General features: G+C 45.2%; 1 protein-coding gene across 2 annotated transcripts; it reads right to left on the bottom strand.

Annotated features, from left to right (window-relative positions):
• Positions 1–16635: 16635 nt before the first annotated feature.
• Positions 16636–69892, bottom strand: LOC142725440 (zinc finger protein 513-like). Of its 2 annotated transcripts, XM_075848982.1 has the most exons (3): positions 69593–69699; positions 30965–31087; positions 16641–17502 (listed from the first exon to the last, which is right to left on the bottom strand). In XM_075848982.1, the coding sequence occupies exons 1-3, from the start codon at positions 69630–69632 to the stop codon at positions 16802–16804; spliced, it is 864 nt and encodes a 287-aa protein (XP_075705097.1). In that variant the 5' UTR covers positions 69633–69699; the 3' UTR covers positions 16641–16801. The 2 variants fall into 2 exon arrangements, with proteins under 2 accessions (XP_075705096.1, XP_075705097.1); XM_075848981.1 differs by lacking the exon at positions 30965–31087 and having other exon boundaries at positions 16636–17502; positions 69593–69892.
• Positions 69893–72089: the final 2197 nt, after the last annotated feature.

The following is a 72089-nucleotide window of genomic DNA, read 5'->3' as shown; positions in this document are numbered from 1 at the left end:
TCATCTGATTATACTGGTATTATAAGCTCCTATCACCATGTTACAGGTCATCTCTCACCACCACCTCCATCCTTCTTCTATTCTGAGGACTGCTCATCTGATTATACTGGTATTATAACCTCCTATCACCATGTTACAGGTCATCTCTCACCACCACCTCCATCCTTCTTCTACTCTGAGGACTCCTCATCTGATTATACTGGTATTATAAGTTACAGGTTACCTCTCACCACCACCTCCATCCTTCTTCTGCTCTGAGGACTCCTCATCTGATTATACTGGTATTATAACCTCCTATCACCATGTTACAGGTCATCTCTCACCACCACCTCCATCCTTCTTCTGTTCTGAGGACTCCTCATCTGATTATACTGGTATTATAACCTCCTATCACCATGTTACAGGTCACCTCTCACCACCACCTCCATCCTTCTTCTACTCTGAGGACTCCTCATCTGATTATACTGGTATTATAACCTCCTATCACCATGTTACAGGTCACCTCTCACCACCACCTCCATCCTTCTTCTGCTCTGAGGACTCCTCATCTGATTACACTGGTATTATAAGCTCCTATCACCATGTTACAGGTCACCTCTCACCACCACCTCCATCTGCTCTGAGGACTCCTCATCTGATTATACTGGTATTATAACCTCCTATCACCATGTTACAGGTCACCTCTCACCACCACCTCCATCTGCTCTGAGGACTCCTCATCTGATTATACTGGTATTATAACCTCCTATCACCATGTTACAGGTCACCTCTCACCACCACCTCCATCCTTCTTCTGCTCTGAGGACTTCTCATCTGATTATACTGGTATTATAACCTCCTATCACCATGTTACAGGTCACCTCTCACCACCACCTCCATCCTTCTTCTGCTCTGAGGACTTCTCATCTGATTATACTGGTATTATAACCTCCTATCACCATGTTACAGGTCACCTCTCACCACCACCTCCATCCTTCTTCTGCTCTGAGGACTCCTCATCTGATTACACTGGTATTATAAGCTCCTATCACCATGTTACAGGTCACCTCTCACCACCACCTCCATCCTTCTTCTACTCTGAGGACTCCTCATCTGATTATACTGGTATTATAACCTCCTATCACCATGTTACAGGTCACCTCTCACCACCACCTCCATCCTTCTTCTACTCTGAGGACTCCTCATCTGATTATACTGGTATTATAAGCTCCTATCACCATGTTACAGGTCATCTCTCACCACCACCTCCATCCTTCTTCTGTTCTGAGGACTCCTCATCTGATTACACTGGTATTATAACCTCCTATCACCATGTTACAGGTCACCTCTCACCACCACCTCCATCCTTCTTCTGTTCTGAGGACTCCTCATCTGATTATACTGGTATTATAACCTCCTATCACCATGTTACAGGTCACCTCTCACCACCACCTCCATCCTTCTTCTGCTCTGAGGACTCCACATCTGATTATACTGGTATTATAACCTCCTATCACCATGTTACAGGTCATCTCTCACCACCACCTCCATCCTTCTTCTGCTCTGAGGACTCCTCATCTGATTATACTGGTATTATAAGCTCCTATCACCATGTTACAGGTCATCTCTCACCACCACCTCCATCCTTCTTCTGCTCTGAGGACTCCTCATCTGATTATACTGTATTATAAGTTCCTATCACCATGTTATAGGTCACATCTCACCTCTCACCACCTCCATCCTTCTTCTGCTCTTTGGACTCCTCATCTGATTATACTGGTATTATAACCTCCTATCACCATGTTACAGGTCATCTCTCACCACCACCTCCATCCTTCTTCTGTTCTGAGGACTCCTCATCTGATTATACTGGTATTATAACCTCCTATCACCATGTTACAGGTCACCTCTCACCACCACCTCCATCCTTCTTCTGCTCTGAGGACTCCTCATCTGATTATACTGGTATTATAAGCTCCTATCACCATGTTACAGGTCACCTCTCACCACCACCTCCATCCTTCTTCTGCTCTGAGGACTCCTCATCTGATTATACTGGTATTATAAGCTCCTATCACCATGTTACAGGTCACCTCTCACCACCACCTCCATCCTTCTTCTGTTCTGAGGACTCCTCATCTGATTACACTGGTATTATAAGCTCCTATCACCATGTTACAGGTCACCTCTCACCACCACCTCCATCCTTCTTCTGCTCTGAGGACTGCTCATCTGATTATACTGGTATTATAAGCTCCTATCACCATGTTACAGGTCATCTCTCACCACCACCTCCATCCTTCTTCTGCTCTGAGGACTCCTCATCTGATTATACTGGTATTATAACCTCCTATCACCATGTTACAGGTCACCTCTCACCACCACCTCCATCCTTCTTCTGCTCTGAGGACTCCTCATCTGATTATACTGGTATTATAACCTCCTATCACCATGTTACAGGTCATCTCTCACCACCACCTCCATCCTTCTTCTGCTCTGAGGACTCCTCATCTGATTATACTGGTATTATAACCTCCTATCACCATGTTACAGGTCATCTCTCACCACCACCTCCATCCTTCTTCTATTCTGAGGACTGCTCATCTGATTATACTGGTATTATAACCTCCTATCACCATGTTACAGGTCACCTCTCACCACCACCTCCATCTGCTCTGAGGACTCCTCATCTGATTATACTGGTATTATAACCTCCTATCACCATGTTACAGGTCACCTCTCACCACCACCTCCATCCTTCTTCTGCTCTGAGGACTTCTCATCTGATTATACTGGTATTATAACCTCCTATCACCATGTTACAGGTCACCTCTCACCACCACCTCCATCCTTCTTCTGCTCTGAGGACTCCTCATCTGATTATACTGGTATTATAAGCTCCTATCACCATGTTACAGGTCACCTCTCACCACCACCTCCATCTGCTCTGAGGACTCCTCATCTGATTATACTGGTATTATAACCTCCTATCACCATGTTACAGGTCACCTCTCACCACCACCTCCATCCTTCTTCTGCTCTGAGGACTTCTCATCTGATTATACTGGTATTATAACCTCCTATCACCATGTTACAGGTCATCTCTCACCACCACCTCCATCCTTCTTCTGCTCTGAGGACTCCTCATCTGATTATACAGGTATTATAACCTCCTATCACCATGTTATAGGTCACCTCTCACCACCACCTCCATCCTTCTTCTGCTCTGAGGACTCCTCATCTGATTATACTGGTATTATAACCTCCTATCACCATGTTACAGGTCACCTCTCACCACCACCTCCATCCTTCTTCTGCTCTGAGGACTTCTCATCTGATTATACTGGTATTATAACCTCCTATCACCATGTTACAGGTCACCTCTCACCACCACCTCCATCCTTCTTCTGCTCTGAGGACTCCTCATCTGATTATACTGGTATTATAAGCTCCTATCACCATGTTACAGGTCATCTCTCACCACCACCTTCATCCTTCTTCTGCTCTGAGGACTCCTCATCTGATTATACTGGTATTATAACCTCCTATCACCATGTTACAGGTCACCTCTCACCACCACCTCCATCCTTCTTCTGCTCTGAGGACTCCTCATCTGATTATACTGGTATTATAAGCTCCTATCACCATGTTACAGGTCATCTCTCACCACCACCTCCATCCTTCTTCTGCTCTGAGGACTCCTCATCTGATTACACTGGTATTATAAGCTCCTATCACCATGTTACAGGTCACCTCTCACCACCACCTCCATCTGCTCTGAGGACTCCTCATCTGATTATACTGGTATTATAACCTCCTATCACCATGTTACAGGTCACCTCTCACCACCACCTCCATCTGCTCTGAGGACTCCTCATCTGATTATACTGGTATTATAACCTCCTATCACCATGTTACAGGTCACCTCTCACCACCACCTCCATCCTTCTTCTGCTCTGAGGACTTCTCATCTGATTATACTGGTATTATAACCTCCTATCACCATGTTACAGGTCACCTCTCACCACCACCTCCATCCTTCTTCTACTCTGAGGACTCCTCATCTGATTATACTGGTATTATAACCTCCTATCACCATGTTACAGGTCACCTCTCACCACCACCTCCATCCTTCTTCTACTCTGAGGACTCCTCATCTGATTATACTGGTATTATAAGCTCCTATCACCATGTTACAGGTCATCTCTCACCACCACCTCCATCCTTCTTCTGTTCTGAGGACTCCTCATCTGATTACACTGGTATTATAACCTCCTATCACCATGTTACAGGTCACCTCTCACCACCACCTCCATCCTTCTTCTGTTCTGAGGACTCCTCATCTGATTATACTGGTATTATAACCTCCTATCACCATGTTACAGGTCACCTCTCACCACCACCTCCATCCTTCTTCTGCTCTGAGGACTTCTCATCTGATTATACTGGTATTATAACCTCCTATCACCATGTTACAGGTCACCTCTCACCACCACCTCCATCCTTCTTCTGCTCTGAGGACTCCTCATCTGATTATACTGGTATTATAAGCTCCTATCACCATGTTACAGGTTACCTCTCACCACCACCTCCATCTGCTCTGAGGACTCCTCATCTGATTATACTGGTATTATAACCTCCTATCACCATGTTACAGGTCACCTCTCACCACCACCTCCATCCTTCTTCTGCTCTGAGGACTCCTCATCTGATTATACAGGTATTATAACCTCCTATCACCATGTTATAGGTCACCTCTCACCACCACCTCCATCCTTCTTCTGCTCTGAGGACTCCTCATCTGATTATACTGGTATTATAACCTCCTATCACCATGTTACAGGTCACCTCTCACCACCACCTCCATCCTTCTTCTGCTCTGAGGACTTCTCATCTGATTATACTGGTATTATAACCTCCTATCACCATGTTACAGGTCACCTCTCACCACCACCTCCATCCTTCTTCTGCTCTGAGGACTCCTCATCTGATTATACTGGTATTATAAGCTCCTATCACCATGTTACAGGTCATCTCTCACCACCACCTTCATCCTTCTTCTGCTCTGAGGACTCCTCATCTGATTATACTGGTATTATAACCTCCTATCACCATGTTACAGGTCACCTCTCACCACCACCTCCATCCTTCTTCTGCTCTGAGGACTCCTCATCTGATTATACTGGTATTATAAGCTCCTATCACCATGTTACAGGTCATCTCTCACCACCACCTCCATCCTTCTTCTGCTCTGAGGACTCCTCATCTGATTACACTGGTATTATAAGCTCCTATCACCATGTTACAGGTCACCTCTCACCACCACCTCCATCTGCTCTGAGGACTCCTCATCTGATTATACTGGTATTATAACCTCCTATCACCATGTTACAGGTCACCTCTCACCACCACCTCCATCTGCTCTGAGGACTCCTCATCTGATTATACTGGTATTATAACCTCCTATCACCATGTTACAGGTCACCTCTCACCACCACCTCCATCCTTCTTCTGCTCTGAGGACTTCTCATCTGATTATACTGGTATTATAACCTCCTATCACCATGTTACAGGTCACCTCTCACCACCACCTCCATCTGCTCTGAGGACTCCTCATCTGATTATACTGGTATTATAACCTCCTATCACCATGTTACAGGTCACCTCTCACCACCACCTCCATCCTTCTTCTGCTCTGAGGACTTCTCATCTGATTATACTGGTATTATAACCTCCTATCACCATGTTACAGGTCACCTCTCACCACCACCTCCATCCTTCTTCTGCTCTGAGGACTTCTCATCTGATTATACTGGTATTATAACCTCCTATCACCATGTTACAGGTCACCTCTCACCACCACCTCCATCCTTCTTCTGCTCTGAGGACTCCTCATCTGATTACACTGGTATTATAAGCTCCTATCACCATGTTACAGGTCACCTCTCACCACCACCTCCATCCTTCTTCTACTCTGAGGACTCCTCATCTGATTATACTGGTATTATAACCTCCTATCACCATGTTACAGGTCACCTCTCACCACCACCTCCATCCTTCTTCTACTCTGAGGACTCCTCATCTGATTATACTGGTATTATAAGCTCCTATCACCATGTTACAGGTCATCTCTCACCACCACCTCCATCCTTCTTCTGTTCTGAGGACTCCTCATCTGATTACACTGGTATTATAACCTCCTATCACCATGTTACAGGTCACCTCTCACCACCACCTCCATCCTTCTTCTGTTCTGAGGACTCCTCATCTGATTATACTGGTATTATAACCTCCTATCACCATGTTACAGGTCACCTCTCACCACCACCTCCATCCTTCTTCTGTTCTGAGGACTCCTCATCTGATTACACTGGTATTATAAGCTCCTATCACCATGTTACAGGTCACCTCTCACCACCACCTCCATCCTTCTTCTGCTCTGAGGACTCCTCATCTGATTATACTGGTATTATAACCTCCTATCACCATGTTACAGGTCACCTCTCACCACCACCTCCATCCTTCTTCTGTTCTGAGGACTCCTCATCTGATTACACTGGTATTATAAGCTCCTATCACCATGTTACAGGTCACCTCTCACCACCACCTCCATCCTTCTTCTGCTCTGAGGACTCCTCATCTGATTATACTGGTATTATAAGCTCCTATCACCATGTTATAGGTCACATCTCACCTCTCACCACCTCCATCCTTCTTCTGCTCTGAGGACTCATCTGATTACACTGGTATTATAAGCTCCTATCACCATGTTACAGGTCACCTCTCACCACCACCTCCATCCTTCTTCTGCTCTGAGGACTCCTCATCTGATTATACTGGTATTATAACCTCCTATCACCATGTTACAGGTCATCTCTCACCACTACCTCCATCCTTCTTCTGCTCTGAGGACTCCTCATCTGATTATACTGGTATTATAACCTCCTATCACCATGTTACAGGTCACCTCTCACCACCACCTCCATCCTTCTTCTGCTCTGAGGACTCCACATCTGATTATACTGGTATTATAACCTCCTATCACCATGTTACAGGTCATCTCTCACCACCACCTCCATCCTTCTTCTGCTCTGAGGACTCCTCATCTGATTATACTGGTATTATAAGCTCCTATCACCATGTTACAGGTCATCTCTCACCACCACCTCCATCCTTCTTCTGCTCTGAGGACTCCTCATCTGATTATACTGGTATTATAAGTTCCTATCACCATGTTATAGGTCACATCTCACCTCTCACCACCTCCATCCTTCTTCTGCTCTTTGGACTCCTCATCTGATTATACTGGTATTATAACCTCCTATCACCATGTTACAGGTCATCTCTCACCACCACCTCCATCCTTCTTCTGTTCTGAGGACTCCTCATCTGATTATACTGGTATTATAACCTCCTATCACCATGTTACAGGTCACCTCTCACCACCACCTCCATCCTTCTTCTGCTCTGAGGACTCCTCATCTGATTATACTGGTATTATAAGCTCCTATCACCATGTTACAGGTCACCTCTCACCACCACCTCCATCCTTCTTCTGTTCTGAGGACTCCTCATCTGATTACACTGGTATTATAAGCTCCTATCACCATGTTACAGGTCACCTCTCACCACCACCTCCATCCTTCTTCTGCTCTGAGGACTGCTCATCTGATTATACTGGTATTATAAGCTCCTATCACCATGTTACAGGTCATCTCTCACCACCACCTCCATCCTTCTTCTGCTCTGAGGACTCCTCATCTGATTATACTGGTATTATAACCTCCTATCACCATGTTACAGGTCACCTCTCACCACCACCTCCATCCTTCTTCTGCTCTGAGGACTCCTCATCTGATTATACTGGTATTATAACCTCCTATCACCATGTTACAGGTCATCTCTCACCACCACCTCCATCCTTCTTCTACTCTGAGGACTCCTCATCTGATTATACTGGTATTATAACCTCCTATCACCATGTTACAGGTCATCTCTCACCACCACCTCCATCCTTCTTCTGCTCTGAGGACTCCTCATCTGATTATACTGGTATTATAACCTCCTATCACCATGTTACAGGTCATCTCTCACCACCACCTCCATCCTTCTTCTATTCTGAGGACTGCTCATCTGATTATACTGGTATTATAACCTCCTATCACCATGTTACAGGTCACCTCTCACCACCACCTCCATCTGCTCTGAGGACTCCTCATCTGATTATACTGGTATTATAACCTCCTATCACCATGTTACAGGTCACCTCTCACCACCACCTCCATCCTTCTTCTGCTCTGAGGACTTCTCATCTGATTATACTGGTATTATAACCTCCTATCACCATGTTACAGGTCACCTCTCACCACCACCTCCATCCTTCTTCTGCTCTGAGGACTCCTCATCTGATTATACTGGTATTATAAGCTCCTATCACCATGTTACAGGTTACCTCTCACCACCACCTCCATCTGCTCTGAGGACTCCTCATCTGATTATACTGGTATTATAACCTCCTATCACCATGTTACAGGTCACCTCTCACCACCACCTCCATCCTTCTTCTGCTCTGAGGACTTCTCATCTGATTATACTGGTATTATAACCTCCTATCACCATGTTACAGGTCATCTCTCACCACCACCTCCATCCTTCTTCTGCTCTGAGGACTCCTCATCTGATTATACAGGTATTATAACCTCCTATCACCATGTTATAGGTCACCTCTCACCACCACCTCCATCCTTCTTCTGCTCTGAGGACTCCTCATCTGATTATACTGGTATTATAACCTCCTATCACCATGTTACAGGTCACCTCTCACCACCACCTCCATCCTTCTTCTGCTCTGAGGACTTCTCATCTGATTATACTGGTATTATAACCTCCTATCACCATGTTACAGGTCACCTCTCACCACCACCTCCATCCTTCTTCTGCTCTGAGGACTCCTCATCTGATTATACTGGTATTATAAGCTCCTATCACCATGTTACAGGTCATCTCTCACCACCACCTTCATCCTTCTTCTGCTCTGAGGACTCCTCATCTGATTATACTGGTATTATAACCTCCTATCACCATGTTACAGGTTACCTCTCACCACCACCTCCATCCTTCTTCTGCTCTGAGGACTCCTCATCTGATTATACTGGTATTATAACCTCCTATCACCATGTTACAGGTCACCTCTCACCACCACCTCCATCCTTCTTCTGCTCTGAGGACTCCTCATCTGATTACACTGGTATTATAAGCTCCTATCACCATGTTACAGGTCACCTCTCACCACCACCTCCATCTGCTCTGAGGACTCCTCATCTGATTATACTGGTATTATAACCTCCTATCACCATGTTACAGGTCACCTCTCACCACCACCTCCATCTGCTCTGAGGACTCCTCATCTGATTATACTGGTATTATAACCTCCTATCACCATGTTACAGGTCACCTCTCACCACCACCTCCATCCTTCTTCTGCTCTGAGGACTTCTCATCTGATTATACTGGTATTATAACCTCCTATCACCATGTTACAGGTCACCTCTCACCACCACCTCCATCTGCTCTGAGGACTCCTCATCTGATTATACTGGTATTATAACCTCCTATCACCATGTTACAGGTCACCTCTCACCACCACCTCCATCCTTCTTCTGCTCTGAGGACTTCTCATCTGATTATACTGGTATTATAACCTCCTATCACCATGTTACAGGTCACCTCTCACCACCACCTCCATCCTTCTTCTGCTCTGAGGACTCCTCATCTGATTACACTGGTATTATAAGCTCCTATCACCATGTTACAGGTCACCTCTCACCACCACCTCCATCCTTCTTCTACTCTGAGGACTCCTCATCTGATTATACTGGTATTATAACCTCCTATCACCATGTTACAGGTCACCTCTCACCACCACCTCCATCCTTCTTCTACTCTGAGGACTCCTCATCTGATTATACTGGTATTATAACCTCCTATCACCATGTTACAGGTCACCTCTCACCACCACCTCCATCCTTCTTCTGTTCTGAGGACTCCTCATCTGATTACACTGGTATTATAAGCTCCTATCACCATGTTACAGGTCACCTCTCACCACCACCTCCATCCTTCTTCTGCTCTGAGGACTCCTCATCTGATTATACTGGTATTATAAGCTCCTATCACCATGTTATAGGTCACATCTCACCTCTCACCACCTCCATCCTTCTTCTGCTCTGAGGACTCCTCATCTGATTACACTGGTATTATAAGCTCCTATCACCATGTTACAGGTCACCTCTCACCACCACCTCCATCCTTCTTCTGCTCTGAGGACTCCTCATCTGATTATACTGGTATTATAAGCTCCTATCACCATGTTACAGGTCATCTCTCACCACCACCTCCATCCTTCTTCTGCTCTGAGGACTCCTCATCTGATTATACTGGTATTATAAGTTCCTATCACCATGTTATAGGTCACATCTCACCTCTCACCACCTCCATCCTTCTTCTGCTCTTTGGACTCCTCATCTGATTATACTGGTATTATAACCTCCTATCACCATGTTACAGGTCACCTCTCACCACCACCTCCATCCTTCTTCTGTTCTGAGGACTGCTCATCTGATTATACTGGTATTATAAGCTCCTATCACCATGTTACAGGTCATCTCTCACCACCACCTCCATCCTTCTTCTACTCTGAGGACTCCTCATCTGATTATACTGGTATTATAACCTCCTATCACCATGTTACAGGTCACCTCTCACCACCACCTCCATCCTTCTTCTGCTCTGAGGACTCCTCATCTGATTATACTGGTATTATAAGCTCCTCTCACCATGTTACAGGTCACCTCTCACCACCACCTCCATCTTCCTTCTGTTCTGAGGACTCCTCATCTGATTATACTGGTATTATAACCTCCTATCACCATGTTACAGGTCACCTCTCACCACCACCTCCATCCTTCTTCTGCTCTGAGGACTCCTCATCTGATTATACTGGTATTATAACCTCCTATCACCATGTTACAGGTCATCTCTCACCACCACCTCCATCCTTCTTCTGTTCTGAGGACTCCTCATCTGATTATACTGGTATTATAACCTCCTATCACCATGTTACAGGTCACCTCTCACCACCACCTCCATCCTTCTTCTGTTCTGAGGACTCCTCATCTGATTATACTGGTATTATAAGCTCCTCTCACCATGTTACAGGTCACCTCTCACCACCACCTCCATCCTTCTTCTGTTCTGAGGACTGCTCATCTGATTATACTGGTATTATAAGCTCCTATCACCATGTTACAGGTCATCTCTCACCACCACCTCCATCCTTCTTCTGTTCTGAGGACTCCTCATCTGATTATACTGGTATTATAAGCTCCTATCACCATGTTACAGGTCACCTCTCACCACCACCTCCATCCTTCTTCTGTTCTGAGGACTCCCCATCTGATTATACTGGTATTATAACCTCCTCTCACCATGTTACAGGTCACCTCTCACCACCACCTCCATCTTCCTTCTGTTCTGAGGACTCCTCATCTGATTATACTGGTATTATAACCTCCTTTCACCATGTTACAGGTCACCTCTCACCACCACCTCCATCCTTCTTCTGTTCTGAGGACTCCTCATCTGATTATACTGGTATTATAAGCTCCTCTCACCATGTTACAGGTCACCTCTCACCACCACCTCCATCTTCCTTCTGTTCTGAGGACTCCTCATCTGATTATACTGGTATTATAACCTCCTATCACCATGTTACAGGTCACCTCTCACCACCACCTCCATCCTTCTTCTGCTCTGAGGACTCCTCATCTGATTATACTGGTATTATAACCTCCTATCACCATGTTACAGGTCATCTCTCACCACCACCTCCATCCTTCTTCTGCTCTGAGGACTCCTCATCTGATTATACTGGTATTATAACCTCCTATCACCATGTTACAGGTCATCTCTCACCACCACCTCCATCCTTCTTCTGTTCTGAGGACTCCTCATCTGATTATACTGGTATTATAACCTCCTATCACCATGTTACAGGTCACCTCTCACCACCACCTCCATCCTTCTTCTGCTCTGAGGACTCCTCATCTGATTATACTGGTATTATAACCTCCTATCACCATGTTACAGGTCATCTCTCACCACCACCTCCATCCTTCTTCTGTTCTGAGGACTCCTCATCTGATTATACTGGTATTATAAGCTCCTATCACCATGTTACAGGTCACCTCTCACCACCACCTCCATCCTTCTTCTGCTATGAGGACTCCTCATCTGATTATACTGGTATTATAACCTCCTATCACCATGTTACAGGTCATCTCTCACCACCACCTCCATCCTTCTTCTGCTCTGAGGACTCCTCATCTGATTATACTGGTATTATAACCTCCTATCACCATGTTACAGGTCACCTCTCACCACCACCTCCATCCTTCTTCTGCTCTGAGGACTCCTCATCTGATTACACTGGTATTATAAGCTCCTATCACCATGTTACAGGTCACCTCTCACCACCACCTCCATCCTTCTTCTGCTCTGAGGACTCCTCATCTGATTATACTGGTATTATAACCTCCTATCACCATGTTACAGGTCACCTCTCACCACCACCTCCATCCTTCTTCTGTTCTGAGGACTCCTCATCTGATTATACTGGTATTATAACCTCCTATCACCATGTTACAGGTCACCTCTCACCACCACCTCCATCCTTCTTCTGCTCTGCGGACTCCTCATCTGATTATACTGGTATTATAAGCACCTATCACCATGTTACAGGTCACCTCTCACCACCACCTCCATCCTTCTTCTGCTATGAGGACTCCTCATCTGATTATACTGGTATTATAACCTCCTATCACCATGTTATAGGTCACCTCTCACCACCACCTCCATCCTTCTTCTGCTCTGAGGACTCCTCATCTGATTATACTGGTATTATAACCTCCTATCACCATGTTACAGGTCATCTCTCACCACCTCCATCCTTGCTCTGTTCTGAGGACTCCTCATCTGATTATACTGGTATTATAACCTCCTATCACCATGTTACAGGTCATCTCTCACCACCTCCATCCTTCTTCTGCTCTGAGGACTCCTCATCTGATTATACTGGTATTATAAGCTCCTATCACCATGTTACAGGTCATCTCTCACCACCACCTCCATCCTTCTTCTGCTATGAGGACTCCTCATCTGATTATACTGGTATTATAACCTCCTATCACCATGTTACAGGTCATCTCTCACCACCTCCATCCTTCTTCTGCTCTGAGGACTCCTCATCTGATTATACTGGTATTATAAGCTCCTATCACCATGTTACAGGTCACCTCTCACCACCACCTCCATCCTTCTTCTACTCTGAGGACTCCTCATCTGATTATACTGGTATTATAACCTCCTATCACCATGTTACAGGTCACCTCTCACCACCACCTCCATCCTTCTTCTGCTCTGAGGACTTCTCATCTGATTATACTGGTATTATAACCTCCTATCACCATGTTACAGGTCACCTCTCACCACTACCTCCATCCTTCTTCTGCTCTGAGGACTCCTCATCTGATTATACTGGTATTATAACCTCCTATCACCATGTTATAGGTCACCTCTCACCACCACCTCCATCCTTCTTCTGCTCTGAGGACTCCTCATCTGATTACACTGGTATTATAAGCTCCTATCACCATGTTACAGGTCACCTCTCACCACCACCTCCATCCTTCTTCTGCTCTGAGGACTCCTCATCTGATTATACTGGTATTATAAGCTCCTATCACCATGTTACAGGTCACCTCTCACCACCACCTCCATCCTTCTTCTGCTCTGAGGACTCCTCATCTGATTATACTGGTATTATAAGCTCCTATCACCATGTTACAGGTCATCTCTCACCACTACCTCCATCCTTCTTCTGCTCTGAGGACTTCTCATCTGATTATACTGGTATTATAACCTCCTATCACCATGTTACAGGTCACCTCTCACCACCACCTCCATCCTTCTTCTGCTCTGAGGACTCCTCATCTGATTATACTGGTATTATAAGCTCCTATCACCATGTTACAGGTCATCTCTCACCACTACCTCCATCCTTCTTCTGCTCTGAGGACTTCTCATCTGATTATACTGGTATTATAACCTCCTATCACCATGTTACAGGTCATCTCTCACCACCACCTCCATCCTTCTTCTATTCTGAGGACTGCTCATCTGATTATACTGGTATTATAACCTCCTATCACCATGTTACAGGTCACCTCTCACCACCACCTCCATCCTTCTTCTGCTCTGAGGACTCCTCATCTGATTACACTGGTATTATAAGCTCCTATCACCATGTTACAGGTCACCTCTCACCACCACCTCCATCCTTCTTCTGCTCTGAGGACTCCTCATCTGATTATACTGGTATTATAACCTCCTATCACCATGTTACAGGTCACCTCTCACCACCACCTCCATCCTTCTGTTCTGAGGACTCCTCATCTGATTATACTGGTATTATAACCTCCTATCACCATGTTACAGGTCACCTCTCACCACCACCTCCATCCTTCTTCTGCTCTGCGGACTCCTCATCTGATTATACTGGTATTATAAGCACCTATCACCATGTTACAGGTCACCTCTCACCACCACCTCCATCCTTCTTCTGCTATGAGGACTCCTCATCTGATTATACTGGTATTATAACCTCCTATCACCATGTTACAGGTCATCTCTCACCACCACCTCCATCTGCTCTGAGGACTCCTCATCTGATTATACTGGTATTATAACCTCCTATCACCATGTTATAGGTCACCTCTCACCACCACCTCCATCCTTCTTCTGCTCTGAGGACTCCTCATCTGATTATACTGGTATTATAACCTCCTATCACCATGTTACAGGTCATCTCTCACCACCTCCATCCTTCCTCTGTTCTGAGGACTCCTCATCTGATTATACTGGTATTATAACCTCCTATCACCATGTTACAGGTCATCTCTCACCACCTCCATCCTTCTTCTGCTCTGAGGACTCCTCATCTGATTATACTGGTATTATAAGCTCCTATCACCATGTTACAGGTCATCTCTCACCACCACCTCCATCCTTCTTCTGCTATGAGGACTCCTCATCTGATTATACTGGTATTATAACCTCCTATCACCATGTTACAGGTCATCTCTCACCACCTCCATCCTTCTTCTGCTCTGAGGACTCCTCATCTGATTATACTGGTATTATAAGCTCCTATCACCATGTTACAGGTCACCTCTCACCACCACCTCCATCCTTCTTCTACTCTGAGGACTCCTCATCTGATTATACTGGTATTATAACCTCCTATCACCATGTTACAGGTCACCTCTCACCACCACCTCCATCCTTCTTCTGCTCTGAGGACTCCTCATCTGATTATACTGGTATTATAACCTCCTATCACCATGTTATAGGTCACCTCTCACCACCACCTCCATCCTTCTTCTGCTCTGAGGACTCCTCATCTGATTACACTGGTATTATAAGCTCCTATCACCATGTTACAGGTCACCTCTCACCACCACCTCCATCCTTCTTCTGCTCTGAGGACTCCTCATCTGATTATACTGGTATTATAAGCTCCTATCACCATGTTACAGGTCACCTCTCACCACCACCTCCATCCTTCTTCTGCTCTGAGGACTCCTCATCTGATTATACTGGTATTATAAGCTCCTATCACCATGTTACAGGTCATCTCTCACCACTACCTCCATCCTTCTTCTGCTCTGAGGACTTCTCATCTGATTATACTGGTATTATAACCTCCTATCACCATGTTACAGGTCACCTCTCACCACCACCTCCATCCTTCTTCTGCTCTGAGGACTCCTCATCTGATTATACTGGTATTATAACCTCCTATCACCATGTTACAGGTCATCTCTCACCACTACCTCCATCCTTCTTCTGCTCTGAGGACTTCTCATCTGATTATACTGGTATTATAACCTCCTATCACCATGTTACAGGTCACCTCTCACCACCACCTCCATCCTTCTTCTGCTCTGAGGACTCCTCATCTGATTATACTGGTATTATAACCTCCTATCACCATGTTACAGGTCATCTCTCACCACCACCTCCATCCTTCTTCTGCTCTGAGGACTTCTCATCTGATTATACTGGTATTATAAGCTCCTATCACCATGTTACAGGTCACCTCTCACCACCACCTCCATCCTTCTTCTGCTCTGAGGACTCCTCATCTGATTATACTGGTATTATAACCTCCTATCACCATGTTACAGGTCACCTCTCACCACCACCTCCATCTTTTGCACTCATCTGATCATACTGTCAGCCTAGATTAGAAAGAGATGAGCCCAAGTTTGTCCTTCTGCAGGACGTGAATTGTATGTCACATAGGTCCTATACCTAGTTGGCAGGAATAATATGCCGTCTCTTAGCTCCGTCCAGTCTGTCTGGAGTGAGGGGGGCATACTACATCTGGGCAACATGCCAGTATCATTGTAAGGCCGAGTTCACACTTTACAGTTTTTGCGTGGGTTTCTTTTGTGTTTTTCTTTTTAGCGTAATTAAATGAGAAGAACTTAAATTTATACTTAACTTTTCTGGGGTCAATGCCCAGTTTTGGCTAACAAAAAAACCTGCACCAAAATGCAAAACATGAACGCAGCCTAATGTTCACACCTCCCAAAAAATTATTCAGCATGGGGTAATTAGTTACCATCATCACAATATTGAGCCTGGAAGGGGACGGCTTTTACCCAGAAGACGTTACAGGAGTGACGGATGAGCCTGGGAACTAACCATTGGGGGCGCTGCTTTTCTCTTCTCCATCCTCATCTCCATCCTCTTCATCTTCTTCCTCCTTTACACCCTGGTGCTGCCGCTCTAGTCCTCTCCTGCGATGCGCTAGCAGGTGGCGTTTCAGGTTGCGGCTCTGGTTGCAGCGGTAAGCACACAGATTGCAGATGTATGGCTTCTCCTGGGTATGGACCCGCTGATGCCTCTTAAGATTCCCTGGACTGCTGCAGGAGAAGCTGCAGTGATCACAGCGGAAGGGCTTCTCTCCTGTGTGGGTACGTAAATGGCGCTTTAGGTTAACTAACTGTGCTGATGCGTAAAGGCAATGAGGGCACCGGAAGGGCTTCTCTCCATTGTGAGTCTTCATATGACGCTTCAGGTGGCTGGAGTAATGAGTGGAGAAGGAGCATAGACGGCAGGAAAAAAGCAGCCTATCCTTCTGTGCCTCTGCGTTCAGGGATGGATGACTGATCTGGAGTGGTGCTGGACCTTCCATCACAGAAGATGGTGACAAGCAGGGTAAACATTGGTGTGCAAGGAACACACAGCGGCTACTGGGGTCACAGTCTTCACAGGGAGATGGTGTGGACACCATCGTCGTCTCCTCTGGATCACTGTCCGTACTGAGAGGCCGATACGTTGAATATTCATCCTCGCTCAGGGAGTAACAGGGGATCTCCATCTTGCCAACCACAGAATCTGCGGGGACAACACAGGACGGTGTTACTAGACATTCATGGGACGCAGAACACGGAGACCACCACACGGGAAGAACATAAGACCATTGCCTCATTACACAGAGCAGCACCTCGGCTCGTCTAGTTCCTGCTGCTGTATAAACCCTCCGTCTACTACAAGTCTTATAGTATTTACCCTCCCCCTCTCCTCATCCTCCTTACTATATGTTGCTCCTCAGCCTGGGAAACATATTCCTGGAGTTTGTATGTCCTCCCTGTCTTCTCCAGGGTTTCCTCCCACATTCCTACTGATTCACTGGCGTCTTATAAAAGTGTCCCAGTGTTTATGTGGATCTGGGATAAGGAAAGCACGAGCTCCGGTGTGTACAACGCTGAGGAATATGATCATCATAACATCACCGTACCACTCTTTATACAAAAAGTATGAAAAGCAGCACGACAGCCTGACAGGACCTGGTGGCCATCATGACCTCGGCAGCCAGGGTAACCTCACCTATGTGCAGCAACTTACACAGTCCACTGCCCCTAACTTTACTACACGTCTTGCTTCACCAGGCACGTTACATGAACACACACCGGGTAGAATCTCGTCTCACTGTTTATTGTACTGCAATCTACAGTGGGCAATGGTGGAGAGCAGATCCTAACACAATAGAATGAATGTTGAGGCGCACGTACGCTGTGTGACTGCAAACAATACAAAAAAAACATGCAGCAGAGCTGTGCGAGCGCTAAGAAATACAAACATTCAACATATACAGCAGTGTTCAAAAACTGGCCGTCCACCAAGTGATATTTCTACATAGCAGATAAGTGACTTGTAAGTAGTAGAAAAACCAGAGCCAACGCTTAGCACCTGCGAGCCGTGAAGTCTGAGGAACTGAATCATTAATTGTACAAAATAATCACAGTGAGGAGGAAAATTGGTGAATCCTTCATTCTGTGGAATAACAGGGGTCAGTCTTGGCCCTTATATAAGGTCGGAGGGCGGTAAATGGCACAAATGTTGGTTATAGGGCGTTTCCTTCTGAAATACTGGGGAACTTCTAGAGAAGTGCAGCAAATTATCGGCTGCTCAGCTAAAATCATCTCAAATGCCTTGAAGTGGCGACAAAAATCTGGAAGACGGGGAAGGAAGCACCAAAACCTGAAAGACGGGGATGGAAGCGCTAAAGCCTGAGAGACGGGGAAGTAAGCGCCAAAAGCTGAATGACGCGGAAGGAAGCGCCAAAACCTGAAAGATGCAGGAGGAAGCGCCAAAACCAGAAAGACACAGAAGGAAGCGCCAAAACCTAAAAGACACTCGTAAGAAAACCCGCTCGCCAGGAACCCCACTCATAACAAGTTCCGCATGTAAGGGGTCCCGCTCGTAAGGAGTCCATACTGATATCATCTATCATAGTATAGACATCCCTAAAAAGCTTATGGAGTCAGGAATCCCGCTGGTAAGGAGACCCGCTCGTAAGGGGTCCCGCTCGTAAGAGGTCCCGCTCTTAACTAGGTCCGCTCGTAAAGGGACCCGTTCATAAGGAGTCCGTATTGATATCATCTATCATAGTATAGAAATCCCTAAGAGGCATATTGAGTGAGGAATCCCGCTCGTAAGGAGTCCCGCTCGTAAGGAGCCCCGCTCGTAAGGAGCCCCGCTCGTAAGGAGACCCGCTCGTAAGGAGACCCGCTCGTAAGGAGACCCGCTCGTAAGGAGACCAGCTCGTAAGGAGACCAGCCCGTAAGGAGACCAGCTCGTAAGGAGACCAGCTCGTAAGGGGTCCCGCTCATAAGCAGTACATACTGATATAATCTATCATAGTATAGAAATCCCTAAGAGTCTTATTGAGTCAGGAATCCCGCTCGTAAGGAGTCCCGCTCGTAAGTAGCCCCGCTCGTAAGGAGATCCACTCGTAAGGAGATCCACTCGTAAGGAGCCCTGCTCGTAAGGAGTCCATACTGATATCATCTATCATAGTTTAGAAATCCCTAAGAGGCTTATTGAGTCAGGAATTCTGCTCTAAGGAGTCCCGCTCGTAAGGAGCCCTGCTCGTCAGGAGCACTTGTAAGAAGACCCACTCGTAAGGAGTTCCACTCTTAAAGGAGTCCCGCTCGTAAGGAGCCCTGCTCGTAAGGAGTCCATACTGATATCATCTATCATAGTATAGAAATGCCTAAGAGGCTTATTGAGTCAGGAATCCCGCTCGTAAGGAGCCCCACTCGTAAAGAGCACCGCTCGTAAGGAGCCCCGCTCGTATGGAGTCCATACTGATATCATCTATCATAGTTTAGAAATCCCTAAGAGGCTTACTGAGTCAGGAATCCTGCTCGTAAGGAGTTCCGCTCGTAAGGACTTCCGCTCGTAAGAACTTCCGCTCGTAAGGACTTCCGCTCGTAAGGACTTCCGCTCGTAAGGACTTCCGCTCGTAAGGACTTCCGCTCGTAAGGACTTCCGCTTGTAAGGACTTCCGCTCGTAAGGAGCCCTGCTCGTCAGGAGCACTTGTAAAAAGACCCACTCGTAAGGAGTTCCACTCGTAAGGAGTCCCGCTCGTAAGGAGTCCATACTGATATCATCTATCATAGTAAAGAAATCCCTAAGAGGCTTATTGAGTCAGGAATCCCGCTCGTAAGGAGATTCGCTCGTAAGGAGCCTCGCTCGTAAGGAGCCCCGCTCATAAGGAGACCAGCTCGTAAGGGGTCCCGCTCATAAGCAGTACATACTGATATAATCTATCATAGTATAGAAATCCCTAAGAGGCTTATTGAGTCCGGAATCCCGCTCGTAAGGAGTCCCGCTCGCAAGGAGCCTCGCTCGTAAGGAGCCCCGCTCGTAAGGAGACCAACTCGTAAGGAGCCCTGCTCATCTATCATAGTATCAGATCTAGTAAATGTTAGTAAACCCATCGGGTCCAGGGGGGTAGAAAATCTAGTAGATGTTAGTAAACCCATCGGGTCCAGGGGGGTAGAAGATCCAGTAGATGTTAGTAAACCCATCGGGTCCAGGGGGGTAGAGGATCTAGTAGATGTTAGTAAACCCATCGGGTCCAGGGGGCTAGAGGATCTAGTAGATGTTAGTAAACCCATCGGGTCCAGGGGGGTAGAGGATCTAGTAGATGTTAGTAAACCCATTGGGTCCAGGGGGGAAGAAGATCTAGTAGATGTTAGTAAACCCATCGGGTCCAGGGGGGTAGAGGATCTAGTAGCTGTCCCATTAGGTCCAGGGGGGTAGAGGATCTAGCTCTCAGAGTTTCTATAACTGTAATCGGGGATGATCGCTTTCAATGGCACGCTGGTAATGCCAACTGAGGACAGGACAGAATCTCTCTGAAGTTTAGATGGTTGGTAAGTTGTGGAATCAGAAGATCGACTACATAACGAGCTGTTTGTAGGACCGGAAATAATACAGGGAAAAAACTGATGCAAAACGGGTCAAAATTGGCCGTTAAAAACGGAAACACGGCCCGGAACGAAACGGATGCAAAATGGGTAAGAAACAGACCAAAACGGATGCAAAATGGCCGTTTTTATTGGCCGACACTCGGACCCTGTCACGTGAATAGAGCCTTAGAGAGGAAATCGCCACGTCTATTGCAAGTGGTAGAGTCTAGATCTCCCTCCGGATCAGCGTTCGTCCCCTGCGACTAGTTGACGACCTTGCAAGATCTCACAAATTTGTGTTAAAAGGTTAAAGAAAACCCGTCCAAAATTACGAGTAAAAATTCCCGATAAATGTGATGCTGTTAACCCCTTAACGACATGCCACATACATTTACATGGCAGCCCTTAAAGGGGTAGTATGGAGGGGGCTCACAGGCCGAGCTCACTCCGTACTTAGCGGGTGACGGCTGTGTAATACACCCGACACCTCACTGCAACCGGCGGGGTGAAAGATGACTTTTATTCCGCCCATTTAACCCCTTAGATGACAGTCAATTGTGACAGCAGCATTTAAAGTGTTAGAATCAGGGCTGCAGCCCCCTCCGACATGCCATAGGCCCCTCCAAAACACGACTGCGGGGAACCGATGGTTATCATGGCAGCCTGGGGGCCTAACGAAGCCCCCAGGCTGCCATCTTTGTACTCCTGTGGAGCCCTGTGAAGTATTGAAAGTTCAAAAAAAATGAACACAAATCTGGAATCGCCGTGTCCATAAAGTCCAAACTATCACAATATTATTTAACCCGCACGGTAAACATCGTAAAAAAATAAAAAAATGTAAAAAAAAGACGTGAAACACCCAATCGCTGTTTTTTTCGCTCCTTATCTCTCCAGTAAAAACGACAGCTGACCCCGCAAAGAAAAAAAAAAAAAAAAAAAGCCCTCACACCGCTAAATCTACGAAATATTTAATATTGGCTCTCGGAATATGACGACACATAACTTTTTTTTTTTTAGAAAATACTTCTTTATTTGTAAAAGTGGTAAAAAAAGTTTAATAAAAATTTTCAGTTTCGCCGTAATCGTACTAACCCGTAGTTTTTACCGCCTGATGGGCGCCGTAAATACAAAACCCCCCAAAAATGGTGTAATTGCTGTTTTTTGCCCATCTCACCCAACGAATAATTTCTTTCCAGTTTCCCAGTACATTACGCAGTACAATAAATGGTGTCACGACAAACTACAACGCGTCCTCCTGCGGCTATATAGACGGAAAATAAAAAAAAAGTTATGGCTTTTGGAAGGCGGGGACGAAAAAAGTGAATATTGTCCGTGTCCCCGAGGGGTTAATGTTATATATAAAAATTTTAAAAGAAGTCCCATGGGTCAGAAAGTAGCAGTTTGAGTGTAAGGGTAGGAACGCACGCGGCGTGGCGTGTTCAGGGCGCATACGCTGCATCCAGCTGCACAGTGTATTCGCCCTGAACCCCGCAGGGAACGCCGTCCAGAAAAACCGCACCACGTTGTGTTTCGTTCTGCTGCAGAAGCAGCGACAAAAAATAAAACGCTCATATTTCCGCCCTCCCGCTCTTCTGTCCGTAGCCATGTGAATCATCATCCCAGGAGGCCGGACTGGACAGAAAGCAGGGAACTCTGGGTAAGAATAACATATTTTTTCTTACTTGCGATTTTTGCGGTGGAATCGCTGCGATTCCGCCACAAATGTCGCAATGCACACAACTTTGTTGCGGATTTAAGCATCTCATTGAATTCAGTGGGGGAAACCCGCAACACAAGAGCAGCGATTTCGCAGCATAAACGGACATGTTGCGGCTGAAGAAACCGCAGGTCAAGTTATGAGCGTTTTTTGCGGCGTCTTTTTTCCGCTGTGCGGGGACGAGATTTGTTGGAGTCTCACCCACTCTGCTGCTGCTGAATTATGAGGCGCATTTTCCGCAGTAAAATCGGCAGTGTTTACGCCTCGTGTGTTCCCAGCCTAGAGGCCACGGAGCATTTAAGTGCTTATGTTACCCCTGCCCGTTAGGTAGTAGCAGAAGACGTAAAGACGCCAGGCACGGCACCGGGGGATGATTTGTGACCAATAACACATCACATTTTAGTTTTGGAGCTTCACTCGACAAAAGGCTGCGCTGAAACAGACTATTAAGTCCAGAAATAATTACCAGCGAGGTGTCTCAGGTGGAGCGTGTAAGAACACCGCCTATAAAGTAACTCTGATAAAATGCGACATTCTCAAAAAATCCCGTAGTGATACATGAAAAACAAAGAATAGCAGCAACCATGGCGGGATGACGCGGGTAACAGACCGATCACATCCTTAGTCACAGAAAGGAGACCGGAGCCTTCAGAGACGATCATGTAGGATTCCAGCCGTGGACCTGTCGATGATGGGGTCTGCTGTCAGGAGAGTGAAGAGCTGGGCTGAAGGATGTTCCACCCTGTGAAGACCACAGTCATGGCACTAGTCCTGGGGAAACCCCACTTAGACTTTATGCGAGAGCCACGTAGGACTTGGTTTTCTCCGGTCACTCATCTCCCGCTTGTAGAGTAGTGGTTGGGAGAGCAGGATAGGAGGCCACTCTCGTCTACAGATCCGGGAAAGAGCCTCGAACATCAATAGATCTTTTATATGATGACAGAGTACCCTCAGCAGGATGTCCGCGGCGCACGGTCTGGTACTGACTTAGACACGGGGTACGAGAGTGCCGGGAGCAGAGATTTGATCAGAGGCTTTAGAAAGTCAGTAACTTCTGATGTAGACGTCTCCTCTTAAAGTGTACCTGCAGTTTCACGGAGTATAGAATCCCGAGCGTTCTGTATACGGGAGGCACGGAGACGAGTAGGACGCAGTTATTTGCCGCCTGGAGCACGGACTATACACAAAAGCAGAAACGGTAATACAAGTTATTTGCAAGAACAATTATTGTGAACCCTCCTGCTCTATTGTCGTTGGCCAATGGACCCAGATATACGCTTTATATGGGGTTACGCCTGGACCGGACTTCGGCAGCTTTGGACTTTCACCCCTGGACGTCGTATTCCAGAGCAGCGAGCGCATCCACTAGTTCATTATGAGCAGTAGAAAATCCTTCCATCTTTCGCTCGGAGTGGTCGGTCCTAGAGTCCAGAGCATGAGTGCGTGTAACTTGTGTAGAGACTCCAGTGGGATATTATTCTTCAGCAGCAGCGACAGGTTAGTGAGAGCATCTTCTGTAATGGGAACAGAGGAAAAGGGAAGTTCTCAAAATGAGATGCCCCTGCTTCATGGGGAGCACGCTCCCCGCATCACTTTGACAAGGAGCACTTTGTTCAGGTTAGTGGGCCCTTACTTGAGGGCGGGGCCGTAGGAGTCAGTGTTCGTGGGCGTTTGCCACCTCTATGGTTTTATGAGACTTAAGAGCGGCAGATGGAGAAGCAAGACGACATATATTAGTTCCTATGGAAGGGGCAGAGTCGGGGGATGGGGTGTATGCCACAGATAAAGCCACCCCATCAACTACAACACCATCCTGGGCAGGACTGCTGCAGGGAAGTAGACCGTCAGTTTCCCCAGCCTTGTGATTTTGTTTTATCTTCCATGCCCTAGTTATGAATAAATCCTTTGTAGAGCTCTTAATCGTATCCGAGGAGGTCTGGAGCTGAACTGGAGCAACTCAGACCGTCCCGATGAAGAGTTATTTGTGGCACGTATAACGGTTCTCACCGGTTTGTTTGTGGATCCTCTGTGTCATCCGGGAGATGGTGCTTGTAACCCAGGGCAACGCTTGGCACAGCAGGTTTAGAGGCAGTCGGATGTACAGGCCAGAAGTCAGGACAGGCAGCAGACATCGTAACGGGTATCGATAGCAATAGGTCAAGGCAGGCGGTAGGCAAGGATAGTCAAGTTCAGGCAGAGGTCACAACGGGAAATCCAGACAAAGGCAGAAGGCAAGGTAACAGGGAACCAGGGTACAGGGAAGCTCACGGGGAACTTGGTGGAACAAGCAAGGATTCAGAGGGAGGAGGATCCTTAAATGGGAAGGCTTGGAATTTTGGCACGCGCTGGCCCTTTAAGAAGGGAAGAGTCAGCGTGCGAGTCCTCTAGTGGCTGCAGCCGCACATCGTGGATGACAACTGCGGAGGGAGGTAAGAGATGCACTTACCTGATGCCAACCAGAGCCTGCAGAGCGTCCGGATCGGGTAAGTGGGGCTCGGAACGAGCATGAGGGAATGGAGGGAACAGGAACCGGAGCAGAGACCGTGGAAGAGGTGGGGAACGGCGCGGCAGCCGTTACAGTACCCCCCCCTTTACGCCCCCTCTTTTTTGGCTTGCTAGGGAACCTGTGTTCAAAGTCCTTGATGAGAGCTGGGGCGTTGACATTCTCCACGGGCTCCCATGATCTCTCCTCAGGACCATAATCTTTCCAGTCCACCAGGTACCACAATCTCCCCCGTGTTCTTTTGACATCCAGGATCTCTTTAATCTCAAATTCGTCATCAGTCGCAGGATGGACAGGAATGTTTTGGGAAAATCAGTTAAATATAGTAGGTTTTAGCAGAGAAATGTGGAAGGAATTAGAGATTTTCAGAGACTGGGGAAGGCGAAGTCTGAAAGTTACTGGATTAAACTGTTCTGTTATCTCATAAGGACCCAGAAACCGAGGAGCTAGCTCGTAACAAGGTCTTCAGACGTATGTACCAGAGAGACAGACAGAATTTATCCCCAGGAAGGAGCTGCGGCGGTATCCTGCATCTTTTATGCGCGTTTCTCTTGAACCTGGCTACGGCTTTGTGGATGGAATCCTTGGCCTCCTGCCATATATGTACAAAGTCACGGTGGACCATGTTAGCAGCTGGAACCTCAGAAGGCACAGAGACTGGTATAGGAATTCCTGGGTGCTGGCCATACACCAAGAAGAAAGGAGAAGAGCGGGTGGATTTCCCCGTATGGTTGTTGTAGGCAAATTCGGACCATGGAAGTAGATTTGCCCAGTCGTCTTGTCGTGGAGACACAACATTTCTGAGGAAGCTTTCAAGTATTTGATTAATTCGCTCTACATGACCACTGGATTGAGGATGGTAAGCGGAATAGAAGTCAAGTTTGACCTCCAGCAGTTTGCACAAGGCTCTCCAGAACTTTGATGTGAACTGTTCCTATGTCAGATACAATATGTTTAGGAAGACCATGAAGGCGAAAGATGTGCTTGATAAACAGCGTTGCCAGTCGGGAAGATGACAGAAGGCCTGGAAGGGGTAGAAAATGCGCCATTTTGGAAAAGCGATCCACGATTACCCAGATCACGGTACACCCAGCAGAACTTGGCAGATCGGTGATGAAGTCCATGGCAATGTGCGACCAGGGAGAGTCAGGCATGGGCATGGGTAGAGGATGCAAAAGACCGGCAGGTCTTAAATGGGAGACTTTATTCTGAGAGCAGGTGGAGCAGGCAGAAACAAAGTCTTTAGTATCTTGGAACATGGAAGGCCACCAGTACTGACGGATAATCAAATTGAGAGTCTTTTTGATGCCAGAGTACCCAGAAACCCTGGAGGAATGACCCCAGCGAAGAACACAATCCCTTTGTTTAGGGGGTACGTAGGTCTTTCCTCGGGGAATGTGTACCACTTCAGCCGGGGCAGCGATCATAATGCGTTCTGGATCTATAATGAACTGGGGACTGGGCTCTTGATCTGTGGGGTAAGAAGAGCGAGATAAGGTGTCAGCTTTGTTATTCTTTTCAGCGGGTCTGTAGTGAAGATGGAAATCTAATCTGGTGAAGAATAATGCACAATGATTTTGGCGAGAATTTAGGCATTGAGCAGATTGCAGGTAAAGGAGGTTTTTATGATCTGTGTAAATGATGATGGGATGCCGTGCACCCTCTAGCAAATGTGTCCACTCCTCCAGGGCCAATTAAATAGCCAAGTGTTATTTTATCTCCAATACCGTAATTTTTCTCTGCAGGTGTAAATTATTTGGAGAATAAGCCACAGGCCACATGTTTCACTCTACAACTCTTTTGTGAAAGAATAGCTCCGACTCCCACAGATGAAGCATCGACCTCCAGAACAAAGGGTTGGGTGGAATCCGGTCTATGTAGGACTGAAGCAGAAGAGAAGGCAATTTTAAGAGCTTGGAATGCGGCTTCGGCCTCCGTGGTCCAGTCTTTGACATTAACCCCCTTTTTGCTCAGTGCAGAAATAGGAGCTGTCAAAGAGGAGAAGTGAGGAATAAACTGGCAGTAGTAATTTGCGAATCCCAGCAGGCGTTGGACAACTTTGAGTCCTTGCGGACGAGGCCAGTTGAGAATTGAGGACAGCTGGGCTGGATCCATTTGAAGACCCTGGTCGGAAATGACGTACCCCAGGAAAAGTAGGCTGGGTTTCTCAGAGGCATTTCTCCAGTTTAGCAAACGGAGTTCTCTCGCAGACGCTGTAACACTTGGCGCACATGCACACGATGAGTTTGAATTGGGAGAAAAGATTAAAATGTCATCTAGGTATACCACCACACAGCTGTATAACAGATCCCGAAAAATGTCATTAACAAAGGCCTGGAAAACCGCAGGAGCATTACAAAGTCCAAAGGGCATGACGAGGTATTCAAAATGCCCATCACGAGTGTTGAATGTGGTTTTCCAGTCGTCTCCTTCGCGGATACGTATCAGGTTATAAGCTCCACGAAGGTCGAGATTGGTGAAAATTCTCGTCCCTGTAGGCGGTCAAAGAGTTCAGAGATCAATGGTAACGGGTACTTCTTCTTTAACGTGATATTATTCAACCCACGGTAATCAATTTGCGCCAGCAGAAGAAGACTTACGGATGAATACGCTCTCCAGATTCTCTTGGATATACCGAGACATGGCCTCCGTCTCGGGCAAAGACAGAGGGTAGACTCTACCTCAGAGAGGCGTGGCGTTGGAGACCAGGTCTATGGCACAGTCGTACGGCCGTGAGGTGGCAGCGATTCAGCTTGTTGTTTACAGAAGACATCAGAGAAGCTTTTGTATGGAGTAGCAAGTCCTGCTGAGTTAGGTTCTGTAGGCTGAGGCATGGATGGGCGAATAGTTTGTAGACAATGTTGGAGACAGAAGTCACTTTAGCAGTAATTTGACCTCCAGTCCAGTCAATAACAGGAGAGTGCTTCTGCAACAACGGTAGACCCAGTAGCAAAGGGTTCAGAGAGTTCTTTAAAACATAGGAGATACGTTGTTGGTGCAGCGCCCCTGTTAACATGAAAATGGGCTCGGTGACAAGATAGTCTCCTGTAGAAGCCTCCCATCCACAGAAGCAATGGACAAAGGTTTGGTTAGTTTTTTAACTGGGATTTGGTAGCAATATACCAGGGACTGGCACAGGAAATACCCAGTGGATGCGGAATCTAAAAAGGCTTGGACGCAGAAAGTGGTTCCTGCAAAGGACAGTTTTGCCGGTATGGTCATCTGTTGAGAGGGCGATACTCCACCTAGGGTAGCCTCTCCTACTTGCCCTAGGCGTTGGAGTTTTCCGGCCTCACTGGACAGTCCTTGAGGAAGTGCGTTTTTCCACCACAGTATAAACATAAGTTCAACTTGCGTCTATTCTGGCGCTCCTCAGGCGCGAGTCTTGTTCTCTTCACCTGCATAGGTTCATCCGACCGAGAGGAAGATGTGGCTAGAAGAGGCCTTTGGAAGGTTGGTGCCAACCGTGATGTCCGATTGCCCCGAGCAGATTCTTATTGTTTCTCACGGAAACGTATGTCAATCCGATTGGCAAGAGTGATCACGTCATCCAAGGATGGTGGAAGGTCTCCGCCAGCAAGTTCATCCTTGATTCGGCTTGCCAGACCCTCCCAGAAGGTAGATACCAGAGCCTCGTTATTCCACTGGAGTTCTGTAGCCAGGATGCGAAATTGAATGGCGTATTGGCCTACAGTGGAGGTTCCTTGCCGGAGCTTGAGAAGAAAAGAAGCTGCAGAAGAGGCTCGACCCGGTTCTTCAAACACCTTTTTAAATGTGGAGAGAAAGTTCTGAATATTATACATTATGGGGTTGTTTCTCTCCCACAAGGACGATGCCCACGCCAGCACTTCACCAGAAAGCAGGGACAGGATGTAGGCCACCTTAGCCAGGTCGAGGAAAAATGATGCGCCATGACCTCAAAATGGATGGTGCATTGATTAACAAATCCCCTGCAGGTTTTGGGGTTACCGTCATAGCGGGCAGGCGTAGGTAAATGTAGTCCTGAAATGTAGACAGGAGCTTGCGGTGGCGGAGGCGCCAGAGGCGCTAGTTCGTTCAAACGAGTGGACACATTTTGCAAAAGCTGCAAAAGCTGAAAAAGCTGGTCTTGGCGGACTCATTGTCTTGAAAGTAACTGAGCCATATCAGCCGCGTCAGGCAGGGCTGTGTCAAGGGGATCCATGGCTTGTTCAAACTATAACGGTCGGTTTGTTTGTGGATCCTCTGTGTCATCCGGGAGATGGTGCTTGTAACCCAGGGCAACGCTTGGCACAGCAGGTTTAGAGGCAGTCTGATGTACAGGCCAGAAGTCAGGACAGGCAGCAGACGTCGTAACGGGTATCGATAGCAATAGGTCAAGGCAGGCGACAGGCAAGGATAGTCAAGTTCAGGCAGAGGTCACAACGGGAAATCCAGACAAAGGCAGAAGGCAAGGTAACAGGGAACCAGGGTACAGGAAAGCTCACGGGGAACTTGGTTGAACAAGCAAGGATTCAGAGGGAGGAGGATCCTTAAATAGGAAGTCTTGGAATTTTGGCACGTGCTGGCCCTTTAAGAAGGGAAGAGTCAGCGCGCGCACGTCCTCTAGTGGCTGCAGCCGCACATCATGGATGACAACCTCGGAGGGAGGTAAGAGATGCACTTACCTGATGCCGCCCAGAGCCTCCGGATCGGGTAAGTGGAGCTCAGGACGAGCATGAGGGAACAAGAACCGGAGCAGAGACCGTGGAAGAGGCGCGGAACGGCATGGCTGCTACAGCCTGTTCCCTGATAACATGAATCACTGGCAAAGTACTCACTCTTGAAAACTCACACGGGTAAATTCAATTTGCCGCTGACTCAATTGCCCACTTTGCGGCTTATTCCGTGATTGTCCAATTTGTATCAGCTATAAGACATGGGTAATTGGCAGCGAGCCGTCTCACTCGGGTGGCACAGATTGTAAGTGATGAGGTGTTACGTCCCTTTGCACAGATCCAGGTGTCACATGCAATTCCTTCACTTGCGCCATGCATACCAAGCGGACTACGCTGACGGCACTGGTTGTGTTGTTACTAACAAAATGATACGCCTTATAGAGACCACGTCAAACTCGTCGGGAGTTATGTCCGGGCTCTGGATCCGGTGAGCAGTAAGGAGAGGTGGGAGGCGGAATTGGGACCATTGGAGGATATTCAGTGGAAGGAAATTCCGGAAAAGGTGTCGCAACGGTCGCTGAGCGAGGCTCTCAGATTATCTCATCTATACTCACTACCTAAGGTTTATAAGGTTTTCATATGACATCGGTGTTAGATCGGATTGGACATGCCCACCTTGTAAACACGGATTTGTGGGCATGCTGCACATGTTCTGGTCCTGCTCTGGAAGGTTCTGATGTAGTGACGGTCATAACTGAGGTGCTTCAGGTCGGTATCGAGCCTGCTTGTTTGTGTGCTGGGGTATGTGGAGGATCAGACGACCACGGGGCCGGGGAAACGGTCAGAAGCCAAGATGTTATATATGGCATGCAAATTAAACAGCTCAACACGGGTAAGAGGAGATAAGTCCTACAAGACAAGAACTTGTCAGCAGACTCAACTGGCTCGTAAAATTGGCAACTCCTGTAGAGTGTAAGCACTTGTTATAGCGGGGTCCTCTCTCCTGTAGAGTGTAGGCTCTTGTTATAGCGGGGTCCTCTCTCCTGTAGATTGTAGGCTCTTATTATAGCGGGGTCCTCTCTCCTGTACAGCGTAGGCTCTCTATGAATAGTGGTGTCAGCACACAGCCTTGGGCCGGCACAGTCATCTCTCACCCCGGGGGGGGGGGCAGTGGTGTGGGCCAGTTATGTGTGTGAAGATTACCTCTAAACACTGAGCTCTGGACCAGACATCACTCACCTTCAGAGTCCTTGGAGAAGGAGAGGAGCCGCTCACTGCTGTCCGAGAGCTCCAGCTCATCGACAAGTAAAAGATCTGACTCAAGGACCAGTCTGCTGGAATCCAGAGGCTCCTCACTTCCCCCTGACACAGAGAGAGACCATTAAACCCTTTGTATGTACAGTGGGGTCTTCACTAGGATCATACAATCATGAGGATGTCTCATATGTGGGGGACAAAATTTGTGTAAAATATTATAATATATATATACACACACACATATATATATTATATATATATATATATATATACAATGGATATAAAAAGTCTACACGCCGCTGTTAAAATCCCAGGTTTTTGCCATGTTACAAAGTCAGTCCAAGATGAATCATTTCATAACTTTTTCCACCTTTAATGTCTCCCATAATCTGTACAATTCCATTGAAAAACAAACTGAAATAATTTATAGGAGAAAAATAAAAAAAACTACAATAATGTGGTTGCATAAGTGTGAACGCCCTCTTATAATGAGGGATGTGGTTGAGTTCAGAATTAGCCAATCACATTTAAACTCATGTTAAATAGTAGTCAGTACTCAGCTGCCATTATTTATAGTGATTCTGACTGACCCCATATAAAGTTCAGCTCTTCTATTAGGATTTTCCTGACATTTTCTTTGTTAAAAGGGATCTGATTGTTGAAAGGCATCAGTCAGGAGAAGGGCACCAAAGAATTTCCAAGGCATTAGATATATCATGGAACACAGTGAAGACGTCACCAAGAAGTGGATTACATTTGGCACAACAGTGACCTTACCAAGAACTGGACGTCCCTCAAAACTTGATGAAAAGACAAGATGAAAATTGGTCCGGGAAGCTACAAAGAGGCCTACAGCAACGTTAAAGGAGCTGCAGGACTTCCTGGCAGGTGCTGGTTGTGTAGTGCATGTGACAACAATCTCCCGTATTCTTCATATGTCTGGGCTGTGCGGGAGGGTGGCAAGACAGAAGCCTTTTCTGACAAAGAAAAACATCCAAGTCCGGCATGTTCTGCAAAGACCTACATCAAGTCTGCTGAAAGCATGTGGGAAAACGTGTTATGTCCGATGAGACCGAGGTGGAACTATTTGTCCATAATTCCAAAACGTTTGTTTGTCGCAAAGCCAACACTGCACATCACCAAAAGAAAACGGTCCCCACAGTGACGCATGGTGGAGGCAGCATTATGGAGCACGGCGGGGGCGGCGTTGTGGAGCATGGCGGGGCGGTGTTGTGGAGCATGGCGGGGGCGGCGTTGTGGGGCACGGCGTTGTGGAGCACGGCGGGGGCGGCGTTATGGAGCACGGCGGGGGCAGCGTTAAGGAGCACGGCGGGGGCAGCGTTATGGAGCACGGCGGGGGCAGCGTTATGGAGCACGGCGGGGGCAGCGTTATGGAGCACGGCGGGGGCAGCGTTATGGAGCACGGCGGGGGCAGCGTTATGGAGCACGGCGGGGGCAGCGTTATGGAGCACGGCGGGGGCAGCGTTATGGAGCACGGCGGGGGCAGCGTTATGGAGCACGGCGGGGGCAGCGTTATGGAGCACGGCGGGGGCAGCGTTATGGAGCACGGCGGGGGCAGCGTTATGGAGCACGGCGGGGGCAGCGTTCTGGAGCACGGCGGGGGCAGCGTTCTGGAGCACGGCGGGGGCAGCGTTCTGGAGCACGGCGGGGGCAGCGTTCTGGAGCACGGCGGGGGCAGCGTTATGGAGCACGGCGGGGGCAGCGTTCTGGAGCACGGCGGGGGCAGCGTTCTGGAGCACGGCGGGGGCAGCGTTATGGAGCACGGCGGGGGCAGCGTTATGGAGCACGGCGGGGGCAGCGTTATGGAGCACGGCGGGGGCAGCGTTATGGAGCACGGCGGGGGCAGCGTTATGGAGCACGGCGGGGGCAGCGTTATGGAGCACGGCGGGGGCAGCGTTATGGAGCACGGCGGGGGCAGCGTTATGGAGCACGGCGGGGGCAGCATTATACTTTGGGGCTGTTTTTCTGCAGCTGGAACTGGGAAAATCTTGGCAGAAAACCTGCAGCCGCTGATAAAAAGCTGAAGATGAAGAGGAGGAATATTCACCTTTCAGCACAACAACGACCCAAAGCAACAAAAAAAGATCATCCGGAGCCCAGACCTAAACCCCACTGACAATCTGCGGGGGGACCTGGAGGGGCCGTACACAGGAGACGCCAAGTCAGGATCTGCCATATGATCGACTTCTACCCGACAAGACTGAATGCTTCATAAAGTCAGAGGGGAATTCAGCAAAGTATTAATTTAGGGTGTGCAGATTTATGCAACCACATTATTTTTGTTGCTTATTCTTATTTTTCCACCCTAAAAGATTTCAGTTTGTTTTTCAATGGAATAGTTCAGATTATGGGAGACAGTAAAGGTGGAAAAAGTCCTGAAATTATTCATCTGATTGTGTAACATGACGAAAACCTGGCAGTGTAACAGGGGTGTGTAGACTTTTTATATCCACTGTGTGTATATATATATATATATATATATATATATATACACATATACATACACACACACACACACACACACACACACACCCTTCTCAATGAATTAGATCATCAGAAAGTTCATTTATTTCAGTAATTCAGCTCGTAAAGTCTCTCATATATTCTATAGATTCATCACACACAGAGGGATCTCATATATTCTATAGATTCATCACACACAGGGATCTCATATATTCTATAGATTCATCACACACAGAGGGATCTCATATATTCTATAGATTCATTACACACAGAGGGATCTCATATATTCTATAGATTCATCACACACAGAGGGATCTCATATATTCTATAGATTCATCACACACAGGGATCTCATATATTCTATAGATTCATCACACACAGAGGGATCTCATATATTCTATAGATTCATCACACACAGAGGGATCTCATATATTCTATAGATTCATCACACGCAGAGGGATCTCATATATTCTATAGATTCATCACACGCAGAGGGATCTCATATATTCTATAGATTCATCACACGCAGAGGGATCTCATATATTCTATAGATTCATCACACGCAGAGGGATCTCATATATTCTATAGATTCATCACACGCAGAGGGATCTCATATATTCTATAGATTCATCACACGCAGAGGGATCTCATATATTCTATAGATTCATCACACGCAGAGGGATCTCATATATTCTATAGATTCATCACACGCAGAGGGATCTCATATATTCTATAGATTCATCACACGCAGAGGGATCTCATATATTCTATAGATTCATCACACGCAGAGGGATCTCATATATTCTATAGATTCATCACACGCAGAGGGATCTCATATATTCTATAGATTCATCACACACAGAGGGATCTCATATATTCTATAGATTCATCACACACAGAGGGATCTCGTATATTCTATAGATTCATCACACACAGAGGGATCTCGTATATTCTATAGATTCATCACACACAGAGGGATCTTATATATTCATCACACACAGAGGGATCTCATATATTCTATAGATTCATCACACACAGAGGGATCTCATATATTCTATAGATTCATCACACACAGAGGGATCTCATATATTCTATAGATTCATCACACACAGAGGGATCTCATATATTCTATAGATTCATCACACACAGAGGGATCTCATATATTCTATAGATTCATCACACACAGGATCTCATATATTCTATAGATTCATCACACGCAGAGGGATCTCATATATTCATCACACACAGAGGGATCTCATATATTCTATAGATTCATCACACGCAGAGGGATCTCATATATTCTATAGATTCATCACACAGAGGGATCTCATATATTCTATAGATTCATCACACGCAGAGGGATCTCATATATTCTATAGATTCATCACACACAGAGGGATCTCATATATTCTATAGATTCATCACACGCAGAGGGATCTCATATATTCTATAGATTCATCACACACAGAGGGATCTCATATATTCTATAGATTCATCACACGCAGAGGGATCTCATATATTCTATAGATTCATCACACACAGAGGGATCTCATATATTCTATAGATTCATCACACACAGGGATCTCATATATTCTATAGATTCATCACACACAGAGGGATCTCATATATTCTATAGATTCATCACACACAGGGATCTCATATATTCTATAGATTCATCACACACAGGGATCTCATATATTCTATAGATTCATCACACACAGAGGGATCTATTTCCAGCAGTTTTTTCTTGTAATGTTGATGATTATGGGAACAGTTACTGAAAACCCAAAATTTAGTATCTCAGAAAATGAGAATATTATATAAGCCCAATATCAAAAATTGCCACGCTGCATTGATAACACCTCACCAGTGCCACAGGCTGATCACCCCCATGCCATGCCGCATTGATAACCCCTCAGCAGTGCCACAGGCTGATCGCCTCCATGCCACGCCGCATTGATAACCCCTCAGCAGTGCCAGACTGATCACCTCCATGCCACGCCACATTGATAACACCTCAGCAGTGCCACAGGCTGATCGCCTCCATGCCACGCCGCACTGATAACCCCTCAGCAGTGCCATAGGCTGATCACCTCCATGCCACGCCACATTGATAACCCCTCAGCAGTGCCACAGGCTGATCACCTCCATGCCACGCCGCATTGATAACCCCTTAGCAGTGCCACAGGCTGATCGCCCCCATGCCACGCCACATTCATAACACCTCAGCAGTGCCACAGGCTGATCGCCCCCATGCCACGCCGCATTGATAACCCCTTAGCAGTGCCACAGGCTGATCGCCCCCATGCCACGCCACATTCATAACACCTCAGCAGTGCCACAGGCTGATCGCCCCCATGCCACGCCGCATTGATACCCCCTTAGCAGTGCCACAGGCTGATCGCCCCCATGCCACGCCACATTCATAACACCTCAGCAGTGCCACAGGCTGATCGCCCCCATGCCACGCCGCATTGATAACCCCTCAGCAGTGCCACAGGCTGATCGCCTCCATGCCACGCCGCATTGATAACACCTCAGCAGTGCCACAGGCTGATCGCCCCCATGCCACGCCACATTAATAACACCTCAGCAGTGCCACAGGCTGATCGCCCCCATGCCACGCCACATTAATAACACCTCAGCAGTGCCACAGGCTGATCGCCTCAATGCCACGCCGCATTGATGCAGTAATTCATGGAGAGTCGGAGCCCCGGCCAAGTATTGAGGGCAGATACTGGACAGACTTCTCAGTACGACGACATTTCCGTATAAAAATCATTTTTGATATTGGGCTTATATAATGTTCTATAGAATATATGAGATCCCTCTGTGTGTAATGAATCTATAGAATATATGAGATCCCTCTGTGTGTGATGAATCTATAGAATATATGAGATCCCTCTGTGTGTGATGAATCTATAGAATATATGAGATCCCTGTGTGTGATGAATCTATAGAATATATGAGATCCCTGTGTGTGATGAATCTATAGAATATATGAGATCCCTGTGTGTGATGAATCTATAGAATATATGAGATCCCTCTGTGTGTAATGAATCTATAGAATATATGAGATCCCTCTGTGTGTGATGAATCTATAGAATATATGAGATCCCTGTGTGTGATGTATCTATAGAATATATGAGATCCCTCTGTGTGTGATGAATCTATAGAATATGAGATCCCTCTGTGTGTGATGAATCTATAGAATATGTGAGATCCCTCTGTGTGTGATGAATCTATAGAATATATGAGATCCCTCTGTGTGTGATGAATCTATAGAATATGAGATCCCTCTGCGTGTGATGAATCTATAGAATATATGAGATCCCTCTGCGTGTGATGAATCTATAGAATATAGGAGATCCCTCTGTGTGTGATGAATCTATAGAATATACGAGATCCCTCTGTGTGTGATGAATCTATAGAATATATGAGATCCCTCTGTGTGTGATGAATCTATAGAATATATGAGATCCCTCTGTGTGTGATGAATCTATAGAATATATGAGATCCCTCTGTGTGTGATGAATTTAAATATATGAGATCCATCTGTGTGTAATGAATCTATAGAATATACGAGATCCCTCTGTGTGTAATGAATCTATAGAATATACGAGATCCCTCTGTGTGTAATGAATCTATAGAATATACGAGATCCCTCTGTGTGTGATGAATCTATAGAATATATGAGATCTCTCTGTGTGTGATGAATCTATAGAATATATGAGATCCCTCTGTGTGTGATGAATCTATAGAATATATGAGATCCCTCTGTGTGTGATGAATCTATATAATATATGAGATCCCTCTGTGTGTGATGAATCTATAGAATATATGAGATCCCTCTGTGTGTGATGAATCTAAATATATGAGATCCCTCTGTGTGTAATGAATCTATAGAATATACGAGATCCCTCTGTGTGTAATGAATCTATAGAATATACGAGATCCCTCTGTGTGTGATGAATCTATAGAATATATGAGATCCCTCTGTGTGTGATGAATCTATAGAATATATGAGATCCCTGTGTGTGATGAATCTATAGAATATATGAGATCCCTCTGTGTGTGATGAATCTATAGAATATATGAGATCCCTCTGTGTGTGATGAATCTAAATATATGAGATACCTCTGTGTGTGATGAATCTATAGAATATATGAGATCCCTCTGTGTGTGATGAATCTATAGAATATATGAGATCCCTCTGTGTGTGATGAATCTAAATATATGAGATCCCTCTGTGTGTAATGAATCTATAGAATATACGAGATCCCTCTGTGTGTAATGAATCTATAGAATATACGAGATCCCTCTGTGTGTGATGAATCTATAGAATATATGAGATCCATCTGTGTGTAATGAATCTATAGAATATATGAGATCCTCTGTGTGTGATGAATCTATAGAATATATGAGATCCCTCTGTGTGATGAATCTATAGAATATATGAGATCCCTCTGTGTGTGATGAATCTATAGAATATATGAGATCCCTCTGTGTGTAATGAATCTATAGAATATATGAGATCCCTCTGTGTGTGATGAATCTATAGAATATATGAGATCCCTCTGTGTGTGATGAATCTATAGAATATATGAGATCCCTCTGTGTGTGATGAATCTATAGAATATATGAGATCCCTCTGTGTGTGATGAATCTATAGAATATATGAGATCCCTCTGTGTGTGATGAATCTAAATATATGAGATCCCTCTGTGTGTAATGAATCTATAGAATATACGAGATCCCTCTGTGTGTAATGAATCTATAGAATATACGAGATCCCTCTGTGTGTGATGAGTCTATAGAATATATGAGATCCCTCTGTGTGTGATGAATCTATAGAATATATGAGATCCCTCTGTGTGTGATGAATCTATAGAATATATGAGATCCTCTGTGTGTGATGAATCTATAGAATATATGAGATCCCTCTGTGTGTGATGAATCTATAGAATATATGAGATACCTCTGTGTGTGATGACTCTATAGAATATATGAGATCCCTCTGTGTGTGATGAATCTATAGAATATATGAGATCCCTCTGTGTGTGATGAATCTATAGAATATATGAGATCCCTCTGTGTGTGATGAATCTATAGAATATATGAGATCCCTCTGTGTGTGATGAATCTATAGAATATATGAGATCCCTCTGTGTGTGATGAATTTAAATATATGAGATCCATCTGTGTGTAATGAATCTATAGAATATACGAGATCCCTCTGTGTGTAATGAATCTATAGAATATACGAGATCCCTCTGTGTGTAATGAATCTATAGAATATACGAGATCCCTCTGTGTGTGATGAATCTATAGAATATATGAGATCTCTCTGTGTGTGATGAATCTATAGAATATATGAGATCCCTCTGTGTGTGATGAATCTATAGAATATATGAGATCCCTCTGTGTGTGATGAATCTATATAATATATGAGATCCCTCTGTGTGTGATGAATCTATAGAATATATGAGATCCCTCTGTGTGTGATGAATCTAAATATATGAGATCCCTCTGTGTGTAATGAATCTATAGAATATACGAGATCCCTCTGTGTGTAATGAATCTATAGAATATACGAGATCCCTCTGTGTGTGATGAATCTATAGAATATATGAGATCCCTCTGTGTGTGATGAATCTATAGAATATATGAGATCCCTGTGTGTGATGAATCTATAGAATATATGAGATCCCTCTGTGTGTGATGAATCTATAGAATATATGAGATCCCTCTGTGTGTGATGAATCTAAATATATGAGATACCTCTGTGTGTGATGAATCTATAGAATATATGAGATCCCTCTGTGTGTGATGAATCTATAGAATATATGAGATCCCTCTGTGTGTGATGAATCTAAATATATGAGATCCCTCTGTGTGTAATGAATCTATAGAATATACGAGATCCCTCTGTGTGTAATGAATCTATAGAATATACGAGATCCCTCTGTGTGTGATGAATCTATAGAATATATGAGATCCATCTGTGTGTAATGAATCTATAGAATATATGAGATCCTCGGTGTGTGATGAATCTATAGAATATATGAGATCCCTCTGTGTGATGAATCTATAGAATATATGAGATCCCTCTGTGTGTGATGAATCTATAGAATATATGAGATCCCTCTGTGTGTAATGAATCTATAGAATATATGAGATCCCTCTGTGTGTGATGAATCTATAGAATATATGAGATCCCTCTGTGTGTGATGAATCTATAGAATATATGAGATCCCTCTGTGTGTGATGAATCTATAGAATATATGAGATCCCTCTGTGTGTGATGAATCTATAGAATATATGAGATCCCTCTGTGTGTGATGAATCTAAATATATGAGATCCCTCTGTGTGTAATGAATCTATAGAATATACGAGATCCCTCTGTGTGTAATGAATCTATAGAATATACGAGATCCCTCTGTGTGTGATGAGTCTATAGAATATATGAGATCCCTCTGTGTGTGATGAATCTATAGAATATATGAGATCCCTCTGTGTGTGATGAATCTATAGAATATATGAGATCCTCTGTGTGTGATGAATCTATAGAATATATGAGATCCCTCTGTGTGTGATGAATCTATAGAATATATGAGATACCTCTGTGTGTGATGACTCTATAGAATATATGAGATCCCTCTGTGTGTGATGAATCTATAGAATATATGAGATCCCTCTGTGTGTGATGAATCTATAGAATATATGAGATCCCTCTGTGTGTGATGAATCTATAGAATATATGAGATCCCTCTGTGTGTGATGAATCTATAGAATATGAGAGACTTTATGAGCCGAATTACTGAAATAAATGAACTTTCTGATGATCTTCCAATTACATTATACATTATATAGACACACACACATATATATATTATACACACACACATTATATATATTATACACACACACACACACATTATACATTATATAGACACATTATACATTATATATACACACATTATATAGACATATATATATTATACACACACAGATATATGTTATACACACACACAAACACACATTATACATATATTATACACACACACACACACACACACATTATACATTATATATACACACATTATACATTATATAGACATATATATATATATTATACACACACACACACACACACACACACACTATACAGACACACATTATGCACATATCTATATAATATATATACATACATACACACACCCACCTACATATATTATACACACACACACACACACACACACACACAGATATATATTACACACACACATTATATAGACACGCACAGATTATACACACATCTATATATATATATACACACACATATATTATGTACACACACACATACACACACGCACGCACATATATTATACACACAGGAGTATTAACAAAATTAGCAGTGAGTTTAAAAAGGCAAAGCGAGGAATCTTTGTAATAACTTTTATTTGCCAAAATGCTCCGGAAATCCTCCACATCAAAACAAGAAGAACATTTCTCCAGTTTATGTTATTACATAAAGTAAAGAAGGAGGTGGAGGAGGAGGAGGAGGAATACCCGGCAGTTCACAGCAGCGCCGGCATTTATCTTTAGCCCCTTCCTGCTGCAGCCACTTTTGACCTTCCTGACAGCCTCATTTTTCAAAACATGTGTCACTTTATGGGATAGTAACTTGGGAATGCTTTTACGTATCCAAGCGATTCTGAGATTGTTTTCTTGTGACACATTGTACTTTAAGTTAGTGGTGAAATTTGGTCTATACATTCAGTATTTAATTGTAAAAAATACCAAAATTTTGCGAAAAATTGCATAGATGAGCATTTTCCTAATGTATCTGCTTGTAAGACAGGCTGTTATACAACACAAAATTGCTACTATTTCACACTTCCCACATGTCTACTTTATGTTTGCATCGTTTTTTGAACAACCTTTTATTTTTCTAGGACGTTACAAGGCTTAGAACTTTAGCCGGATTTTCTCCCATTTTTAAGAGAATTTTAAAAGGCCGTTATTACAGGGACCGGTTCAGTTCTGAAGTGGCTTTGAGGGGCCCATACAATACAAACCCCCATAAGTCACCCCATTTTAAAAACTGCACCCCTCAGAGTATTCAAAGCAGCATTTAGAGAGTTTCTTAACCCTTTCACAAGAGTTAAAGCAAAGTAGAGGTGAAATTTACAAATTTTATTTTTTTTGCAGAAATTCATATTTAATAAAAAAAAATTCTATACCACAAAAGGTTTTACCAGAGAAACGCAATTTAAGATTTATTTATTCTGCAGTTTTTAGAAAGATCCCACATGTGGCCCTAGTGCGGTAATGGACAAACACCGGCCTCCGAAGCGAAGGCGCACCTAGAGGATTTTGGGGCCTTATTAGAATATATTTTAGGCAACTTGTCAGGTTTGGAGAGGTCTTGCGGTGCCAACACAGTGGAAATCCCCCAAAAGGGACCCCATTTTGGAAACTGCAACCCACAAAGAATTCATCTAGGTGTGTAGCGAGCATTTTGACGCCACAGGCTTTTCATAGATTTTATTAGAACTTTGACGTGAAAATGAAAAATTACATTTTTTTTCCAATAAGATGTCGTTTTAGCTAAAAAAAATAAAAATAAAATGTCCACAAAGAAGAAAAAGCCCCCTAACATTTGTAAAGTAATTTCTCCCGAGTACAGCAATACCCCATATGTGGTCATAAACTGCTGTTTAGGCACACGACGGGGCTGAGAAGAGAAGGAGCGCCATTTGGCTTTTGTAGCACAGATTTTGCTGGATTGGTTTCTCTGCACCATGTCGCTTTTCCAAAGCCCCTAAGGTACCAGTACAGTGGTAACCCCCCAAAAGTGACTCCGTTTAGGAAGCTACACCTCTTGAGGAATTCATCTAGGGGTGTAGTGAACATTTTGACCCCTTTGTTTCATAGATTTTATTAGAATTGGGCAGTGAAAAAAAAAACAATCCCTTTTCTTCAATAAGACGTAGATTTAGCTCAATATTTTTCATTTTCTCAACAAATAAAGGAGAAAAAGAACCCCAACATTTGTAAAGCAACTTCTCCGGAGTACGGAAATACCCCATATGTGATCATGCACTGCGGCGGGGCCCAGAAGGGAAGGAGCACAATTTGGCTTTTGGAGCACGGATTTTGCTGGATTGGTTTCTGGTCGTTATGTCGCATTTGCAAAGCCCCTGTGGGACCAAAACTTTGGAAACCCCTGAGAAGTGACCACATTTTGGAAACTACACCCCTCGAGGTATTCACCTAGGGGTGTAGTGGGCATGTTAACCCTGCAGGTGTTTTGCATAAATTAGTGTGCTTTCGATGTTGCAGAGTGAAAATGGGATTTTTCCATAGATATGCCAACATGCGGTGCCCGGCTTGTGCCACCATAACAAGACCGCTCTCTAATTATTATGCTGTGTTTCCCGGTTTTAGAAACACCCTACATGGGTCCCTAATCTTTTGCCTGGACATTTGACAGGGCTCAGGAGTGAGAGAGTACCATGTAAAATTGAGGCCTAATTTGGCGACATATAAAGTATTGGTTCACAATTGCAGAGGCTCTGATGTGAAATAATAAAAGAAACCTCTGAGAAGTGACCCCATTTTGGAGACTGCACCCTCAAGGCATTTATTAAGGGGGGTAGTGAGCATTTTCACCTCACAGGTCTTTTCCATAAATGAATGCGCTGCGGATGGATGGTGCAAAGCAAAAATATAAATTTTTCCCTAGATGTGACATTTCAGTGGCAAATATGTGGTGCCCGGCTTATGCCACTGGAGACACACACCCCAAAAACTGTTAAAAGGGCTGTCCCGGGTATGTCGGTGCCATATATGTGGAAGTAAACCGCTGTTTGGGCACAATGTAGGGCTCAGAAGGGAGGGAGCACCATTTTGCTTTTGGAGAGTGAGTTCTGCTTGGTAGTAGTATTGCTGATGTTTCCGTTTATAATGTGGGGGCACATGTGAGCCGGGCAGAGTACATAAGGGGCATAGACAGGGGGTATAATAATGTGGGGGTGCATGTGAGCCGGGCAGAATACATCAGGGGCATAGTCAGGGGGTATAATAATGTGGGGGCACATGTGAGCCGGGCAGAGTACATAAGGGGCATAGACAGGGGGTATAATAATGTGGGGGTGCATGTGAGCCGGGCAGAGTACATCAGGGGCATAGTCAGGTGGTATAAAAATGTGGGGGCACACGTAAGCTGGGCAGAGTACATCAGGGGCATAGTCAGGTGGTATAACAATGTGGGCGCACATGTAAGCCGGGCAGAGTACATCAGGGGCATTGTCAGGTGGTATAATAATGTGGGAGCACATGTGAGCCAGGCAGAGTACATCAGGGGCACAGTCAGGTGGTATAATAATGTGGGGGCACACATAAGCTGGGCAGAGTACATCACGGGCATAGTCAAAGGGTATAATAATGAGGGGGTGCATGTGAGCCGGGCAGAGTACATCAGGGGCATAGTCAGGGGGTATAATAATGTGGGGGTACATGTAAGCCGGGCAGAGTACATCAGGGGCATTGTCAGGTGGTATAATAATGTGGGGGCACATGTGAGCCAGGCAGAGTACATCAGGGGCATTGTCAGGTGGTATAATAATGTGGGGGCAAATGTGAGCCAGGCAGAGTACATCAGGGGCACAGTCAGGTGGTATAATAATGTGGGGGCACACATAAGCTGGGCAGAGTACATCACGGGCACAGTCAGGTGGTATAATAATGTGGGGGCACATGTGAGCTGGCCAGAGTACATCAGGGGCATAGTCAGGGGGTATAATAACGGGGTAAATAATCTATAGATGTGTGTTTCACTTTGATCAATCCTTTCTGCAAGGCCGGTGTCGCACTGATAAATGTCCTTCCTTATCCCCTTTTGGTCCACGCTCCGCACCTTTGCAGTTTGGGGAATATTGTTGGGAAGTGTGATCCTGGTATAATATGGGCACCCTCGCTTCCAGCAGATATGTTTAGGTCCTCCTCTTCCTGGTATAAGACGGACGCCCTCGCTTCCAGCAGATATGTTTGGGCCCTCCCCTTCCTGGGATAATACGGGCACCCTCGCTTCCAGCAGATGTTTAGGTCCTCCTCTTCCTGGTATAAGACGGACGCCCTCGCTTCCAGCAGATATGTTTGGGCCCTCCCCTTCCTGGGATAATATGGGCACCCTCGCTTCCAGCAGATATGTTTGGGCCCTCCCCTTCCTGGTATAATACAGGCGCCCTGGCTTCCATCAGATATGTTTGGGCCCTCCCCTTCCTGGTATAATACAGGCGCCCTCGCTTCCAGCAGATATGTTTGGGTCCTCCTCTTCCTGGTATAATACGGGCATCCTCGCTTCTAGCAGATATGTTTGGGCCCTCTCCTTCCTGGTATGATACGGGCACCCTCGCTTCCAGCGGATATGTTTGGGCCCTCCCCTTCCTGGTATAATACAGGCACCCTCGCTTCCAGCAGATATGTTTGGGCCTTCCCCTTCCTGGTGTAATACGGGCGCCCTGGTTTCCAGCAGATATGTTTGGGCCCTCCCCTTCCTGGTGTAATACGGGCACCCTCGCTTCAAGAAGATATGTTTGGGCCTTCCCCTTCCTGGTATAATACGGGCACCCTCGCTTCTAGCAGATATGTTAAGGTCCTCCTCTTCCTGGTATAAGGACGCCCCCTTTTCCAGCAGATATGTTTAGGTCATCCCCTTCATGGTATAATACGGGCACCGTCACTTCCAGCAGATATGTTTGGGTCCTCCTCTTCCTGGTATTGTCAGGGATCATTACCATGTATATTGTTTGCAAAAATATTATTGCTTTATATCAGTATATTTCACAAAGAGATTGGATCTATGGAACACAAAAGGAGCCTGTATCAGGGGCACACCTATGGAGACACCGCCCCTGGAATGCTAGAGGAGTGTACAGAAGAACTTACAGCTGAGGAGCCAATGGGGCTTAAGCACGTCCCACATCTCTAGGGAGGGAACTTGTGTTTCTTTCTTTTGTTCAATAAAAAGTTCAGTTCACTTCCTACCTCACTGAGGGAGGATCTATACCAATTTGTCTCGTGGTATATTTTCTCCATGCATGCCCTCAGTTCCAATTTACAGAGGTGGCTATTCGGTGTGGAATAACAGGGAGAAGGAAGTTTAACCCTGACAGTATAATACGGGCACCCTTGCTTCCAGCAGATATGTTTGGGACTTCCCCTTGCTGGTGTAATACGGGCGCCCTGGCTTCCAGCAGATATGTTTGGGCCTTCCAGTTCATGGTATAATACGGGTACCCTCGCTTCCAGCAGATATGTTTGGACCCTCCCCTTCCTGGCATAATACAGGTGCCCTCGCTTCCAGCAGATATGTTTGGGTCCTCCTCTTCCTGGTATAATACGGGCATCCTCGCTTCCAGCAGATATGTTTGGCCCCTCTCCTTCCTGGTATAATGTGGGCGCCCTCGCTTCCAGCAGATATGTTTGGGCCCTCCCCTTCCTGGTATAATACGGGCACCCTCGCTTCCATCAGATATGTTTGAGCCCTCCCCTTCCTGGTATAATACAGGCGCCCTCACTTCCAGCAGATATGTTTGGGCCCCCCCCCCTTCCTGGTATAATACGGGCGCCCTCGCTTCCAGCAGATATGTTTGGGCCCCCCCCCCCTTCCTGGTATAATACGGGCGCCCTCGCTTCCAGCAGATATGTTTGGGTCCTCCTCTTCCTGGTATAATACGGGCACCCTCGCTTCCAGCAGATATGTTTGGGCCCTCTCCTTCCTGGTATAATACGGGCACCCTCGCTTCCAGCAGATATGTTTGGGCCCTCTCCTTCCTGGTATAATACGGGCACCCTCGCTTCCAGCAGATATGTTTGGGCCCTCTCCTTCCTGGTATAATGCGGGCACCCTCGCTTCCAGCAGATATGTTTGGGTCCTCCCCTTCCTGGTATAATACGGGCACCCTCGCTTCCAGCAGATATGTTTGGGCCCTCTCCTTCCTGGTATAATACGGGCACCCTCGCTTCCAGCAGATATGTTTGGGCCCTCTCCTTCCTGGTATAATACGGGCGCCCTCGCTTCCAGCGGATATGTTTGGGCCCTCCACTTCCTGGTTCCCTAATTTTAGGGCCTTGATAATTCGCCTCTTGAAACAGAAGAAATGTTCCCCTCTGATCTGTACAACTGCATATTTTTATTTCATGAATTATTGGAGCCTTAACGACTTCTTTTTTCATAGATGACGTGGTATAAGGCTGTTTTTTTGCGGGACGAGCTGTAGTTATTATTGGTACCATTTTAGGGTACATGCCACTTTTTATCCTATTTTTTGGGAGGCCAGGTGACCAAAAAACTGCAATTCTGGCAGTGTTTTTATTTATTTTTTATACAGCGGTCACCACTCTTTGTACGATTCCGGCGATGCCTAATTTATAGCACTTTTATGTTTTACAACTTTTTCCACAATAAAATTACTCTTGTAAAAAGAATGTCGCCATGTTGTAAGAGCCATAACATTTTAAGATTTTTTTCATCTGTATGAGCGCTTGTTTTTTGCGAGACGAGTTATAGTTTTTGTAGGTACCATTTTTGATCACTTTTTATTCCAATATTTGGAGGGCAAAGTGACCAAAAAACTGAAATTCTGGCATTGTTTTCTACGGGGTTTTTTTTTTTTTTTACAGCATTCACCGTGTGAAGTAAATAACATAATATTTTTATAGTTCAGGTCGCTACGGTCGCGGTGATAACAAATATGTGTGGTTTATTTTTTCAATATTAAATGACTTGATAAGAGAAAAAGGGCGACCGTTTTATTTTATTACTTGAAACTTTTATTATAATTTTTACAACTTTGTTTTAGTCCCACTAGGGGACTTGTAGGTGGGGCGGGGCCTAATCGGCTCCCGTAACGACAGAGCAGGAGGCCATTGTTAGGCCTCCTGTTGCCATAGCATTTGTCGGCAGCCCTGCAATCGCTGCATCTTAGGGGTTAATGGCAGGGATCGGAGCTAGCTCCGGTCCCTGCCTTTACAGGAGGATGTCAGCTGTAGCATACAGCTGACATCCAACGCTGCTGACGCCGGCTCAGCACCTAAGACAGCGCCATTTTGCCTACGGTAGCCATTCAGGCCCCGCCCAGTATAAGGCCATCGGTTGCCTTTGCAGCCACCGGCAGCACAGCAATTTTGTTGCGATCGCTTACGACTGCTGCATTTAAGGGGTTAACGGCGGGGATTGGAGCTAAATTTGGTCCCCGCCATTACAGTAGGGTGTCAGCTGTAAAGTACCGCTAACACCTGGGGATGACGGCACGGACTCAGCTTCTGAGCTGGTGTCCACCATTTGTCATAAGTATAGAACAAATTGCGGGTAGCACTGGCTTTCCATGACGTATCCAGACGACAAATGCCGGAAAAGGGTAAAAACCTCAAAAATGTATGTATAAACTAAAAACTGTCTGAGCGGTCACTTTCCTGCAGTAATATCGGAGCTGTCGCTTTCCTGCAGTAATATCGGAGCTGTCGCTTTCCTGCAGTAATATCGGAGCTGTCGCTTTCCTGCGGTAATATCTGAGCTGTCGCTTTCCTGCGGTAATATCTGAGCTGTCACTCTCCTGCAGTAATATCTGAGCTGTCGCTCTCCTGCGGTAATATCGGAGCTGTCGCTCTCCTGCGGTAATATCGGAGCTGTCGCTTTCCTGCGGTAATATCTGAGCTGTCGCTTTCCTGCGGTAATATCTGAGCTGTCACTTTCCTGCGGTAATATCTGAGCTGTCTCTTTCCTGCGGTAATATCTGAGCTGTCGCTTTCCTGCGGTAATATCTGAGCTGTCGCTTTCCTGCGGTAATATCTGAGCTGTCGCTTTCCTGCGGTAATATCTGAGCTGTCGCTTTCCTGCGGTAATATCTGAGCTGTCTCTTTCCTGCGGTAATATCTGAGCTGTCGCTTTCCTGCGGTAATATCTGAGCTGTCGCTTTCCTGCGGTAATATCGGAGCTGTCGCTTTCCTGCGGTAATATCGGAGCTGTCGCTTTCCTGCGGTAATATCGGAGATGTCGCTTTCCTGCGGTAATATCGGAGCTGTCGCTTTCCTGCGGTAATATCGGAGCTGTCGCTTTCCTGCGGTAATATCGGAGCTGTCGCTTTCCTGCGGTAATATCGGAGCTGTCGCTTTCCTGCGGTAATATCTGAGCTGTCGCTTTCCTGCGGTAATATCTGAGCTGTCACTTTCCTGCGGTAATATCTGAGCTGTCTCTTTCCTGCGGTAATATCTGAGCTGTCGCTTTCCTGCGGTAATATCGGAGCTGTCGCTTTCCTGCGGTAATATCGGAGCTGTCGCTTTCCTGCGGTAATATCGGAGCTGTCGCTTTCCTGCGGTAATATCGGAGCTGTCGCTTTCCTGCGGTAATATCGGAGCTGTCGCTTTCCTGCGGTAATATCGGAGCTGTCGCTTTCCTGCGGTAATATCTGAGCTGTCGCTTTCCTGCGGTAATATCTGAGCTGTCGCTTTCCTGCGGTAATATCTGAGCTGTCGCTTTCCTGCGGTAATATCTGAGCTGTCGCTTTCCTGCGGTAATATCTGAGCTGTCGCTTTCCTGCGGTAATATCTGAGCTGTCGCTTTCCTGCGGTAATATCGGAGCTGTCGCTTTCCTGCGGTAATATCGGAGCTGTCGCTTTCCTGCGGTAATATCGGAGCTGTCGCTTTCCTGCGGTAATATCGGAGCTGTCGCTTTCCTGCGGTAATATCGGAGCTGTCGCTTTCCTGCGGTAATATCTGAGCTGTCGCTTTCCTGCGGTAATATCTGAGCTGTCGCTTTCCTGCGGTAATATCTGAGCTGTCGCTTTCCTGCGGTAATATCGGAGCTGTCGCTTTCCTGCGGTAATATCGGAGCTGTCGCTTTCCTGCGGTAATATCGGAGCTGTCGCTTTCCTGCGGTAATATCGGAGCTGTCGCTTTCCTGCGGTAATATCGGAGCTGTCGCTTTCCTGCGGTAATATCGGAGCTGTCGCTTTCCTGCGGTAATATCGGAGCTGTCGCTTTCCTGCGGTAATATCTGAGCTGTCGCTTTCCTGCGGTAATATCTGAGCTGTCGCTTTCCTGCGGTAATATCTGAGCTGTCGCTTTCCTGCGGTAATATCTGAGCTGTCGCTTTCCTGCGGTAATATCTGAGCTGTCGCTTTCCTGCGGTAATATCTGAGCTGTCGCATTCCTGCGGTAATATCTGAGCTGTCGCTTTCCTGCGGTAATATCTGAGCTGTCGCTTTCCTGCAGTAATATCGGAGCTGTCACTTTCCCGCAGTAATATCTGAGCTGTCGCTTTCCTGCAGTAATATCGGAGCTGTCGCTTTCCTGCAGTAATATCGGAGCTGTCGCTTTCCTGCGGTAATATCGGAGCTGTCACTTTCCCGCAGTAATATCGGAGCTGTCACTTTCCTGCAGTAATATCTGAGCTGTCACGTTCCTGCAGTAATATCTGAGCTGTCACGTTCCTGCAGTAATATCTGAGCTGTCGCTTTCCTGCGGTAATATCGGAGCTGTCACTTTCCTGCGGTAATATCGGAGCTGTCGCTATCCCGCGGTAATATCTGAGCTGTCGCTTTCCTGCGGTAATATCGGAGCTGTCACTTTCCTGCGGTAATATCGGAGCTGTCACTTTCCTGCAGTAATATCTGAGCTGTCACTTTCCTGCAGTAATATTTGGTGCCATCGCCGCGGTCTCTGAGAGCTCTTGACATGTTACGTGGAGTCCACACCTTCTACCCCTGTGACCAGGTCTCCAGTCCAGGATGATGATTGGACGACGCTCCGCGGTTCCTCTGGATTTTTGATGTCACTCTACAAGTTCTCTATCGGATTGATGTCGGGGGTTGGGCTGCCGCTCCATTTGTTCCTCTCTCACGGCTGCGTTTTTGGCCATTTCTGGGGAATTTCTCTTCGGCGTAGGACAACGTGATCTCCTCAAGTATTGTGATCTATGTAGACCGATCCCTGATCTCTTGTATGTGATAAATAGTCCCAGCACCTGGTAGGAGACACATCCCCGTATCATGATTCTTGCAGCACCTCGCTTTACGGTCTTCACACTGTGTCTTGAATTCAGTGCTCGGGGTCGTCTCACGTTCTGTTTACGGCCACTAGAAAGAACAATTTTGTTTCTATCAGTCCACAACATGTTGTGCCGTTTCTCTTTGGGCAGATTTGAACCTCTTCAGGATGCTTTTTTGCTGGGAGTTCTTGCTGGTGACTCGTCTTCACTTAATCATCTTGTGATTGGAGCAGATCACCGGTGACTTCACGTCTTATCTCATATTTCTGGAGGGGGATGATTGGCTGAGGCTCTATTGATCAGTAGTTTCCCGCTTCCTCCCCGCGTCTTTCAGGTTTTGGCGCTTCCTTCCCCGTCTTCCAGGATTTGGCGCTTCCTTCCCCGTCTTTCAGGTTTTGGCGCTTCCTTCCCCGTCTTTCAGGTTTTGGCGCTTCCTTCAGCGTCTTTCAGGATTTGGCGCTTCCTTCCCCGTCTTTCAGGATTTGGCGCTTCCTTCAGCGTCTTTCAGGATTTGGCGCTTCCTTCCCCGTCTTTCAGGATTTGGCGCTTCCTTCCCCGTCTTTCAGGATTTGGCGCTTCCTTCCCCGTCTTTCAGGATTTGGCGCTTCCTTCCCCGTCTTTCAGAATTTGGCGCTTCCTTCCCCGTCTTTCAGGTTTTGGCGCTTCCTTCAGCGTCTTTCAGGATTTGGCGCTTCCTTCCCCGTCTTTCAGGTTTTGGCGCTTCCTCCCCGCGTCTTTCAGGTTTTGGCGCTTCCTTCCCCGTCTTCCAGGATTTGGCGCTTCCTTCCCCGTCTTTCAGGTTTTGGCGCTTCCTTCCCCGTCTTTCAGGTTTTGGCGCTTCCTTCAGCGTCTTTCAGGATTTGGCGCTTCCTTCCCCGTCTTTCAGGATTTGGCGCTTCCTTCCCCGTCTTTCGGGTTTTGGCGCTTCTTTCCCCGTCTTTCGGGATTTGGCGCTTCCTTCCCCGTCTTTCGGGTTTTGGCGCTTCTTTCCCCGTCTTTCGGGATTTGGCGCTTCCTTCCCCGTCTTTCGGGATTTGGCGCTTCCTTCCCCGTCTTTCGGGATTTGGCGCTTCCTTCCCCGTCTTTCGGGATTTGGCGCTTCCTTCCCCGTCTTTCGGGATTTGGCGCTTCCTTCCCCGTCTTTCGGGATTTGGCGCTTCCTTCCCCGTCTTTCGGGATTTGGCGCTTCCTTCCCCGTCTTTCAGGTTTTGGCGCTTCCTTCCCCGTCTTTCAGGTTTTGGCGCTTCCTTCCCCGTCTTTCAGGTTTTGGCGCTTCCTTCCCCGTCTTTCAGGTTTTGGCGCTTCCTTTCCCGTCTTTCAGGATTTGGCGCTTCCTTCAGCGTCTTTCAGGATTTGGCGCTTCCTTCCCCGTCTTTCAGAATTTGGCGCTTCCTTCCCCGTCTTTCAGAATTTGGCGCTTCCTTCCCCGTCTTTCAGGTTTTGGCGCTTCTTTCCCCGTCTTTCAGGTTTTGGCGCTTCCTTCCCCGTCTTTCAGGTTTTGGCGCTTCCTTCCCCGTCTTTCAGGATTTGGCGCTTCCTTCCCCGTCTTTCGGGATTTGGCGCTTCCTTCCCCGTCTTTCGGGATTTGGCGCTTCCTTCCCCGTCTTTCGGGATTTGGCGCTTCCTTCCCCGTCTTTCGGGATTTGGCGCTTCCTTCCCCGTCTTTCAGGATTTGGCGCTTCCTTCCCCGTCTTTCAGGATTTGGAGCTTTTCTCCATGTCTTTCAGGTTTTGGTCGCCACTTCAAGGCATATGAGATGATTTTAGCTGAGTGGCCGATAATTTGCTGCACTTCTCTAGATGGTTTCTCATCAGAACAATGTCAGGAATGTCCCGTGTTCCCCAGTATTTCAGAAGCAAACGCCCGATAATCAACATTTGCACCATTTGCCGCCCTCCGACCTTATATAAGGGCCAAGACTGACCCCTGTTATTCCACAGAATGAAGGATTCACCAATTTTCCTCCTCACTGTGATTATTTTGTACAATTAATGATTCAGCTCCTCAGACTTCACGGCTCGCAGGTGCTAAGCGTTGGCTCTGGTTCTTCTACACTTACAAGTCACTTATTTGCTATGTAGAAATATCAACTCTACCAAAAACATTTCTCAGGTGAATGGTATTGGACGGATAGTTTTTAACACTGCTGTGTGTATATACACATTATATATATATTGTGACAGACCACGTGGACAGGTTGTGGATGGGGGCCTATATTTCCCCAAGATTTCTGTCTTCTCCTATTATCTGAGAACAACCAGGGAGTAAATTCAGCAGAGAATGTGGTTCTCCCTCTGCAATAGGTTTTATGTAAAACCTGGAAAAGGGCATGGTTGTTGTAGTGGGGGGGGAGAGATGGGGGGTCCCCGCTCCATCCACACAGTCCTGGTCTTGGGCTGTCTAGCTATTAGTCAGGGGTCAGGTGTGATAGTCCTTTATAAAGGCTGCGGTTCAGTCCCACTCTCTCTCAGCCTGGCGGGAGGAGCAGTCTGCGGTTATAACAGGTTGTCTGGTCGGCATGGGTTATGGTGCGGGGCATTAGGCCGGCGCTGTGTTAGTTCGGATACCTCACTGTATAGTAAGTGCCGGACAGGCAGAGAGTTTTCTTTTTATTCATGTACAACCTGTAAATAAAACTCGCTGAGGCCACTAGTACCACAACTCTGCTGTGCGGACTGAAACTTACTGGCATGTTCGACACAGAGTGCCCGTCTACCCCAGGAGACGACTGTCCCGCTACCTAATTCCCTTACTATATATATACATATACATATATATATATATATATATATATATATATATATATATAAACACACACATATACACACACACACACATATAAACACACACACACACACACACATATAAACACACACACACACACACACACATATATATATATATATATAAACACACACACACATATATACATATAAACACACACACACATATAAACACACACACATATATATATAAACACACACACATATATACATATAAACACACACACACATATAAACACACACACATATATATATAAACACACACACATATATATATAAACACACACACACACACATATATATATAAACACACAAACATATATATATATAAACACACACACACACACATATATAAACACACACACATATATACATATAAACACACACACACATATATATATATATAAACACACACACACACACACACACATACATATAAACACACACACACATATAAACACACACACATATATAAACACACACACATATACATATAAACACACACACACACATCTATATACACACACATATATATACAGTGGAGGAAATAAGTATTTGATCCCTTGCTGATTTTGTAAGTTTCCCGCTGTCAAAGTCATGAACAGTCTAGAATTTTTAGGCTAGGTTAATTTTACCAGTGAGAGATAGATTATATAAAAAAACAGAAAATCACATTGTCAAAATGATCTCTATTTATTTGCATTGTGCACAGAGAAATAAGTATGTGACCCCCGACCAACCATTAAGAGTTCAGCCTCCTCCAGACCAGTTACTGCTCCAAATCACCTTGGTGCCGGCATTATAGACAGCTCTTACATGGTCACCTGTATAACAGACTCCTGTCCACAGACTCAATGATCAGTCTGACTCTAACCTCTACAACATGGGCAAGACCAAAGAGCTTTCTAAGGATGTCAGGGACAAGATCATAGACCTGCACAAGGCTGGAATGGGCTACAAAACCATGAGTAAGACGCTGGGTGAGAAGGAGACAACTGTTGGTGCAATAGTAAGAACATGGAAGACATACAACATGACTGTCAATCCACATCGATCTGGGGCTCCATGCAAAATCTCACCTCGTGGGGTATCCTTGATCCTTAGAAAGGTGAGAGCTCAGCCGAAAACTACACGGGGGGAACTTGTTAATGATCTCAAGGCAGCTGGGACCACAGTCACCAAGAAAACCATTGGTAACACATTACTCCGTAATGGATTAAAATCCTGCAGTGCCCGCAAGGTCCCCCTGCTCAAGAAGGCACATGTACATATCACACATAATACACCATCACACTATACCACACATAATACACCATCACACTATACCACACATAATACACCATCACACTATACCACACATAATGCACCATCACACTATACCACACATAATACACCATCACACTATACCACACATAATGCACCATCACAATATACCACACATAATGCACCATCACAATATACCACACATAATACACCATCACATTATACCACACATAATACACCATCACAATATATCACACATAATACACCATGACAATATACCACACATAATGCACCACCACACTATACCACACATAATGCACCATCACACTATACACCATCACATTATACCACACATAATACACCATCACAATATACCACACATAATACACCATCACACTATACCACACATAATACACCATCACAATATACCACACATAATGCACCATCACACTATACACCACACATAATGCACCATCACAATATATCACACATAATACACCATCACAATATACCACACATAATGCACCATCACAATATACCACACATAATGCACCATCACAATATACCACACATAATACACCATCACACTATACCACACATAATGCACCATCACAATATATCACACATAATACACCATCACAATATACCACACATAATGCACCATCACAATATACCACACATAATGCACCATCACAATATACCACACATAATACACCATCACATTATACCACACATAATACACATCACACTATACCACACATAATGCACCATCACACTATACCACACATAATGCACCATCACACTATACCACACATAATACACCATCACACTATACCACACATAATACACCATCACAATATACCACACATAATGCACCATCACAATATACCACACATAATACACCATCACACTATACCACACATAATACACCATCACAATATACCATCACACTATACACCATCACACTATACCACACATAATACACCATCACATTATACCACACATAGTACACCATCACAATATACCACACATAATGCACCATCACATTATACCACACATAATACACCATCACAATATACCACACATAATGCACCATCACAGTATACCACACATAATGCACCATCACAATATACCACACATAATGCACCATCACAATATACCACACATAATACACCATCACAATATACCACACATAATGCACCATCACAATATACCACACATAATGCACCATCACAATATGCCACACATAATGCACCATCATAATATACATCACAATATACCACACATAATGCACCATCACAATATACCACACATAATGCACCATCACAATATACCACACAACGCATCGTCACAATATACCCCACATAATACACCGTCACAATATACCACACATAATACACCATCACACTATACACCACACATAATGCACCATCACAATATACCACACATAATACACCATCACACTATACACCACACATAATGCACCATCACACTATACCACACATAATGCACCATCACAATATACCACACATAATGCCCCATCACAATACACCACACATAATGCACCATCACAATATACCACACACCATCACAATATACCACACATAATACACCATCACAATATACCACACATAATGCACCATCACACTATACACCACACATAATGCACCATCACAATATACCACACATAATACACCATCACAATATACCACACATAATGCACCATCACAATATACCACACATAATGCGCCATCACAATATACCACACATAATGCGCCATCACAATATACCACACATAATGCACCATCACAATATACCACACATAATACACCATCACACTATACACCATCACACTATACCACACATAATACACCGTCACACTATACCACACATAATACACCATCACACTATACCAAACATAATACACCATCACACTATACACCATCACACTATACCCCACATAATACACCATCACACTATACACCATCACAATATACCACACATAATACACCATCACACTATACACCACACATAATGCACCATCACACTATACCACACATAATGCACCATCACAATATACCACACATAATGCACCATCACACTATACACCACACATAATACACCATCACAATATACCACACATAATGCACCATCACACTATACACCACACATAATGCACCATCACAATATACCACACATAATACACCATCACATTATACCACACATAATGCACCATCACAATATACCACACATAATGCACCATCACACTATACCACACATAATACACCATCACAATATACCACACATAATGCACCATCACAATATACCACACATAATACACCATCACACTATACCACACATAATGCACCATCACACTATACCACACATAATACACCACACTATCCCACACATAATACACCGTCACAATATACCACACATAATGCACCGTCACAATATACCACACATAATACACCATCACAATATACCACACATAATACACCATCACACTATACCACACATAATGCACCATCACAATATACCACACATAATACACCATCACAATATACCACACATAATACACCATCACAATATACCACACATAATACACCATCACACTATACCACACATAATGCACCATCACAATATACCACACATAATACACCATCACAATATACCACACATAATACACCATCACAATAAACCACACAATGCACCATCACAATATACCACACATAATACACCATCACAATATACCACACATAATACACCATCACACTATACCACACATAATACACCATCACAATATACCACACATAATACACCATCACACTATACCACACATAATGCACCATCACACTATACCACACATAATGCACCATCACAATATACCACACATAATGCACCATCACAATATATCACACATAATACACCATCACACTATACACCACACATAATACACCATCACACTATACCACACATAATACACCATCACAATATACCACACATAATACACCATCACAATATACCACACATAATGCACCATCACACTATACCACACATAATGCCCCGTCACACTATACCACACATAATGCCCCGTCACAATATACCACACATAATGCACCGTCACAATATACCACACATAATGCACCGTCACAATATACCACAAATAATGCACCATCACAATACACCACACATAATGCACCATCACAATATACCACACATAATGCACCATCACACTATACCACACATAATACACCATCACAATATACCACACATAATACCACACATAATGCACCATCACAATATACCACACATAATACACCATCACACTATACCACACATAATACATCATCACATTATACCCCACATAATACACCATCACAATATACCACACATAATGCACCATCACAATATACCACACATAATACACCATCACACTATACCACACATAATACACCATCACACTATACCACACATAATACAACATCACAATATACCACACACATAATACACCATCACAATATACCACACATAATACACCATCACAATATACCCCACATAATACACCATCACACTATACCACCCATAATACACCATCACAATATACCACACATAATGCACCATCACACTATACCACACATAATACACCATCACACTATACCACACATAATGCACCATCACACTATACCACACATAATACACCATCACACTATACCACACATAATATACCATCACACTATACTACACATAATACACCATCACACTATACCCCACATAATACACCATCACACTATACACCATCACAATATACCGCACATAATACACCATCACACTATACACCACACATAATACACCATCACAATATACCACACATAATACACCATCACACTATACCACACATAATACACCATCACAATATACCACACATAATGCACCATCACAATATACCACACATAATGCACCATCACAATATACCACACATAATACACCATCACAATATACCACACATAATGCACCATCACACTATACACCACACATAATACACCATCACAATATACCACACATAATGCACCATCACACTATACACCACACATAATGCACCATCACAATATACCACACATAATGCACCATCACACTATACCACACATAATGCACCATCACAATATACCACACATAATGCACCATCACAATATACCACACATAATACACCATCACATTATACCACACATAATGCACCATCACAATATACCACACATAATGCACCATCACACTATACCACACATAATACACCATCACAATATACCACACATAATGCACCATCACAATATACCACACATAATACACCATCACACTATACCACACATAATGCACCATCACACTATACCACACATAATACACCACACTATACCACACATAATGCACCGTCACAATATACCACACATAATGCACCGTCACAATATACCACACATAATACACCGTCACAATATACCACACATAATACACCATCACAATATACCACACATAATACACCATCACACTATACCACACATAATGCACCATCACAATATACCACACATAATACACCATCACAATATACCACACATAATACACCATCACACTATACCACGCATAATGCACCATCACAATATACCACACATAATACACCATCACAATATACCACACATAATACACCATCACAATAAACCACACAATGCACCATCACAATATACCACACATAATACACCATCACAATATACCACACATAATACACCATCACACTATACCACACATAATACACCATCACAATATACCACACATAATACACCATCACACTATACCACACATAATGCACCATCACACTATACCACACATAATGCACCATCACAATAATCCACACATAATGCACCATCACAATACACCACACATAATGCCCCATCACAATATACCACACATAATACACCATCACACTATACCACACATAATACACCATCACAATATACCACACATAATACACCATCACATTATACCACACATAATGCACCATCACAATATACCACACATAATACACCATCACACTATACACCATCACACTATACCACACATAATACATCATCACATTATACCCCACATAATACACCATCACACTATACCACACATAATACAACATCACAATATACCACACACATAATACACCATCACAATATACCACACATAATACACCATCACAATATACCCCACATAATACACCATCACACTATACCCCACATAATACACCATCACACTATACACCATCACACTATACCCCACATAATACACCATCACACTATACACCATCACAATATACCGCACATAATACACCATCACACTATACACCACACATAATACACCATCACAATATACCACACATAATACAACATCACAATATACCACACACATAATACACCATCACAATATACCACACATAATGCACCATCACAATATACCCCACATAATACACCATCACACTATACACCATCACACTATACCCCACATAATACACCATCACAATATACCACACATAATACACCATCACACTATACACCACACATAATGCACCATCACACTATACCACACATAATGCACCATCACAATACACCACACATAATGCCCCATCACAATACACCACACATAATGCACCATCACAATATACCACACATAATGCACCATCACAATATACCACACATAATGCACCATCACAATATACCACACATAATACACCATCACACTATACACCACACATAATGCACCATCACACTATACCATCACACTATACACCATCACACTATACCACACATAATACACCGTCACACTATACCACACATAATACACCATCACACTATACCACACATAATACACCATCACAATATACCACACATAATGCGCCATCACAATATACCACACATAATACACCATCACAATATACCACACATAATACACCGTCACACTATACCACACATAATACACCATCACAATATACCACACATAATACACCATCACACTATACCACACATAATACACCATCACAACATACCACACATAATGCACCATCACAATATACCACACACATAATGCACCATCACAATATACCACACATAATACACCATCACATTATACCACACATAATACACCATCACACTATACCACACATAATACACCATCACAATATACCACACATAATGCGCCATCACAATATACCACACATAATACACCATCACAATATACCACACATAATACACCATCACACTATACACCATCACAATACACCACACATAATGCCCCATCACAATACACCACACATAATGCACCATCACAATATACCACACATAATGCACCATCACAATATACCACACATAATGCACCATCACAATATACCACACATAATGCACCATCACACTATACACCACACATAATGCACCATCACACTATACCATCACACTATACACCATCACACTATACCACACATAATACACCGTCACACTATACCACACATAATACACCATCACACTATACCACACATAATACACCATCACAATATACCACACATAATGCGCCATCACAATATACCACACATAATACACCATCACAATATACCACACATAATGCACCATCACACTATACCACACATAATACACCATCACAATATACCACACATAATACACCATCACACTATACCACACATAATACACCATCACAATATACCACACATAATGCACCATCACACTATACCACACATAATACACCATCACAATATACCACACATAATACACCGTCACACTATACCACACATAATACACCATCACAATATACCACACATAATACACCATCACACTATACCACACATAATACACCATCACAACATACCACACATAATGCACCATCACAATATACCACACACATAATGCACCATCACAATATACCACACATAATACACCATCACATTATACCACACATAATGCACCATCACAATATACCACACATAATACACCATCACACTATACCACACATAATACACCATCACAATATACCACACATAATGCGCCATCACAATATACCACACATAATACACCATCACAATATACCACACATAATACACCGTCACACTATACCACACATAATACACCGTCACACTATACCACACATAATACACCATCACAATATACCACACATAATACACCATCACACTATACCACACATAATACACCATCACAACATACCACACATAATGCACCATCACAATATACCACACACATAATGCACCATCACAATATACCACACATAATACACCATCACAATATACCACACATAATGCACCATCACAATATACCACACATAATACACCATCACAATATACCACACATAATGCACCATCACACTATACACCACACATAATACACCATCACAATATACCACACATAATGCACCATCACACTATACCACACACATAATACACCATCACAATATACCACACATAATACACCATCACAATATACCCCACATAATACACCATCACACTATACCCCACATAATACACCATCACACTATACACCATCACAATATACCGCACATAATACACCATCACACTATACACCACACATAATACACCATCACAATATACCACACATAATACAACATCACAATATACCACACACATAATACACCATCACAATATACCACACATAATGCACCATCACAATATACCCCACATAATACACCATCACACTATACACCATCACACTATACCCCACATAATACACCATCACAATATATTACACATAATACACCATCACACTATACACCACACATAATGCACCATCACACTATACCACACATAATGCACCATCACAATATACCACACATAATGCCCCATCACAATACACCACACATAATGCACCATCACAATATACCACACATAATGCACCATCACAATATACGACACATAATGCACCATCACAATATACCACACATAATACACCATCACACTATACACCACACATAATGCACCATCACACTATACCATCACACTATACACCATCACAATAAACCACACATAATACACCATCACAATATACGACACATAATGCACCATCACAATATACGACACATAATGCACCATCACATTATACCACACATAATGCACCATCACAATATACCACACATAATGCACCATCACACTATACCACACATAATACACCATCACAATAAACCACACATAATACACCATCACACTATACCACACATAATACACCATCACAATATACCACACATAATGCACCATCACAATATACCACACATAATACACCATCACACTATACCACACATAATGCACCATCACACTATACCACACATAATACACCACACTATACCACACATAATACACCGTCACAATATACCACACATAATGCACCGTCACAATATACCACACATAATGCACCATCACAATATACCACACATAATACACCGTCACAATATACCACACATAATACACCATCACAATATACCACACATAATACACCATCACAATATACCACACATAATACACCATCACAATATACCACACATAATACACCATCACACTATACCACACATAATGCACCATCACAATATACCACACATAATACACCATCACAATATACCACACATAATACACCATCACAATAAACCACACAATGCACCATCACAATATACCACACATAATACACCATCACAATATACCACACATAATGCACCATCACAATATACCACACATAATACACCATCACACTATACCACACATAATACACCATCACAATATACCACACATAATGCACCATCACAATATACCACACATAATACACCATCACAATATACCACACATAATGCACCATCACAATATACCACACATAATGCACCATCACAATATACCACACATAATACACCATCACAATATACCACACATAATGCACCATCACACTATACCACACATAATGCACCATCACAATATACCACACATAATACACCATCACAATATACCACACATAATACACCATCACACTATACCACACATAATACACCATCACAATATACCACACATAATACACCATCACACTATACCACACATAATGCACCATCACACTATACCACACATAATGCACCATCACAATAATCCACACATAATGCACCATCACAATACACCACACATAATGCCCCATCACAATACACCACACATAATGCCCCATCACAATATACCACACATAATACACATCACACTATACCACACATAATGCACCATCACACTATACCACACATAATACACCATCACAATATACCACACATAATACACCATCACAATATACCACACATAATACACCATCACACTATACCACACATAATACACCATCACACTATACACCACACATAATACACCATCACACTATACCACACATAATACACCATCACAATATACCACACATAATACACCATCACATTCTCCATCTGTAATGTCGAGCCCGGTCCTTTCAGTTTTGGAGCATGTGACTAAACTCGAGCAGAAAGTCTGTGTGACGCCCTGTGTGATGTCATGTTATATATAGCCCTGCCCCCGCCCTGTGTGATGTCATGTTACAGCCCTGCCCCCGCCATGTGTGATGTCCATGTAATAGCCCTGCCCCCGCCCTGTGTGACAGATGTGTGATGTCCATGTAATAGCCCTGCCGCCGCCCTGTGTGATGTCATGTTATAGCCCTGCCCCCGCCCTGTGTGATGGCATGTAATAGCCCTGCCGCCGCCCTGTGTGATGTCATGTTATAGCCCTGCCCCCGCCCTGTGTGATGGCATGTTATAGCCCTGCCCCCGCCCTGTGTGATGGCATGTTATAGCCCTGCCCCCGCCCTGTGTGATGGCATGTAATAGCCCTGCCGCCGCCCTGTGTGATGTCATGTTATAGCCCTGCCCCCGCCCTGTGTGATGGCATGTAATAGCCCTGCCACCGCCCTGTGTGATGGCATGTAATAGCCCTGCCCCCGCCCTGTGTGATGTCATGTTATAGCCCTGCCCCCGCCCTGTGTGATGTCATGTTATAGCCCTGCCCCCGCCCTGTGTGATGGCATGTTATAGCCCTGCCCCCGCCCTGTGTGATGTCATGTTATAGCCCTGCCCCCGCCCTGTGTGATGTCATGTTATAGCCCTGCCCCCGCCCTGTGTGATGTCATGTTATATAGATATAGTTATATAGATCTCGCTGTAAATGACAGGTTACAGCGTAATCTCGCGAGACTACGCCTGCTATCCTGTAACTCAGAGACGTGCAGAGAAGTGGTCAAGATTGTGAATACACGTCACGTCCTGGCTGGAGGTGATGTATATTCATTGTCAGGACACTGCAGTAACGTTATAGTGTGTGTATGTGGCTGCACATAGTGATATAGCTATATCGCTATCTGCAGTGCAAATGAATGGAGAGAAGTGTATGACGTTGATTGGTCACTGATTGGTCAGCGTCATACACTCCTCTGTACAACGCCCACTTGGTCATATAGTAAAACACGCCCAGTTGTCCATTGAGAAACTCATTAGCATAAAGCTAATATAGGTCAGAAGTCCGTCACAAATGATCGTTTTTCTATATAAAAAAACACTGTTGTAACACTCCTGATCTACATTACAGCGCCGATCACATCATGTACAAGAGAGGCCGCTTATAATGTGGTGACAGCCTCTTTATTACTAGGACCACTGTTATCTACATTACAGCGCCGATCACATCATGTACAAGAGAGGCCGCTTATAATGGGGTGACAGAGCCTCTTTATTACTAGGACCACTGTTATCTACATTACAGCGCCGATCACATCATGTACAAGAGAGGCCACTTATAATGTGGTGACAGAGCCTCTTTATTACTAGGACCACTGTTATCTACATTACAGCGCCGATCACATCATGTACAAGAGAGGCCGCTTATAATGTGGTGACAGCCTCTTTATTACTAGGACCACTGTTACCTACATTACAGCGCCGATCACATCATGTACAAGAGAGGCCACTTATGTGGTGACAGCCTCTTTATTACTAGGACCACTGTTATCTACATTACAGCGCCGATCACATCATGTACAAGAGAGGCCACTTATAATGTGGTGACAGAGCCTCTTTATTACTAGGACCACTGTTACCTACATTACAGCGCTGATCACATGTACAAGAGAGGCCGCTTATAATGTGGTGACAGCCTCTTTATTACTAGGACCACTGTTACCTACATTACAGCGCTGATCACATGTACAAGAGAGGCCACTTATAATGTGGTGACAGCCTCTTTATTACTAGGACCACTGTTACCTACATTACAGCGCTGATCACATGTACAAGAGAGGCCGCTTATAATGTGGTGACAGCCTCTTTATTACTAGGACCACTGTTACCTACATTACAGCGCTGATCACATCATGTACAAGAGAGGCCACTTATGTGGTGACAGCCTCTTTATTACTAGGACCACTGTTATCTACATTACAGCGCCGATCATATCATGTACAAGAGAGGCTGCTTATAATGTGGTGACAGCCTCTTTATTACTAGGACCACTGTTATCTACATTACAGCGCCGATCACATCATGTACAAGAGAGGCCGCTTATAATGTGGTGACAGAGCCTCTTTATTACTAGGACCACTGTTATCTACATTAAAGCGCCGATCACATCATGTACAAGAGAGGCCGCTTATAATGTGGTGACAGCCTCTTTATTACTAGGACCACTGTTATCTACATTACAGCGCCGATCACATCATGTAGGAGACAGGACACTTATAATCTGATGACAGAGCATCTTAATTACTAGGACCACTGTTAATGTAAGACTCTTGTTAAACTCCTTGAATGTGGGGGTGTAAGAAAGACGAAACGCTAGACACTGTCCAAATAATCCTGCACCCAAGTATAAAACATATATAGATCAGCCAGACGACTACAACCCCCAGCCTCATATCGTGTAGCCGCCCTGGTGCCCTCGAGGCCCGGACTCCACAAGACGTCTGAAGGTTCCTGTGGTGATGGGTACAAGACGAGAGCAGCATCAAGCAGCATTACCCTCCAGTCACCGGGTGTCCTGCCTTTCAGCACCTTCAGTAGGTACTGACCCCCACGAGACCCGGAAACACCCCCACGAGAACTGGAAACAGCCAACCCGCACGAGACCCGGAAACAGCCACCCCGCACGAGACCCGGAAACAGCCACCCCGCACGAGACCCGGAAACAGCCACCCCGCACGAGACCCGGAAACAGCCACCCCGCACGAGACCCGGAAACAGCCACCCCGCACGAGACCCGGAAACAGCCACCCCGCACGAGACCCGGAAACAGCCACCCCGCACGAGACCCGGAAACAGCCACCCCGCACGAGACCCGGAAACAGCCACCCCGCACGAGACCCGGAAACAGCCACCCCGCACGAGACCCGGAAACACTCACCACAAGACCGGCAGTTCTGGATATGACCCAGTCGTCTACTCATCACAGTCGCTCAGATCTTTCAATTATTTCTGCTTCCAACATCAATGACTGATCACCTGCTGACACATATATCCCCTCCCCCCTAATATATCCCCTCCACCCTAATATATCCCCTCCCCCCTAATATATCCCCTCCCCCCTAATATATCCCCTTCCCCCTAATATATCCCCTCCCCCCGAATATATCCCACTAATGTATTCCCCCTAATATATCCCCCCTAATATATCCCCCCCTAATATATCCCCTCCCCCCTAATATATCCCCTCCACCCTAATAGATCCCCTCCACCCTAATAGATCCCCTCCCCCCTAATAGATCCCCTCCCCCCTAATATATCCCCTCCACCCTAATATATCCCCTCCCCCCTAATATATCCCCTCCCCCCTAATATATCCCCTCCTAATAAATCCCCCCTTATCAGATGACGTTGCAACCAGACCAGTGCTATTCACTTCCGCTAGCAGAGGTATTAGGCTGTGTTTATCACGGTCACATTATAATGTCAGGATAAATCGGCTGCGTAACCGACGAGGATGAAACCATCAGATATTAACCTGCGGGTCCACTGTGTATATAGGGGTACATGGTGTATATATGGGGGTACACAGGACGGGGGTGTATATATGGGGGTACACGGCAGGACAGGGGTGTATATATGGGGGTACACGGCAGGACGGGGGTGTATATATGGGGGTACACGGCAGGACAGGGGTGTATATATGGGGGTACACGGCAGGGGTGTATACATGGGGGTACACGGCAGGGGTGTATACATGGGGGTACACAGCAGCAGGACGGGGGTGTATATATGGGGTACACGGCAGGACAGGGGTGTATATATAGGGGGGTACACGGCAGGACAGGGGTGTATATATGGGGGTACACGGCAGGACGGGGGTGTATATATGGGGGTACACGGCAGGACAGGGGTGTATATATGGGGGTACACGGCAGGACAGGGGTGTATATATGGGGGTACGCAGGACGGGGGAGTATATATGGGGGTACACAGCAGGACGGGGGTGTATATATGGGGGTACACGGCAGGACAGGGGTGTATATATGGGGGTACACGGCAGGACGGGGTGTGTATATATGGGGGTACACGGCAGGACAGGGGGTGTATATATGGGGGTACACGGCAGGACAGGGGGTGTATATATGGGGGTACACGGCAGGACAGGGGGTGTATATATGGGGGTACACGGCAGGACAGGGGGTGTATATATGGGGGTACACGGCAGGACAGGGGGTACACGGCAGGACAGGGGGTGTATATATGGGGGTACACGGCAGGACAGGGGGTGTATATATATGGGGGTACACGGCAGGACAGGGGTGTATATATGGGGGTACACGGCAGGACAGGGGTGTATATATGGGGGTACACGGCAGGACAGGGGTGTATATATGGGGGTACACGGCAGGACAGGGGTGTATATATGGGGGTACACGGCAGGACAGGGGTGTATATATGGGGGTACACGGCAGGACAGGGGTGTATATATGGGGGTACACGGCAGGACAGGGGTGTATATATGGGGGTACACGGCAGGACAGGGGTGTATATATGGGGGTACACGGCAGGACAGGGGTGTATATATGGGGGTACACGGCAGGGGTGTATATATGGGGGTACACAGCAGCAGGACGGGGGTGTATATATGGGGTACACGGCAGGACAGGGGTGTATATATAGGGGGTACACGGCAGGACAGGGGTGTATATATGGGGGTACACGGCAGGACAGGGGTGTATATATGGGGGTACACGGCAGGACAGGGGTGTATATATGGGGGTACACGGCAGGACAGGGGTGTATATATGGGGGTACACGGCAGGACAGGGGGTGTATATATGGGGGTACACAGCAGGACAGGGGGTGTATATATGGGGGTACACGGCAGGACAGGGGGTGTATATATGGGGGTACACGGCAGGACAGGGGGTGTATATATGGGGGTACACGGCAGGACAGGGGGTGTATATATGGGGGTACACGACAGGACAGGGCGTGTATATATATGGGGGTACACGGCAGGACAGGATGTGTATATATGGGGGTACACGGCAGGACAGGGGGTGTATATATGGGGGTACACGGCAGGACGGGGGTGTATATATGGGGGTACACTGCAGGACAGGGGTGTATATATGGGGGTACACGGCAGGAAAGGGGTGTATATATGGGGGTACACAGCAGGGCAGAGGTGTATATATGGGGGTACACAGCAGGACAGGAATGTATATATAGGGGGGTACACAGCAGGACAGGGGTGTATATATGGGGGTACACGGCAGGACAGGGGTGTATATATAGGGGGGTACACAGCAGGACAGGGGTGTATATATATGGGGGTACACGGCAGGACGGGGGTGTATATATGGGGGTACACGACAGGGTGTATTTCGGGGTACACAGCTGGACGGGTGTATATTTCGGGGTACACAGCTGGGCTCGGATATGTGCACACACCCGTTATCAGACTCACATTTCACCGGCTGGGGGTTGGACTGTTTGATCCGCGGCATGGCTCCTCCCTCCCCCGGTACTTCCGGCGCCGCTCTCGGTATTTCCGGTGTGGAGGAGTTCTGTGCTCGGCTTCCTCATGTGTTTCCGGTTAAGGAGACGAGGACGTCACTTCCGCCTGGTCATTTCCGGTTATATCCCAGGGAATGCCGGGATCAGTAGTTCCTGCCACGACACGTACAGCGGTCTACTCCTCTCCATGACCCGGTTATAACGGCTGAGGGGGAGCAGCTGCCATAGCAACCAACCGGCGACCGCCCCAGTCAGCTGCAGTCATGTGATTAGTTTCTGAGGCCACACCCTCTTACATCTGCACGGCCGCCGCAGAGCTCCGCCCCTGCAAGTATGACGTCACTATCATGCCGGGTGATCATATAATACAGTGCCCATATAATACCCCCATACAGTGCCCATATAATACCCCCATACACTGCCCATATAATACCCCCATACACTGCCCATATAATACCCCCATACACTGCCCACATAATACCCCCATACACTGCCCATATAATACCCCCATACACTGCCATATAATACCCCCATACACTGCCCATATAATACCCCCATACAGTGCCCATATAATACCCCATACACTGCCCATATAATACCCCATACACTGCCCATATAATACCCCCATACACTGCCCATATAATACCCCCATACACTGCCCATATAATACCCCATACACTGCCCATATAATACCCCCATACACTGCCCATATAATACCCCCATACACTGCCCATATAATACCCCCATACAGTGCCCATATAATACCCCCATACACTGCCCATATAATACCCCCATACAGTGCCCATATAATACCCCATACAGTGCCCATATAATACCCCCATACAGTGCCCATATAATACCCCCATACAGTGCCCATATAATACCCCCATACAGTGCCCATATAATACCCCATACAGTGCCCATATAATACCCCATACAGTGCCCATATAATACCCCCATACAGTGCCCATATAATACCCCCATACACTGCCCATATAATACCCCATACACTGCCCATATAATACCCCCATACACTGCCCATATAATACCCCATACACTGCCCATATAATACCCCCATACACTGCCCATATAATACCCCATACACTGCCCATATAATACCCCCATACACTGCCCATATAATACCCCCATACACTGCCCATATAATACCCCCATACACTGCCCATATAATACCCCCATACACTGCCCATATAATACCCCCATACACTGCCCATATAATACCCCCATACACTGCCCATATAATACCCCCATACAGTGCCCATATAATACCCCCATACACTGCCCACATAATACCCCCATACAGTGCCCACATAATACCCCCATACACTGCCCATATAATACCTCCATACAGTGCTCATATAATACCCCCATACACTGCTCATATAATACCCCCATACAGTGCCCATATAATACCCCCATACAGTGCCCATATAATACCCCCATACAGTGCCCATATAATACCCCCATACACTGCCCATATAATACCCCCATACACTGCCCATATAATACCCCCATACACTGCCCATATAATACCCCCATACAGTGCCCACATAATACCCCCATACACTGCCCATATAATACCCCCATACACTGCCCATATAATACCCCCATACACTGCCCATATAATACCCCCATACAGTGCCCATATAATACCCCCATACAGTGCCCATATAATACCTCCATACACTGCCCATATAATACCCCCATACAGTGCCCATATAATACTACCATACACAGCCTATATAATACCCCCATACAGTGCCCATATAATACCCCCCTACAGTGCCCATATAATACCCCCATACAGTGCCCATATAATACCCCCATACACTGCCCATATAATACCACCATACAGTGCCCATATAATACCCCCATACAGTGCCCATATAATACCCCCATACAGTGCCCATATAATACCCCCATACAGTGCCCATATAATACCTCCATACACTGCCCATATAATACCCCCATACACTGCCCATATAATACCCCCATACAGTGCCCATATAATACCCCCATACACTGCCCACATAATACCCCCATACACTGCCCATATAATACCCCCATACACTGCCCACATAATACCCCCATACACTGCCCATATAATACCCCCATACAGTGCCCATATAATACCCCATACACTGCCCATATAATACCCCCATACAGTGCCCATATAATACCCCCATACAGTGCCCATATAAAACCCCCATACACTGCCCACATAATACCCCCATACACTGCCCATATAATACCCCCATACACTGCCTATATAATACCCCCATACAGTGCCTATATAATACCCCCATACAGTGCCCATATAATACCCCCATACACTGCCCACATAATACCCCCATACACTGCCCATATAATACCCCCATACACTGCCCACATAATACCCCCATACACTGCCCATATAATACCCCCATACA

The sequence above is a fragment of the Rhinoderma darwinii genome, unplaced genomic scaffold (genome assembly GCF_050947455.1).
Source record: "Rhinoderma darwinii isolate aRhiDar2 unplaced genomic scaffold, aRhiDar2.hap1 Scaffold_600, whole genome shotgun sequence".
NCBI classification, from domain to species: Eukaryota; Metazoa; Chordata; class Amphibia; order Anura; family Rhinodermatidae; genus Rhinoderma; species Rhinoderma darwinii.
This window is presented reverse-complemented; position numbering and strand designations above follow the sequence as displayed.

What these genes read in the sequence shown, in the direction of transcription:
- LOC142725440 (XM_075848982.1), bottom strand. Translation starts at nt 69,632, where the DNA reads ATGCCGCGGATCAAACAGTCCAACCCCCAGCCGGTGAAAT. An exon ending in CAACCCCCAGCCGGTGAAAT is followed by an intron (nt 31,088 to 69,592) that starts GTGAGTCTGATA and finishes TCTCTGTGTCAG; the next exon opens with GGGGAAGTGAGGAGCCTCTG. An exon ending in CTTCTCCAAGGACTCTGAAG is followed by an intron (nt 17,503 to 30,964) that starts GTGAGTGATGTC and finishes TTGTCCCCGCAG; the next exon opens with ATTCTGTGGTTGGCAAGATG.